We start from the raw sequence: 72,089 nt of genomic DNA, 5'->3' as shown, positions 1-72,089 counted from the left end.
TTTGTCTTCTTTCTTCTCTGCATACATTGGCTTCATTTTCTTTCACTGCAAACTAACTTTTATTCAAATGGCAATAAAAAGCCTACTTGATGTTGGCTCTATAAATTTAAAGTTCTAAAATCTGGGGATAGAATAATTGGTTAAATCTGTGTCTGGTTCCCATCCCTAAATGAATACACTGTGGCCAGAGTGATGGGATCATGTAAGAATTTTCAAGCTCCCGAGTGGTTAGTTGAGAGGAGTTGTTGAGTTGAGAGGACTTATTTAGGGACATATAGTCCTGGGTGGCAGCAACATAGATGTTTGTGATTTCGCATTTCAATTATGAAGAGTTTTCTGATAAGATTTCAAACCTTCTGTGATTATATCTAATGTTTCACTCCAAGTACTAATATAAATGAATAAATAGAATAGTATTTTCTTCCTCAGTATGTAAAATTTATTGTATTTATTCTAAAAGCACGTCTATCTCACCATTCAAACATACACATCTACACAGAAATATATAGTGAAGATATATTTAATAATATGCGGATAAATATATACATATATTAAGGCCTGTTTGTGCAGGGTAGATTTAAAATGTAAGCTAAAAACCATAGCAGGGAGACTTTTTTTCTGTTTATTTTGCTTTTTAAAAAATGTAATGCTCAGCCAGCTGCAGTGGCTCATGCCTGTAATCCCAGCACTTTGGGCAGACCACCTGAGGTCAGGAGTTCAAGACCAGCCTGGGCAACATGGCGAAACCCCGTCTCTACTAAAAGTACAAAAATTAGCCTGGCATGGTGGCGGGCACCTGTAATCCCAGCTACTCAGGAGGCTGAAGTAGGAGAATCGCTTGAACCCATGAGGCAGAGGTTGCAGTGAGCTGAGATCATGCCACTGCACTCCAGCCTGGATGACAAGAGCAAGATTCCATCTCAAAAAAAAAAAAAAAAAAAAGTAATACTCTTTTGCAGGCCACCAGTCAGCAGTAATAAAATTGGCACATATATGTGCACATACACACACACACACACACACATATATAGGTGATGTGTACATATGTTTATATATTTGTATGCATGTGCATATGCCTGTCTTTCATATAATGTATTTATCTTATCTAACTATCAAATTAATTTCTATATAACAAGATAGCTAGGTTGGGGATTTAGTACTGAATTCTGTAGGAAATAGGTCTTCATTATAGGAAGTCAGTATGCCTCAGAGCATACTGCATTGAGTATGTGGTTGAGAGTACTCCTGGCTACCTACACCACTGGCATTTGGCCCTCACTGCCTAGAGATAGCTGGGAAATGAATTTGGATGGGAACCAAATCAGGTAAGGATACTAATGTTTTCCATATCCCTGGTTGGGTACAGTTTAGTAGTCAGTGTCCAAAGTATTCTACTATATTAAAAAGACAGTTATGCATGAAGTTAACATAGAATTCTACTGCATTAAAAATATAGTAATACAGAAAGTTATTGTTAACTTTAAACAGCTTTAGTTCATAACTTCAGAATATTAGAATTCAGGTTCAGTTTCCAGGTTTCCTCTCAGAAGCCTTTACCACATATGTTCTGAGATTTGGGTATGAGGGTAATGAACAAGAGCTATAAATTAAACCAGATGTCCATGTAGCTTCTGTCCTCTTTCAAGTGGCTATTTCCTAGGTTCTTTCATCATGAGACAATAAAATATTCATATTGAACATAGAAGTCAGGACTGTGTTGCTAAATGTAGATTTGAAGTAACAAATTAAAAACATATCACCTCAAACTTTTTGCTTAAATGCTATAAAAGGAAAGGAACTCTGATTTTTTGAACTTCAAATATTGCACTCTTATGTTTTGTTAGTATTATTTTCTCAAGGTCTCAGATGTTTCGAAGAATTTCCTCAATCTGAAAAAAATGTTATATAAGTTAGTAACATTTGTATAGGATTTTATACACATTATTTTATATAAACTCTTGGGTAAGAAAAGAGAGTTTGAATTTAGTATCAAGACTCTTCTTGATTTTGAACCATATAACCTAAAGATATGTAGCTAGAAGTATATATAATGAGTGAGATTATTAAATAAAATTAATCTGAAATTAGACAAGTCATTATTAAATATGGAGAACAAATTTTTGAACGAAAATTTGATGCATTATTCTGCCAAAGTAAGCAAATTTTACAACTTGCAGTTTTATTTATGAAAAAGGCTTTAAAGGAACAAAAGCTATGTTTGTGTTTTGATTTACATAACTGTATTTGTTAAAAAAAAATAGTTTTCTAAAGTGCGCTTCAAGAAATTCTAAGAAGCAGAAACATGAATCCTTTTCTAAATCCAGATAAGCTCCAGATATTCAATTATTTTTAGAACAGGTGTATTGTCTTAGTAACAAAAATGGACCTGACGAAAGGTAGGCATTTATAATATTATGGGGAGTGGGGGATAAGTGGGAAAAGTACTTAAGACAGAAAGGAGAATAATTGCCATATTAGTAGCCAAAGAATAAAAGGCCCTAGCAGGGAAAATAATAATTTTCCCAGAAGGAAAGAACCCTTCTACACTTAATTCTATGATAAACAACATATGCTACTTGGTTTGTGATTATGACTCTCATATGATTGAGAAGGTCATACCTCCTCATGATGTATTTAAACTGATCCTTATCCCTAACTTTAGTCATTACTATGTACTTTAGATAATAAAATAAAGCTATCAAACATTCATATGTACTGGATATTCAGTACTCAGAAATTTTACAGTCTCCTTCTGTTACCCAATCACTCAAATGCACAGTGTTGATTCTGCCAAATTAGAACCATTTCTAGTGAGAGAACTTACAGAATTTAAAGCACCTTTAGATAGAAAGTTATTTCCTATAAAAAGAGAATATAGCTCAATGGGCACAGAAGTAGAATTTAATAAGAATGTAGGCTTATTGTAAGTCACTAGTTTCTCTACTATTCTGTGCTTTCCAATCCCCCAAAAGTTTTGGTGTATAGGTTGGTGGGGACACTGTGGACCTCCAAGCTTCTTTTTAACTAACAATTTTCATTAGAGATTAATGGATTCTTATATTTTTAATAATACTGCCTTGTAGCCTACAGACTCATGAGTGCCCCCGCACAACACCATGAGTCCTACACCCTGATATTCATACCTTTTTGTATTTCTCTCTTTTTGGGTGTGACTTGCTTGTAAATAACTAGTTATGGCAAAATTAGCAGGCTGCATGTGATCACATATATGGGATTACAGGATACATAAGATTCTACCACCTGTCTTGCTGGAGTTACTCACTGCTTAGCTGGCTTTGAAGAAGTAAGAGGCCTTATCAGAGGCTGCCTATGTTGGGCTGCCATATGACAAGGAGCTGAAGACAGCCTCAAGAAAATGAGTATAGCCTCCAGCTGACAGGCAGGAAGAAACTGAAGCCCTCAAGTTATAAATGAGCTGAACTGTGCTAACAAAAACATATTCTTCCCCAGTCAAGCCTCAGATGAGACTGCAGATCCAGGTGACTCCTGATCACAGAAACTGTGAAATAATGAATATGCTTAGTTTTAAGCTCCAGACTTACAGTAATTTGTTACACAGCAATAGATAATACAGGCCTATTATTGAGTATTAGATGAGATAACATAAATTTAGACAGAAACTCTGCCAAATTAGCAGAAATATGGTATAGTCATAGTCCAAATTACTCTTCTACCTACTCTGCATCCTTGCAGCATTGTTCAAATGTCTCCAAACTTCTACAGCAGGCTGACTGGAGCTAGGAGGGTCTTTGGCAACATGACTGTAAAAGTTAGTTTCATAAATATTGACGTGACAATAGAAAGACTGCAAGGTCAGAATCTAAAAGGGATATATTGGTAGTTCAAACTGGCCACACTAAATTTGTTGATACAGTTTTATATTTGTGAGCCTAATGCTGTGGATCCTTCCTAAGATACTTTTAAGGAAGACAGTGAGGGAGATTTGACAGAATATTTAAAGGGGTAAATGGAGAAAATACAACAATGTCATGTTTATGCCCCAACTTTCTAAGATGGTGCAACAAACCAGTTATTCTTGCTATGGTACTAGGCTCATAGATTGTGAGGCAGAGACTGGTGCTCTCACCTCTGCTACATACAATAATCATGAACTTGATGAAGTTATTTAGTCAGATATTGAGTTCTTCCCATATACCAGCCATTAATCTGGATATTTCACACTTACTCTACAGTATGTTTCTCATAAAAATTTCATGCATTATTATTGTTGGCCTCATTTTATGAATAAGGAAAAAATTCAATTAGCTTACCAAGGCCATAGAGGTAGGATTCATGTTCAGATTTATTGGAAGCCAAAATCCTTGTTATTTATATTATCTTACACTATCACTGTAAGTGGCAGTTCTCTATCTTTTTAAATTACAGTAATTATGAGATGGAGAAAATACATGAAAAACTATTTTGCACATAATATGTGCTAAGAAATTGGCAGCTTGTTTATCATTGACCTCCTATTCTCACCCATATCATAATTGTATCCAGTAAAATTAGAGTGCAATGAATATCAAGGGCATTCTTCAAAGTGAAAAGAAATCAGAAAATTACAGCATTCTATCTTATAGAGGCATAATAGTTAAATCTGAGTATCTCTAACTCTTGCCTATTTTTTGAAAAAATGTGTTTTTTAGTACTAATGAACTTAGTTTTTCTCTGACCCTGTTGAATCACAGTTCAACAATAGAGATAAAGTGAGATCCAAAAACAGGAACCGAGGGCAAGTGGTCCAAATCTCCAAACCTTACAGATGGTTCAGGGATTTTCTTTCTTCAGATTTCTGCTTTGTAGCCTCTTTGTGTACCAAGGGGCTCCAGAGGTTTCATCCCTCCTGTATACTTTAAATCAAAAGTGTCCACAGTGTTCAATTTCATGGGCCAGGAAAATTTCAATAATAAGCCTGGAATCTGATATAGGTTTGTCAAGCAAAAAACAACAAAACAACATATGAACATATAAACAACATATACAATTTACCACTTATTATCACTATAATTGCACAAGTGAAAGAACATTTTACTTTTAAAAAGTAGGAAAAATCAGAAAAGAGAAAAGTCTTAACAGCTTTAGTTCATCAATAAATTTAGTTTTATAAAAAGCACATCCTATTTTCTTTCTCTTTTGTACTTTTTTTTCTTGCATTTTACAGCCAACTTCTGAAGACTTTGACATTGATGGATGCAAGTCCTCAGACTGGCTTTTGGGAGCTACAGACCCATAGGACTCCTGAGCCCACCCTGAAGTGGAGAGTGAGGTTAGAGTTTCCAGTGACTGCATTGACTGTGCTGTGCACTGTAAAAGGTTTGGTTACTCAGCTCCTGGCCAACCACACTGCGGTGAAAGGCTTCAAGTGGATACCATGTTGTGGTTTGCTGTTTTACAACCCCTGGAGTCTTGTGTGGTCCAAATTGGCATTCTCCAGTGGCCCCCAAAGGACAGAAAATTGCCCAATTCCAATGTTACATTATTTATTTATGTAGTTATCCTTCCTCTTCTTCGTGAGGCATAGGCCAGAGTGGCCACTGATACTGTTTGTATAACACACTGTCCTCTGGGATCTGAGGGACTGAGTCAAATGAATACCAACTGTGAAGAAAAACTGAAGCCAGGAAGGGATCACATTTATGGTTTTCCACAGTTGTCCCCAACTGTGTTTTCACCTTTCTGTCAGTCCCAGTTTTCCTGATTTCTCACGGTTCTGACACAGAACAACTGTCAGGAACACCAGCATATGAAACATCACAGCCTTTTGAGACCTCCAGGCCAACCCCATCAACAGACACATGAAGAATCTGGGCCTTGAAAGACACATATTTTGCAGAAGTCACACAGCAAGTTAGTGGCAGGGACCACCATAGGACTAGAATACCCACTATCTTTATGGAGAAAGAAAATGCCCTCCTTCATTTAGCTGAAGCAAAGTTAAATTTGTTCAAAAGGAGCTTTGCAAGTAAGAGAGGAGAAAAAAAAAACAATTACTACTCAAATATAGAAATAAATGAGCTTGTAGAAAGCACATATTTCTGAACATTGAAAGGCAGCAGTGCCTGCTTAAAACAATATGGAGTGTGATGTAGGGCTAAATCCCCCCTCTGCCGTTTATAAGTAATGGGATTCAGGGCAAAGCAATAAATTTGTGTCTTCACATAATAAAATATAAAATGAGGATGAGAAAATCAACCTTCTAAGACTGTAGTATTCCTTAAAATGGCTTTCAAGACACCTCCAAAAACTCTATTTTCAGCCTTAGGACACTATCCTTTATCTATTTATTTACCATTTCCCACATAGCCTGTCAGCAGGCTGGCTGGAATTGTATCCTCCCTCATCAGCCAAATACAGAAATTTACTCAATGACGAATGTTTCACTCATAGAGAAACAAACTTCTATATTCTTCCAATACTCATCAAAATACTGTGGGGAAAGTGGTTAAGTTCTTGAAGGTCTCCTTTTTATGGGAAATAAAGAACAATTCTCTACATTCCAAGGATCTTCAATCTTGGGACTTCTTGAGAATCAGCTGTATGAACAAAATACAGGTTTGTAGAAGCTAATTTAAATCACAATGTTCCTGAAGTATAATACTCTATTCATATTCTTGTAAAAGCTAATCATCATAAGAAGGACAAAAAATTAACTTCTAATTTAGTTGTCTAGCAACATAGTTTAGTCTATTGTGTTTAGAAGCCTATTATCCAGGCTTCTAGTATTTTAGGGTTCCAGCTCCAACCTCCCAAGGCAGGTCTCTGGCAGGGCTGAGACTGATCCTGGATGTTAAAACCTGGCATCTGAGGCACTCTAGATTTGAAAATGGGGGAGGGGGGCAGGGGCGGGGGAGAAGAGGTTTGAGGAACAGCACTTTTAAGTGCTTCTAAGCCCAGGATTCCTTCCTAGTGATCCTTGCTCTTCAATTAGACTCAAGGGCTTACTTGTCTGTTTTAATTTCCTGTAGCTTGCGTCAGGACTTTTCCTCTCCCTTACCTATAGTCTGTAAATATAATTAGTTTTTTTGCAATACTTGCTTAATTTTATCTATTTACTTATTTATTTATTTTTTTTAAGAGATAGGGTCTCCCTATGTTGCCTAAGCTGGAGGACAGTGACTATATACAGGTGCAATCCTGCAGCTGATCAGCACTGAAATTTTGACCTGCTTTTTTTCTGACCTTGGCTAGCTCACCACTTCTTAGGCAACCTAGTGGTCTCCTGGCTCCCAGGAGTTCATCAGATTGATTCCAAACTTTGTGCAGATACCCACTTGACATAGCACATTGCAGCCCAGTACACCTAGGCTTAAGCAATCCTCCTGCCTCAGCCTCCTGAGTAGCTGAGACTACAGGAGAGTGCAACCATACCTGGCAACACTTGCTTATTCTTAAAGGTAACATAAAAATACTAGATTTTTAGAAGGTTGGACAATAAGTCATGATGAAAACATAAATCCATTTGTAAAAGTTACTTTTACTGTCAACTGCCTCTGCCTTCCATTCCCACCACTGACGCACTCCCTCTGGGATCTGTTAATTCCCTAGACAAAATTCACATGCATTTCATATTAGAGAGGGGCTGGATACACTATGGGCAGGAATAGATTCATCTGGATTTTTGTAGGGAAATTAGACCAGGCTGTTGTTAAGAGCTGCCTATGGCCTCTCTGGAGTAAAGGCCTGTTTGAAAATGGGGGTGGGATAGGGCCAAGACTTGTGGTAATTTTGGACTGGAGAGATTATGCAGACAGGTCACTGAGAGCTGAGAGAACATCTCTGGATAGGAACAGGCGACAGCACAGGTCTGAGAAAGGGAGGGAAAGTCTAAAAGGTAACTGTGGAGACAAAAGAGTTTCCATATTCACGGGGCCACCCAGCTGTAAATAGCTCTTCCTACGTGGTAAAGGTGTGTTAGCAGATATATTTTCAGTGTATGTGTGCATGTCTGTGTGTGTGCATGTATTTGGTGGTGTGTAGTGTCTTTAGGGAATGAGCGTTAAGAGAAAGATTGTTAGAATATCAAAGACACCCATACTACCAGTTTTTGTCACCTCTGCCATTGAGAGGAATAACTTTTTTTCATATTTGTGGAGTGAAAATATTAGCCAAAGTCTAGATACTGAGGGCTGTCATTGGCTGAAAGAATTTTTATAAGCAAGAAAAAGAATTTTTTCTTTTGGTTGTAAGCCACAATGATTTCATGTGTCTAAATATAAATAAAGATGCTTCTTAAAGTTCATTTTATGACTGAGGAAAACCAAGTCAAAACTTTTGTGTGTAAATCTCCTTAAACATTTATTACCAATTTCTTATTGAACTTAACCATGATTCTCCTCAGAATCTCCTGTGACAAGTCAAATCTTGAATTATGAAATTGATCAGCTAAAATAATTTAAACATCATTGACATCTCAGGTTAGAGCTGATTTTAAAAAGATAGACTAATTACTAGAAATCTAATTACTAGGATAATTAGATTTAAAATACTAGTTACTAGGATTTTCATAAGGAAAAGAAAAAGGAAACAAATTGAGAATGGTTATTGAAACCTCTTTTCTATTGTAGCATTCAGTTCTGGTCTTCACAGTGTGGTTTCGTAGTAATCATATTTCTTTACTGATAATACTGCTTCATAAAATAATGGGTTGTGCAAAGGTAAAACCATATACCATCTTGTGAAAATGGCTGGGGGTGTTATTCACAGGCAGATCACAAAATAAAGAGAGCTAATTCTCTGTCCTTACTGACTCTTAGAACATTTCTCACAGTGTTTGTAAAAATGTGAATTTTGTATTTATGTTACAATGAACTTGCAAACAAAATAAAGGAGAAAAGTCTTATAATAATGTAAGTGTGAATACAGAAATTCTCAGACACACATGAATATTATCTTTGTGGAGTGCTAAGTAAGGGTTTAACCCAAAATTGATGTAGGAGTGGATATATTTATCATTAAATATGAGGAAATGTTTTTCAGTAAGACTATCCTTTTAATCTCATAGGTGATCTGCTTTCATTTTGGGTAAGGGACAATTCACTATTTATGTGCAAGAAAAGTGATGGCCACAGCCTCCATGAGACCCCAAAAGGATGAGTTCTTAGGAGCAAAGGAATTTGGTAATTACATAAGAGAACTTGTACATTTTAATTGAAAAGAGATTTAAACTATGCCTAGTGAATAAGAAAATCTGATAAATCTTAGAGCTAAAGTGTAGACAGGTAACATGAGGAATGTTGTTAGAGATCATTGTTATGGTACTTGTGAACTTGACCCCAGAGCCACAGAACACTGAGCCCAGTAAAAAATATAGGCAAGGAAACCAATGTTATTCACAAAGGAGGCCTTTTTTGAGTGCTTCCATATGCAAAGTGCTTGATGTACATCATCTCCTTAAAGAGAAGAGCACATTTTACACACTACTTTAGAGCTGGGTGACCTTCGTTCAAGAAACAGCTGACATTTAAAACGCATAGTTTGCCTCAGTGCAGAGAATCCCACACCAAAGAAGCCATTTCCTCAATGCCAAGAATCAGTGAATAACCGAGGAATACAGTGATGCACTGATGCACAAGTGGTGGAGCAGTCAATCCACAGCCGATGGAAGGAATAACTGGGAGCATATCAGTGAACAAACTAGCACGAGGCAACGAGCATGGACCCCAGGAGGCAAAGTGGCAATTCTAAGTGAATGGAATACAGACTCATAGTACAGAGGGTGTTGCCCGGGGATGAACAGAGGAATTGCCCTGAGGCTTAAGTAAAAGTTTGCTTTAAATCAGTGGCTCTGAGCCCTGAATGCTCATTAATATCACCTGGGGAGCTTTCACTTCAACAGTACACCCAAGGCCTCACCAGAGACCAATTAAGCCCAAATTTTCTGAGGGCAGGGCCCAAGCAGCAGTCTATTTAAAAACACTCCAGATGATTACAATATGCAAGTAGAGTTGAGACACATTGCCTTAAAGCTGCTGACCCTACAGAAGAGGCCAAGGAGAGAACATTGCTGGAAATGCTGGGAGGAATTCCTGGCCTTTGGGGCCAAAAGATTTTTGCAATCAAATTTTGACTAGAGATATGACTTCATATGCTTAATTGTGTAATGTTATCTCTTGTTTTCCTGATGTTTATTCTGCTTGCTGAATCAGCAAGACATTTTTTGAAATGCTATAGGCTTCTGTTTATATGATCTAGAGAGAAGACTGGTCTAATAGAAATCAAGGACAGAAAATGCTCCAGTTGGAGTGGATTTGTGATGTTGGCCTCTGCCCTGTTGTAAGATTGCCTGAAATGACTGGGACTGGATTTTCTGTCAAAATGAGTTTTATGGAATTGAGATATGATTAGAAGGCTAGAAAATAACATTAGGAACATATTTCTTGTTCTGTTTCCTTCATATTTCTATATTTCTGTAACTTTTCACTACTCCTAAAGAGAGTAGCTGTTGTATACAAAGAAGCTACTATTATTAGATATTACCTAGTTTTACAGACATAATTTATTATATAATAGTCCTGCTAAATAAATACTGCTATCTTTTTTATGGCATCAAAAACAAAGCCTTAGTGAAATTAAGGTAGTATTTTTTTAAATGTCAAACGTGTTTAGAGTGTGACCAAGAAGTAAAACTCAGGTTTGCTTTAATTCAAAGCCAGTTATTTCAGTAAGTTCAAATTCGTGTGAAATAACTTATCTGATGCCTGATAGTTTGCTAAATGTTTATTTGACTTAAGTAAATAATCTCTTGTGTTTTACTTGTTAGGATGAGAATGATGAATTGATACTGTAATAGTAAGAGACTATCTAAAACCAATGGGAAGGACGTTTGGGGACAGTTTAATTATCTTTTTAATGTATTTTTCTTTGTTTTTTTCTGCAGTTTAATTTGACATGCCTAGATGTAGTTTGTTGACATTTCTTCTCCTTGGTGTTCTGTGAACATACTGGATCTGTGATTGTGTGTCTGACATTAATTTAGGGAAAATTCTCAGTCATTATTTATTCAAATATTACTTCTGTTCCTTTCCCTTTCTCGTCTCATGGTATTGTTATTACATGTATGTTACACTCTTTGTAGTTGTCTCAGAGTTCTTGAATATTCTATTCTGGGTTTTGGGGTTTTGTTTCATTCTTTTAGTCTTTTTCTCTTGGATTTTCATTTTTGGAAGTTTTTATTGACATATCCTTAAGCTCAGAGATTATTTCTCAGCTGTGATGAGTCTATTGAAAGCATTCTTTGTTTATGTTACAGCATTGTTGTGCTGGCAGTATTGTTCCTTTTTTTTTTATCTCTAGCATTTCTTTTTAATTCTTTCTTAGACCTTTCACCTCTTTGCTTACATTATCTATTCTGGCCTTTGTCTCATTCCATGAGAGCTCTTAGCATACGAAAGTTGTTTTAAACTCATGTTCTGATAATTCCAATATCCCTGATAGATCTGTGTCTAGCACTTATGCTTGCTATGTCAGTTAAAAAAAATTTTTTTTTTGCCTTTTAGTATTCCTTGCATTTTTTTTCTTTGAAAGGGGACATAATATACTTGGTTGAAGGAACCAAGTAAAAGGAATGTTGTAAAAAGCCTTTAGTATGTACCCTAAAACTTAAAGTATAATAATAATAAAATTTTAAAAAACAGATCAATCATGAAAATAAGTTCACAAAATTAAAAAAAAAAGGCCTTCAGTAATGTAGTGGTAAGGGGTGGAGAGAGGGAAAATGTTCTGTAGTCTTATGATTAGGTGTCAATCTTTTAGTCAGCTTTAGCCCTTGGGCTGTGAACTTCACAAGCAGTTTTCAGTTCTTTCTTTACTTCCCCCCACTCCCGCCCCCCACTCTTAGGTAGTACAGAATAACTAGAGAGGGCTAGTGTTGGATATTTATTTTTCCACAGGCTGATTAGGCTCTGGTAAAATCCCAGTAGTTTAAGCTCTAGTAAGAAACTGTTTCCTGAGGGCAGGCTTTGTTAAGAAAACCAGGATACTCTGGTATATTTCAATGGTTACTTTTTTCCCCTCTTTGTGCTGGAAGTATGAAGGGGATTCGTCTCCAATATTTACTGTGAGAACCTGGTAGAGCTCCCAGAGGGAAAACTCACAGAAGTGTAGGGGACCTCTCATAACTGGTGCCCCTGGAGTTTTTAACTCCTGGATTTGACCACAGTGAGTCTACAATAAATGGTCAATCACTAGTTGAGGTTTTCCTATCCACGCAGCTAGTTGTTCATGCAGGGGTTTCTGCTCGTGTAAGTTATGATTCTCTCCGTCTACCTGTCTCTCCAGCTTTAGGAGCAGTGGTTTGGCCTACAACCTCACTTATCTGAGGAATCTAAGAAGAGGTGTTGATTTTTCCATTTGTTTGGCTTTTTACTTGCTGTTAGTATGGGGTGGTGACTTCGAAGCTCCTTACATGCTGGACCAGAAACTGGAATTCTCTTTAGTATATTGTTGTTCTTCTTTCTTCTTTTCAGCAACAAATGCAAACTAAAGTATAACAGTTTAACTAAAAAAATACAGAAACAAGCTCTTATTTCCTGCTGAGTTTGAGAGAAAGTATTATCAATTTGTGCTACCTGCACTATCCCTCCTCATTCTTGCTTCCTGGCATAATAAGCCTCATAGCCTACAAGTTACAGGTGATCTCAATTTATCTTATTTCAGCTCAACATTCCAGCTTAGCAGCACTTCAGAATAAGTTCTGTGATGGTTAATACTGAGTGTCCACTTGATTGGATTGAAGGATGCAATATTGATCCTGGGTGTGCCTGTGAGGGTGTTGCCAAAGGCGGTTAACATTTTTGAGTCAGTGGGCTGGGGAAGGCAGACCCACCTTTAATTGGACGGACACCATCTAATCAGCCACCAGCCAATTTAAAGCAGGCAGACAAACATGAAGTGACTGTGTCTGGAATTGGTGGGTTCTTGGTCTCACTGACTTCAAGAATGAAGCCGTGGACCCTCGCGGTGAGTGTTACAGCTCTTGAGGTGGCGCGTCTGGAGTTTGTTCCTTCTGATGTTCGGATGTGTTCGGAGTTTCTTCCTTCTGGTGGGTTCGTGGTCTCGCTGGCTCAGGAGTGAAGCTGCAGACCTTCCCCGTGAGTGTTACAGCCCTTAAGGTGGCAAGTCTGGAGTTGCTCTTTCCTCCCGGTGGGCTCGTGGGCTCGCTGGCTTCAGGAGTGAAGCTGCAGACCTTCGCGGTGAGTGTTACAGCTCATAAAAGCAGTGTCGACCCAAAGAGTGAGCAGCAGCAGGAAGATTTATTGCAAAGAGTGAAAGAACAAAGCTTCCACAGTGTGGAAGGGGACCTGAGCAGGTTGCCACTGCTGCCTCGGCAGCCTGCTTTTATTCTCTTATCTGGCCCCACCCACGTCCTGCTGATTGGTAGAGCCGAGTGGTCTGTTTTGACAGGGTGCTGATTGCTGCATTTACAGTCCCTGAGCTAGACACAAAGGTTCTCCACGTCCCCACCAGATTAGCTAGATACAGAGTGTCGACACAGAGGTTCTCCAAGGCCCCACCCGAGTAGCTAGATACAGAGTGTCGACTGGTGCATTCACAAACCCTGAGCTAGACACAGGGTGCTGACTGGTGTGTTTACAAACCTTGAGCTAGATACAGAGTGCCGACTGATGTATTTACAATCCCTGAGCTAGACATAAAGGTTCTCCACATCCCCACCAGACTCAGGAGCCCAGCTGGCTTCACCCAGTGGATCCCGCTCGGGGGCTGCAGGTGGAGCTACCTGCCAGTCCCATGCCGTGCGCCCGCACTCCTCAGCCCTTGGGTGGTCGATGGGACTGGGTGCCATGGAGCAGGGGGCGGCGCTCCTTGGGGAGGCTCAGGCCGCACAGGAACCCTCGGAGGGGGTGGGAGGCTCAGGCATCGTGGGCTGCAGGTCCCGAGCCCTGCCCCACGGGAAGGCAGCTAAGGCACCACGAGAAATCGAGCGCAGCACCCATGGGCCAGCACTGCTGGGGGCCCCAGCACACCCCCTGCAGCCGCTGGCCGGGGTGCTAAGCTCCTCATTGCCCAGGGAGGCAGTGCCAGCAGGCTGCTCCGAGTGCCGGGCCGCCAAGCCCAGGCCCACCCGGAACTCCATCTGGCCCGCAAGCTTGGCGTGCAGCCCCGGTTCCCTCCCACGCTTCTCCCTCCACACCTCCCTGCAAGCTGAGGGAGCCGGCTCCGGCCTCGGCCAGCCCAGGAAGGGGCTCCCACAGTGCAGCGGTGGGCTGAGGGGCTCCTCAAGTGCCACCAAAGTGGGAGCCCAGGCAGAGGAGGCACCGAGAGCGAGCGAGGGCTGTGAGGGCTGCCAGCACACAGTCACCTCTCATGACGAGATGGGCCTAGCCTCCCAGCCTATATCTTTCACCCATGCTGGATGTTTCCCACCCTCGGACATCAAACTCCAAGTTCTTCAGTTTTGGGGCTCAGACTGGCTCTCCTTGCTCCTCAGCTTGCAGACAGCCTATTGTGGGATCTTGAGATCACATAAGTTAATACTTAATAAACCCCCATATATCCTATTAGTTCTATCCCTCTAAGTGAACCCTAACACAAGTTCTTATGTTAAAGTCTATTAATTACATTAGACCTGAGAATATTTATTAAGCAATTTCTGTGTGCCAGGCACTGGACTAAGAAAGAAGATAGTCTCAGTTATAAGGCCTTATTGTTATTAAAGCTTTGCCTCTGGCTATTCAATGCCCTGTCTCTTCTTATTGACTACTGAGTCTATTGAATTAAACTGTTTGTCCTGCCTATTGATACTTACGACTTCTAGTTCTTAAGTATTCTATTAATTACTGATTAATAGTCCCAGTTTGTTTGCACCAAGCTGGGTATTTGTTATGTATGTCTTTAATTTTTAAAACCTGCCTAGGTTCTCACATTACTTTATTGTGACCATTCACTAAGATATATTCTGATCAGTAGTAATCTGGTGTTTGGCCACATCTGACTTACAATCCAAACAACAGACCTCGTATGTTTTTTAGAATTTTAATTCCTTATTTAGCTCCATTAAAGGGTGCCAAGTGCCTTATGTGATGAGGAAAATTGAAATGATTTCCCACTCCACCCTCACTGATACGTCTAAAGAGTCAGACCATTCTTCTTGCCAATGATTAATTCAAAGTGAGCAGGTCTTGGTGATTTGAAACAGTCAACTCAGAAGTGATTTGCTGGAGAATTTGGAAAAACAGTTTCCCATAGTTAAGAGAGTCATTGGGAGCCAGTCTTTGCTCATTTTTTAATTGACAACTAGGAAAGATGTTCTCTGGATTGGTACCAGAAGCCCAGATAACAATGATAAGAAGATAACGATGAAGTGGACAAGAAGTCTGAGAGATGAAAAGAACCTGTGTCTGTGACATTGCTGAACCACTTCATCAACCAAACCAAGACCCCTTGATTGGGATGTATTTTCTTGTACGTGAACTCTTTCTACTTGTATATTGTCTATTTTAAATAGTCTTATGCATCAGAGTGAGATGATATGTTAAGCAGAATAATTGTTCCCCAAAGATGTACATGTGCTAACCCCCAGAACCTGTGGATACATTATCTTACATGACAGTGAAGACCTTGCAGATATATTACATTTAAGAATCTGGGTATGGCAAGATTCGCCTGTATTATCTGGGTTAGCCCATTGTCATCACAAGTGTCCATGAAAGTGGAAGGAGTTAGCAGAGGTCAGAGTGATGGGATGTGAGTAGGACTTGACCTGCTGTTATTGGCTTTAAAGATGGAGGAAAAAAGTAGAATCCAGACATGTAGCTGACCTCTAGAAGCTAGAATATTCAAGGAGACAAATTCTCCCTTAGAGACTACAGATGGGAAAACAGCCCTGCTGACACCTTTATTTTGACTTGGACTCCTGACCTACATAAATGAAAAACAATTTTATATTTTATGCCACTAATTTTGTGATAATTTGCTATGGCAGCACGGGAAACCAATGTCACAGAACAAAAGCCACTACGGATATCAAGGAGCTGACCTGGTGCTCATAGATAGAGCTCAATGTCCTGTTGAACACAATTTCTCAGAACATCAGCATTAGACAAGAACACTCTGTGAGTGTGATAGATTGAAACAAATGAAAAAAGACCACGTTATAATCATGTCTGAACACAGACAAAATTGTGAATCACATACCTATGTCATAAAAACGACTAACCATGCTCCTTATTCTGTTTAATATGTTACAGCTTCTCCTTTTTGAATTATTATGTTAATTTTTCTTAGCCTTTGCTTCTAGATAAGCTCCATTAAAATGTTCAAAAAATTTTACTTCATGACAATATGCTATTCATAGTAAAGTCACATGTCTTTAAACGTTCCCCCAAGTCACCTAAAACAAGCTCAAATCTGTTAATAGTCCCTTCTTACACACTTACTGAAATGTCTGTCAATAGTTGATGAAAGTTGTTTACCTTTCTGGAATAAATTAAAAAAAAATTTGTTCAACTACAGATGTGATCCCGGAGGACTTGGCCGGGAGTATATAGGCTAGAGATACACACACACACACACACACACACACACACACACACACACATGCATTTTTAAAGCAGGTAGGTTTTTTTCAAATTGATTTTTATCCTATAATTAGAGGTCTAAAAAGTAACAAATTCTGTTAACCAAACTCCATAAAGAATAGCAAGGATTTTCTTGTACCTACTTTCTTCCACTCATGCAGATGTTAGTTTTGTATCACCAATGGTGAGTAGGTTTGGAGTACACTAATCTAGTCTATGGATATGTCCTTATCTTGGAAAAAAAAAAAAAAAAACCTAAGAAACTACACCTATGAGAAGCCACAGTTGTAACTCAAAAGTGAAGACATATTTAATCCTAAAGTTGAAGTAAAGGTGCTAAAGGCAGCCAGATATCAAGGCCATTGGGCAAGAGAGTAAAGTGCTGTGGATGAAGTTTGATGTGGGTGTTGCATTTACTTTATTTGTTCAAGCTGAGAGAGAATTTATAAAGAGAGGTTGTATATTTGTGTGCCTGGTGATATGGTGTTCAATAAGTGCTACTGAGATAAGCTCTACTGCTCAGGGATATCAGGATGATTGCCTAAAATCCTACTGTGTAATGTAGGTCTCCATTGTAGAAGTCAGGTATCCCTAAATTTTTATGAAAGTATTCATCAGTCCAGTAGAAAGTATTCTGACTGTGTAATATAAAAAGTAGATAATAGGCTACTAGTGCTGATTAATTGCAGTTCATATCTCATGTTTAAGAATGTGCCCTAAATGTTAACTAATTTGTATGTATCAGTAATGTCAAATGTTAATACAGTATATGCATAGTTTTAAGATAGTATGTATACCTCAAATTCAGCTATTTTAAAGAAAAAGATCAAGAATAAGTAAATTTTGAAAATATACAGTGGCTTGAGCAAGACAGTCATTTATTTCAGTGACATACCAAGGGCGGGGGTATATGAATGGTATGCCCCGGTGGGAAGAAGTAGTTTCTTCCCTGACATTGTTTAGTAATGTAATACACGGTGACTTTTTTTTTTAAAGGCAGATGGGATTTTAGTTGATTTTATTATTTAGACATTCACTACAAAATATGTACCCCATTCGTACCTACACTGAGTAGACTAAACACATTGCTTACCCCCTCAGCATCTCACTGTCCATCTGTTTTATGGAAAAGAGCCAAGGTAAATAGGCCAAGCTGGTGGGAGATTATGGCCCAATTCAGGGACCAAGTTTATTCCCATATAGTTGCTTCTTCATCCCTTAGGGCATTGTCATCATCTGCATGATAAAAGCTTGCTCTTATATATGTTGCAGGTGGGAATCTAAAATGGTACAGCACTTTGGAAATTGTTCTGAGAGTTTTTATAATAGTTAAACATACTCTTCCCATAGCCCAGCAATTCTACATATTTGTTTGGGAAAAGTGGAAACATATGTTTATACAAAAATTTTAACAAGAATATAGTATAGTAGCTCTTCTCATTATAGCCATAAACTAGAAACAACCCAAATTCCCATTAATAGGCGAATAGATGAAAATACACAAAGAAATAAAAAAAGAACCTACTGAAACATGAAACCACACGGATGAAAAAGTGGCATAAGAAAATTTTAGAAGTAATGAAAATGTTCCACATCTCAATTGAGTGATAGTTAGATGGGTGTATATATTTTGTCAGAATGCTCCACTTAAAATTTATACATTTTACATTATGTAAAATATACCTCAAAAGTCAAAGCTAGATCATAGGCACATTACTGTTCTACTTTATGTAAACTAAAAAGAATGCAGGCAAGACCAAGCAATTTAAAACTTTTCATTTATATTTAATTAAATGAAGTCATAAGGCCCTACTTAGCTACAAGGAAGTGTGGGAAGAGTTTTCTCTAGCTGGGGAACATATGTCCAGAGTGAACTTTATGATCTTGGAAAAAATCAATGACAATTTTAGGCAACTACAAAATTTAGTAACTATACATTTATATGTGTGTAGATTTATAAAATCCTCTGTAGACATTTTTTTGTTAAAATAAGGGCAATTTGTTTTAAGAGACCAATAGAGATTCATTTTACCCTAAATAATATTTTGTGTACTAACCACAAAATTTTATATTGATCTATTTAAAACAGACATTTCTAAATGCCTCATAAGTTAAACACTATGCCCTAGAGATCTTGTTAAAATAGCATTTAAGTTTTAGCTTGTTTCAACAACTTTAGCTACTATTGTTTTGATAGATATATCTACCTTCCTTTACTTCATGGTGCCAGAATCCTGATATTTGCTACTTTTCAAAAGATATGAAAATAATATTTATAGTGATTTTAGTTTAACTATGTTCAGATAGGTATCCTAAATAACTTTAAAGTTTTGTCTTCAAAACTGGCAAGCTGAGTTCTACACTTGGATGTAGCTTTTCTTTTGCACAATGGGAATTCTTTTACAAAACTAGCCTCTACTGTTTTTATAATATTTAGAGAAAATATACAGAAAAAAGAGAATCAGTAAGTTTTGATAATTATGACTTTTATTTTTATACTTTAAATGTATATTTCAGATAACCTCATTTTTATTTCGTAATAATGAATGTTCATCCCTTTGTTGCTTTTTGTGTTAGCTTATTGAAAGTTTCCTCTTCTGTGAGCTGTCGTCACTTCTTTTTTTTTTTTTTTTTTTTTTTTTTTGAGATGGAGTCTCGCCCTGTTGCCCAGGCTAGAGTGCAGTGGCACAATCTGGGCTCACTGCAAGCTCCGCCTCCTGGGTTCACGCCATTCTCCTGCCTCAGCCTCCCGAGTAGCTGGGTCTATAGGCGCCCGCCACCACGCCCAGCTAATTTTTGTATTTTTAGTAGAGACCGGGTTTCACCGTGTTAGCCAGGATGGTCTCGATCTCCTGACCTTGTGATCTGCCCATCTCGGCCTCCCAAAGTGCTGGGATTACAGGCGTGAGTCACTGCGCCCGGCCGCTGTCGTCACTTCTTAGTCTTCCTTCCATTCCCCAGTTCCTTGCAATCTGCCTTCTGTTTTGGTCACTCTAAATAAACTACTTTCTGTTAGTTGCCTGGGAAAACCCTTTTAAATCTAAATCATGCTTTTTAGTAATTTTTCTTAATTGCAGTTGGTAGCATTTAACATTTTTAAAAAAATCTCTCTTTAGCTTCTTTTACTAGCACTCTTCCTCTCCTCCTAGCTATCAGAATCTTTCTGCAGATTCTTTCTTTGGCTCTCCCTTCAGTCTTTAAGTGTTGTAATTCTTTAGGATTTTATTTTTGGCCCTTAGCCTTCTCTTATCCTCCACATGCCCCTGACTTTCTTTCTGGTATAAACGTGGTTGACCCCACATCATCACCCTTGACCAGTTCTTGACCACTATCATCCAATACAGATGTTTCAAAGTATCCCAAGGTAATCTTGGATCTAAACTAGTTTTCTTCATGTATTTGTTGTCCATGCTAATTACATAATTTTCTCTTAAGTGTATCAACTAAAAGTCTTGAAATATCAACCCTTATTTAACCCCTAATCAAGATCTACCTGGAAAACTACCATTTTTGTTTTTTAGCTGCTCAGTGTTCTCATTGCTTCTGTGCTATTTGAGGCCCTATTATTTTGTTTAGATTATTGCAACAACATCCTGTTTCTATATTCCCCAATTCATTCCTCAAACTATTAGAGCTATCTTTCTAAGATATGAGTATAATCTATCACAATCCTTAAAGATATTACTCAGAGATTATACATTTTAGGAAAATATACACATGTAGTCATATGTATTTGATTAAGATTATTAAGAGAAACAGGTCAAAAATATGACTCTTGTGGCATTAAAGTCCTGTATTTATTTTCCTGGCAACACTTGAACATATTTCTTTTTGGTTTGAAGACTGTATCATCAACCATGAAGACATTGACAGGCAATGTGCCTCTTGACCCCCATGCAAGAGTGCTTCTGATCTCTGCAGCCTGACAGATAAGAGAGAAAAAAAGATCAACATCAAAACTTCTGAATTGTATTTATCGGATTTATAAAACATTCAGCATCAGTAAACCTGAGCTTCAGCAATGGGTAAGCAAGTTTCTCTTTTTGAAGAAGACAGCAAAACTCAGAGACGAGGTCAGAAGGGGGTTTGAGGCCAGCCAGAGGTTATATGTTAAGTATCTCACATGTTGTGTGTGTGTGTGTGTGTGTGTGTGTGTGTGTGTGTGTGTGTGTGTTACAGGTTATATATTATCAAGGAATCATATCTAAGAACACATAAACTGGCATCTGGCCCGTAGTAGGATCTCAGGGAGTACTTACAGATCAGAATCTGAACAGGAAAATGAAAAATGGTCATCTTCTGTTTTCATTTCATTTCATGCAGCCATGCATAAAAGGGATCTGGTTAACTCATTTTGGAAAAGAATTCCAGCTCTGGGAAACTCTTGAGTCATTAGGCTATAATTGTCTTCAGAAGCCTGTGAAAATAAGCCAGAAACCACTGTATGCTGGCAAGTAGCGTCTCCCGTACAGGGCACTGAAGATGATGTGCATAAAAGCATGAACTAATGTGTAGGGTCAGTTAAATGCCATGAATTTTACATCAGCTAAACATGAAGTACTGAGCAGCTCAGATAGACAGATTTACATGCTGAAAAAAAGCATTTTATCAGGATAGAGAACTGTGCTGTACTTGTGCTAACACTTCCTAGATTGTAGCAATAGGCAAGTCTTGTCACTTTTCACACATGAAGTGGGGATAGAAATAGAGTTCTTTTGAAGATCAAATGAGATAGGAATATTAAAACATGCTTTGTAAAACTTTGGAAAAAGGAATTACTGTGAACTGGTCCCATGTATAACAGTAAAGCTTGCAGGTCTTCAAGGTGATTAGTAATGCAGAGATGAAAGTTGCTATGGAATTCTGTGCTTTAAACAAAAGATACTCTGTGATTTGATGAGCAACAAAGAAAGTACAAAATGTTAGCACATTCACCTCTAGGCAGGGAGATAAAGTGTAGAGTCTTCACTGCACTAACAATAAGCTTAAAATAATCGCCTAACAGCAATGCCTGTATTTTGAACCTATCATAGTAGCTGTTTGCAGTTTCATAAGTAGATGACCATTATTTCCTTCAAATGTTACATTACCGCCTACAGTTACAATGAACTGAAATCTTAAAACACAGCCAGATCATGGTGAGCAAAGAAGGGAAGACTGAAGTTCTTTTGGGTAAGCTCTACTGTGTATGTTCAGAGTCTTGACAGTGAGCCAAATAATGAAAGGCATGCTGATGTCCAGGAGAAAAGTCACAGCATTGATGGGAGCCATGGCAGTGTGCAAATGAGTGTCATGGGAAGCAAATGGCAATACACCTTTTCTTCAACAAGAAAGACAATGATGGGCCAGGCGCAGTGGCTCATGCCTGTAATCCCAGCACTTTGGGAGGCCTAGATGGGCAGAACACTTGAGGCCAGGAGTTCGAGACCAGCCTGACCAACGTGGCAAAACCCTGTCTCTACTAAAAATACAAATGTTAGCCAGGTGTGGTGGTGCATGCCTGTAATCCCAGCTACTCGGAGGCTGAGGCAGGAGAATCACTTGAACCTGGGAGGTGAAGGTTGCAGTGAGCTGAGATCGTGCCACTGCACTCCAGCCTGGATGACAGAGTGAGACTCTGTCTCAAAAACAAAACAAAACAAAAATAAAAGTGGCATCTGCAGGCATTTCCAAAGCAGCCAATGAAATTATTGGAAATTTGGCATATATCCATTGCGTTCTGTTGAGTACATTTAGGAGAAGAACCTCTCCATTTTTACACATATTTAGTTATCTACATGGTTGTAACATTAGGAAGGCAGCCTGTCACAAAGAAAGCAATAGGCCCAAATAAAAAAAATCACTTTTATATAAAAATAGAATAGTCTTACTTTGTGTTTTATTTTTCCATTTATACCCCCAGGGTGGGTATCAAGTATCTATCATCTAACATATGTATCTTCTAATGTTATATGTTGAAATGGGTAGATAATCTCAAATTTTGATTAATAGAAAATTGGATAAAGATCTTGACTGTAACGGGAATTGGATTGAGATTTTGGCTGTTAATATTTTCTTCATGCAAATGATATCTTAGAAAAAACACTCAAAAACTTAGCATTCAAATATATTGCATAAAATATGCCATAGGATATGTTTAAAGGGTGTTTGAAGAACTTAGAATGTATACCAGAAATGTATGCAAAGTCAAGGATCAATTGTTTTATTTTAGGTAAGAACTAATGTGGTTCTAACCTTTTGAACCATTCTGTAAAAATGTATCAACTCAATACTAAGATTCTGCCATACATGAGTTTCAGATTAAATTTAAATTCTATATACCTCTAAACTCCCTATTATGATGTAAATTATGTTTTAAAACTTTTATCCCAGCTATTTAGTAGTGAGAATGCTGCAGGAGAAATGATATATTGTAAAAACACTGAAATTCCCTGTTATCTGTACTTCTTGACTGATCTCAATTATTTTCAAATTCTCCCAAATGCAAATTATTTCTTGCTTTCTAGATAGTCTAACACCTCACTCTCGAACTCCAGCATCACCCCAAATTGTATCATACCACTCTAAAATAAACTTTCCTTGTCACAAGCCTTTTTATTAATAGCACTTCACTTAAAATTGCAGTTAAAGTGCTATAGCAATTATCTGAGCGATAACTTGAATTTACTGCAGCTTTTCTTCATTTGGTAACCTTTCAGCACACGCAATAGACGGATGGCAAATCTGGCCAATTAAAATTGAGACAATTTTTTTTTTTTTTGCCTTTTCATAACTGAAATAGACTTTGCTTGAAAGAGGAATGCTAGCCTTAGTTCCTGTCATTGCTTACTTAGGACATAGTAGCAAGTCAAATTTCAAAGAAAAAGCATAGGTTATAGTGAAAGTTTCCAGTTTTCAATGTGGACCTGTGCCTTCTACAAGCAGGTGGGGCTACATGTGTGGCTTCTTCCAGCCGAATGTGTGTTTCTACAGCTGCTAGTCTTTCACACCCGTCAAATGGTTCTGACATTGCTAAAGTTTGTTCTAAAAGAATAAATGAACACAATGATCAAATATCGTCCACCACATAAATCTTTCTTTATTCATTCTCTATGTGGTAATATCTCAAAAACTCTCTTGGAGAGGCAATTCCCAAGCAGAAAAACTTGGCTGTGAGAATTTTCTTTATTGGTAAAAACATATTTATTTAAAAATGTTTAGTTTTATCATCTTTTGATTGAAGTTAAGAAAATTTGTAGAACCCATTTGCCAGATTATTCCTACGTGTTCTAGACAAGACATAATAAAGAGGTCCCCTGATTCAAAATTATTCTCCTCCTTATGCAAAGAATCATAGTATGTTGAAATTTTTCAGAAGCACTAACACTTTTCTAATTCAAACTGGTGTTTTCAAAGATGACAGAAGTGAGTCATGGTTAGAATGAGTGACATGGCGGTCAGTTTCATACAGACAGCTTAGACTGAAACTTTGTCCTATATGCCAGCTGCTTCTCTAATGAGTGTAATTTAGGTTAATAATCTCCTTGTTTTAAAATAAAAATAATTATAGGGGTAGTTGAGCCTATCAGCCAGTCATTCTCTAATATGAATGAATTTAAATTATTTTCTTCTCAAATGATATCAGTTGCAGAAATGAGAAGACTAGCAAGCACTTTTCATGTGAGGAGAGGGTTGTTGGATCTTCAACAGAGAAAACAGTGTCGAAAGTCAGAGGAAGGGAAAAAGGTTGGAGTTTAAAATCTATCATCTATCAGTCTATATAGAGATCTATATTTGAATCTATCTATCCATCTAAATCTATATAGATAAAACATTTTGCAAAATTGCAGAATAGATCTATATCTATCTATCTAGATAGATAGATCTAAAAAGGAAGGGGCCAGCCAAGGGCACCCAACACAAACTTAATCTATTTTGCAATTTCGCCAAAGGCTCTGATGGAAAACATATTTTCTGTTGAAACTTATTTATCAAATTGCTTTAACCACATGCTTGTCTTATAATGATACTATACAATACCAACAAACACATTGTCCTTCTTAGAAAAGGATTTGGGGAGGCAGGCGCGGTCGCTCACACCTGTAATCCCAGCACTTTGGGAAGCTGAAGTGGGTGGTTCACTTGAGATCAGGAGTTCAAGACCACCCTTGCCAACACAGCAAAACCCTAGCTGGCTGTGGTGGTACATGCCTGTAATCCTAGCAACTCGGGAGGCTGAGGCCGGAGAATAGCTGAGCCTGGGAGGGAGAGGCTGCAGCGAGCCGAGATCGCACAACTGCCCTCTATCCTGGGTGACACAGCAAGACTCCATCTCAGGAAAAAAAAAAAAAGGATTTGGAGGAGAGGGGTGTAGACAGAATTAGGAAAAAATGAGAGTTCATGACACATGGACACAGGGAGGTGAACAACACACACTGAGGCCTGTTGGGGGGTAGGGGGCAAGGGGAGGGAGAGCATTAGGACCAATACCTAATGCATGGGGGGCTTAAAACCTAGATAATAGGTTGATAGATGCAGCAAACTACCACGGCACATGTATACCTATGTAACAAACCTGCACGTTCTGCACATGTATCCTGAAACTTAAAACAAAATGAGAGTTGATGGTGGCTACGGTTGAGTAGGTAGGGAGGATTGGGGATGACAGTGTAGAAGTACTGTCGTGGTGGGGCTCAGAACACAATACCCCTGATGTGGTGCTTTGGCATGCTGAGTACTTTGAATTGAAGATTGAAAGGACCTCAGAAGCAAGAATTTCTCTTTCACCTTCTCCCAACCCTCCTTTTGTCTTTTTCCTTTTTCCCATTAAGTAGGTTATAGAAACTAGAATTCCCCTTTCTCATGGTGAGTCAACTAGAACTCTTCTCTCCCAAAGCAAACCATAAAACCAAGAGAGGTCACTCTCTGCCCTACCTCCCTTGAATACTTTCATTATTATAAGGCCACATGACCCTCAATACAGCAGAGTCCTGTCCCATACTTGGGGAAGGAATGTTACACAGGCCAAGAAGAATCTGAACAAATAGGCCTTGCTGAACTTCCCTGAGTTTGTCATCATTAGAGCATATACTTTTTGTCCAACCACATATCTACATAGCTGTCCATCCTTCATAAAACCTAAGCATAAAAATAGTTTTCCCTGGGTCTTTGGGTCTTCATTTCTAAAGGCTTGGTGTCATACAAAACTTTATTCAGTAAATTTGTTTTGCTTTCTTCTGGATAACCTGGATAACCTGCCTTTTGTTATCTGAGTGTCCACCATGACTTTTGTAATGGGAGCAAAATAAATAAATAAATAAATAAATAAATAAATAAATAAATAAATAAAATAAACCCTTTATTATATACATACATGTAACAGCAGACCCTGAATTTTGGCATGTCTACATCTCATAACAATCTTAACTAAACAGAGCAGTTTAGAACAGTATATTTCTTTGTGTGCTGTATTGAACAATTAGTATTAATCACTAGCCAATTAATAAGTAACACTGAATCTGCTACAAAACTTAAAGAAAATTCATAAATTGAGTTTGGCTCAAATATTCCTGTAGTAGAAAAAAATGTTTTTTGAGAACTCCAAATATTTACCAAAGCCCTGATTTGTTTTCTTGTCTGTTTTAATTTTTATAACCTATTTAGTCTCCAATGTAGATACAACCACAGATAAGATCTTTTTTTAACTTAAAGGTTTGTTTGTGACTACTCGTGTTTATATTAGTGTCTAAAGAAATAACTTCCTACCTATGTCAGTTAACATGTGTTTGGCTGTAAGTAGCAGAAAGCCAGATGAATAGTAACTTATGTTAAAAGTTTTAACTTATTGAAAGCAGTCATTTAATTACTTAATAAATAAGACCATGGTTGGCAGTCCAAAGCAGGTCTCTCTATCCTTCTACTCCTCTATGCTGGCCATGTAGGCCTTTTGGGTTTGTGCTCATCTCTCCTTATAAAAAAAAGATAGTGACTATGGCTCATGACATCAGCATTTCATCCATAGGTGACAAGTAGGCTGCAAAACTTTTCTGGAAATGAAAAGTCTCCTAAATGATTTCCTCTTGAATATTGTTTGCCACAACTAGGTATATATCTGACTCTAGACCCATCACAGGCAAGCAGCATAGGGCCATAGTACTGATGGTTTTAATCTAATCGTAAACCATTCTCTGAAACTGGTCAAAGTTAGGTTCTACCTGCTTCAAAATTAGGATGTTAGTAGAGAAGAAGACAGAGGTAGATATAACCCTTTATTAAGCCATGACAGTATTTACCATATTATTACTGAAAGGAAAAAAAGTAGTAGTAAAGGTAGGAAGTTTACTGTGCTTTGAAACAAATACAATTAAAATAAATGCATTAAGAGTTGAAGTTTGAATTCACTTAAGCAATTTTGATTTATCAATAGATTGGTTTCAACATAGATAAATTATTAGAATATATAAAATGTAAAAACAATCTGAAGGTTGGCACTGCCTAAATATTTTATGTATCTTCAGGGATAGTTGATTATAGCCTTGTGTATAAATAATTTAAATAATTGTTCACAAAAACAGCCTAGAATTAAACTGTGCAAGAATTACAAAGAAAGGAAAGAGCCATGTGTTGTAACTATTGTAACAAATCATACCTCAAAGCTGTGGGCCTGGTGGGGGTGGGGAGAGGTGCAGGAAAGAAACAAATTACCAGAAACTTGGTGATTTAAAACAATATGTTTATTTTCTTCCAGTTTTATAGAACAGAAATCTCATGTAGCTCTCACTGAGAGAAAATTAACATAATATCAGGACTTTGTTCCATTCTGGGTGCTCTAGGGTTGATATGGTTTGGCTCTGTGTCCCCACCCAAATCTCATCTCGAATTATAATTCTCACATTCCAGGGGAGGGGCCTAGTGGGAGGTGATTGAATCATGGGGGTGGACTTCCTTTTAGCTATTCTCATGATAGTGAGTGAATTCTCACGAGATCTGGTTGTTTGAAAGTGTGTGGCACTTCCCCCTTTGTTCTCTCTCTCTCCCCTGCTCCACACGGTAAAATGTGCTTCTGCCATTATTGTAAGTTTCCTGAGGCCTTGCAGTTACACTTCCTGTTAAATCTGTAGAACTGTGAGTCATTTAAACCTCTTTTCTTCATAAATTACCCAGTCTTAGGTAGTTCTTTATAGCAGTGTGAGATTAGACTAATTTATGGGGAAAGTCTGTTTTCTCGCCTCTTTCATGTTTTAGGGGTTGCATTCCTTGGTTGGTATCCTTCCTCCTCTGTCTTCAAAGCAAGCAATGGCAGGTTGAGTAATTTTCATATCACATTACTCTGCCATTTCTTCCATAATCATATTTCCCTCCCTGGCCACAAGTGAGAATGGTTCTTCAATTCTTCAATCAGACCCATCTGATTAGATAGGGCCCGCTCATATAATCCAGGATGATCTTCCCTATCTCATGATCCTTAATTTTTGGTACAAAGTCTCCATTCCTGTGTAAGGTAACATGTCCACACAGGTCCAGGGATTCAGGCACCGATATATTGGGTGAATAGGGGAGTGGGGGTGGGCAACATTCTACCTAGCACAATTGACTTTTTTTTTTCTAATCTCAATAAAAAAAATTTACCATTATTAGTCCATTTTCACGCTGCTGGTAAAGACATACCTGAGACTGGGCAGTTTACAAAAGGAAGAAGTTTATTGGCTTCACAGTTCCACATGGCTGGGGAGGCCTCACAACCATGGTAGAAGGTGAAAGGCACATCTCACATGGCAGCAGACAAGAGAAGAGAATGAGGAAGAAGCAAAAGTGGAAACCCCTTAAAAAACCATCAGATCCCATGAGACTTATTTATTACCATAAGAACAATATGGGGGAAACTGCCCCCATAATTCAATTACCTCCCACCAGGTCTCTCTCTCACAACACGTGGGAATTATGAGAGTACAATTCAAGATGAAAGTTGGGAGGGGACACAGAGCCCAACCATATCATTCTGCCCCAGCCCCTCCTAAATTTCATGTCTTCATATTTCAAAACCAATCATGCCTTCCAAACAGTCTCCCAGAGTCTTAACTCATTTCAGCATTAACTCACAGTCCAAAGTCTCATCTGAGACAAGGCAAGTCCCTTCTGCCCATTAGCCTGTAAAATCAAAAGCAAGTTAGTTACTTCTTAGGTACAATGGGGGTACAGGCATTGGGTAATTACAACCATTCCAAATGGGAGAAATTGGCCAAAACAAATGGGCTTCAGGCACCATTCAACTCTGAAATCCAGCAGGGCAGTCAAATATTAAAGCTCCCAAATGATCTCCTTTGACTCCATGTCTCCTATCCAGATCATGCTGATGCAGGAGGTGGGTTCCCATGTTCTTGGGCAGCTCCACCCTTGTGGCTTTGCAGGATACAGTTTCCCTCCTGGCTGCTTTCATGGGCTGACATTGAGTGTGTGCAGCTTTTCCAGGCGCAAGGTGCAAAATGTTGGTGGGTCTACCATTCTGCATTCTGGAGGTCGGTGGCCCTCTTCTCACAGCTCCACTAGGCATTGCCCCAACAGGGACTCTGTGTTGGGGCTCTGACCCCACATTTCCCTTTCACACTGCCCTAGGAGAGGTTCTCCATGAGGGCCCTGCCCTTGCAGCAAACTTCTGCCTAGGCATTCAGGTATTTCCATACATCCTCTGAAATCTAGGCAGAGGTTCCCAAACCTCAATTCTTGACTTCTGTGTACTTATAGGCTCAACACCATTTGGAAGCTGCCAAGAGTTAGGGCTTCCACCCTCTGAAGAAACAGCCCAAGCTGTACCTTGACCCCTTTCAGTCACAGCTGTGGAGGCTGGAATGCAGGGCACCAAGTCCCTAGACTGCACACAGCAGAGGGACCCTGGGCCCTACCCACAAAACCATTTTTCCCTCATGGGCCTCCAGACCTGTGATGGGAGGGGCTTCCATGAAGATCTCTGACATGCCCTGGAGACATTTTCCTCATGGTCTTGGAGATTAACATTCGGCTCCTCATTACTTACACAAATTTCCACAGCCAGCTGGAATTTTTCCTCAGAAAATGGGCTCTTCTTTTCCATCGCATTGTCAGGCTACAAATTTTCTGAACTTTTATGCTCTGCTTTCCTTACAAAACTGAATGGCTTTAACAGTATCCAAGTCACTTCTTGAATGCTTTGCTGCTTAGAAATTTCTTCTGTCAGATACCCTAAATCATCTCCCTCAAGTTCAAATTTCCACACATCTCTAGGACAGGGGCAGAATGCCACCAGTCTCTTTGCTAAAACATAATGAGTCATCTTTGGTCCAGTTCCCAACAAGTTCCTCATTTCCATCTGAGAACACCTCAGCCTGGACAGCATTTTGGGCAAAGCTATTCAACAAGTCTCTAGGAAGTTTCAAAATTTCCCACATTTTCCTGTCTTCTTCTGAGCCCTCCAAACTGTTCCAAATTCTGCCTGTTACCCAGTTCCAAAGTTGCTTCCACATTTCAGGTGTCTTTTCATCAACACCCCACTTTACTGTTACCAATTTTCTGTATTAGTCCATTTTCACACTGCTGATAAAGTCATACCCAAGACTGGGCAATTTACAAAAGAAAGAGGTTTGATGGACTTACGGTTTCACATGGCTGGGGAGGCCTCACAGTCACGGCACATGAAAGGCACATCTCATGTCGAGGCAGGCAAGAGAAGAGAACTAGTGCAGGGAAACTCTCCTTTTTCAAACCATCAGATCTCGTGAGACTTATTCACTGTTATGAGAACAGCAGGGGCAAGACCTGCCCTCATGATTCAATTACCTCCCTTTGGGTTCCTCTCGCAACACATGGGAATTCAAGATGAGATTTGGGTGGGGACAGAGCCAAACAATATCACTGTTCCATTCTGAAATGATAATTTTAAAAGTGTGCTTTATTGTTTTGTCTTTAGAATCTGAAAAATATTTCATAATTTAAAAATAAATCTTATTAGATGCACATAACTTTTGAAATAAAAAAAGGTTTTTTCCCCCTGCTGTGAATTATACTGGTATTTTATACACACATACACATACACAAACCACACAAGCATATACCACACACACATACACACTTCCTACCTTCACCTCCCACTCACACCCCTCACCACATATAAAATGTAAGGGCATAGATGAGGTTGAGCTTTATTTCTACATGTTTAATATGTTTTATGTCTTCTAGGCATTTATTCTGCATAGTAAGTCAGATTTCTGCTGTTGCCCAAATAAACAGAAGTGACTGTTCTATTGTTAGACATTGGAATCAAATAAAACATTAACCGTAAATCACCTCTGCCTTGTCAAATCAGGCCACTTGAAACATTCCAGCAGGTGATAACAAGTCATGCCCCATTGTGAGTTTAGTCTGCCATTTGGAGACACAGGAATTTCCTCATGTCTCTTTTCAGATAGTGTATCTTCAGAATGTGTCGCTCTGAATGCTTCTAGCCTTATTATACTTCTTGGGAAAAAAAGAAAAACAATTTTCAAATAATACAACATCAGAGAATAAGAAACATCATCATGAGTTTTGTTTTAGATGAAGTTTTACTTTTATTTTTTATTTATTTTTAATTTTTTAAAAATGTGGCCAGAAGGGATAGAGTTTTATTTTTAAAAGTAGAATATTCTTGAGACAATAAATGTTTTTATTAAGAACATTTCAGAACTAAGATTTGTTTGATCAGATTTTCATATAAGACATAAGTGGTATTAATTTATCATGCCTTATAGTTAATGATTATTTGCTATATTTAATTGTGGGTTAGAGATGAATCCATATAGATTAAATTTAGTATTTTAACTAATAAGTTTGGATAAACATTCTTTATGCTTTTTTTTACTATATTTAGTAGAGATTATTTAATCTCTACTAAATATAGTAAGGTGAAATGGTTTCTTGCTTTTACATCTTGGTCAAAAACCACCTTTTCCCTAGAACATACACTTTTCAATAAATGGGAAACTGGGAAAATGACTAAAGTGCCAAACTAAACTGGAGAAATTAGCTTCTAGGTCATAGAGCGGCTCAGAGGGTAAGATTTATTTCAAGCATGGGAGAAGATAATTTGGAGTAACTTTCACTAAACAATTTGTATCAGAATTACTAGGAGGGAAAGTTTGTTAAGCATCCAGTATGTTTTATGCCTGGTTTCACTATACATAGTTTTAATAGCATTTGTCCCTCTAGTGACAAGTTCGTGACAGAAGAAATACCACATGAGTGGTAAATTGTCTCAAATGAAGGATGTCAAAATTACATTCATCCTGACCTGTGTATGCCTCTCTTTTCATTAAATGATGAACACTCTTTCCACTCAGCTGGAATCTGGGTTAGCCCTGTGACTTGCTTTGACCAGTAGGACATGGTGAAAGCGATTCTGTGCCAGTTCTGAATCTGGGCTGTCAGAAGACTGTTAGCTTCTGCTTTCATGCTGTTGGAATCCAGCTGCCATGCTGTGAGGAAGCAAGTCTAAGCTAGTGGCAAGAGACAGGCCATGCGGAAGACAACCTGATGCCTAGCTGAAAGCCAGCACCAGCTCTGAGACATAGGAACCAGGGCTTCCTGACATCCAGACTTCCGGCTACACCATGCCTAGCTAAAGGCAGCTGCATGATTAACTCCAGCCAATACCACATGGAAAGAAGAACCTGCCACTGGACCCAACAATCCATGAAGAAAAGCAAAACAAAAAAAAACATTGTTTTAGGTAACTGTTTTGGGAGTGCTTAGTTACAAAGTAATATATAATTAATGTAACTAACCTGTGTAGTGGCAGTGATTTTCATTCTTATAACAAAGCCCCCTACCAAAAAATAGACAAAAATATTTTAAGAAAGCAAAACCTTAAAAATTCTTAGGCTGTTTCACCAAAATGTCTGTTATTATGCCATTCTCTTTGTCTCTTTTTATTCATATCAAACCCAATTCTCTCTTTTTGTGATTATTAACAATTTATATTATGGCTTATAGATTAGAAATTTGATTTTTTTTTCTGGTAACATGCTTAAATCATTAAAAGACTGAATAGATTTAAATACTGAAGTAAATTTTCCCTAAAACTGCATTTGAAACATAGTGACTATATAAGAAGGCCTAAGAATTTGCAAATACAATCTCACTCTGAGACTAAAACAGAAAACAAGCAACTTACAGTTTTAAAAAGGCGGGCAGGGGAGGCTTAAGTTAGCAGCGCATACCCTAAGAGATGTTTTACAAGTGGGTTCATCATAGGGACCTGGAATATGCCTTTGCCTGATCAAGGTGATCAGGGTTGTAGCCTCAAGTAGTCATGTCTGGAATGTGATTGATGTAAAAGAAAATTGCAAGCTATTCAATCGTGTCGAACCTTGCTTGACTTGACATAATGGTGCTTGTGGGCACTCGAAAAGAAATAGAACACTGCAGAGCATGAATTCTCATTGTTTTTCCAACACTGTGCAGGAAAAGTAGTGCTCTAATTCAAGGGGCCAAAGTTCTTTATATAGAAAAATTCCTAGAGTGGAGGGCAATCCATCAATTCACAAAGCTTCATGCTTACACCCTGTGAGATCATCCAACTTTGCCTGTTCAAATTTTAGTTTCTCCAGTCTTAATGACTTATACTATCAAATCTGAATGGACTGGTCCACTAACAGGGAGCTGTTTGTATACACAATTGGCCCTGCTTTTGGGAAAGGGAAATATTTTTATTATAAAGAACTCTAAGCCATTGAATTTACTGGGTACGATTCACCCATAAAATGCCTCATGATGAGGGAAGAATAGTAGAGCCAATATTGAGGCATAGATGTGGTAAGCATAGTCAACTAGGATCACTGGCTAAAATAAATGGTTTACTCCCATATCCAGATTATAAATAAAATCTGTGGCTCAGCAAAATCATAATTTGATATATTTCATAGAGTGCTGGGGTCTCATATAAGTAGTCAATAACATAAATGTTAAATCTATAATTACCAGAATTCTAGAGTATACACTGACATCTGATTGATACAAAGGCATGATTTTAAAATTGATTCGTGTTTCTTAATTTTGAACATCATCAAATGTATGCTTATAAAATCAAATTATACTGAATTGAATATTAATAGGACTTAATACTACCATTTGCCATCATCCTTATCTGACCAAACATGCAGTTGACATCTCTGTCTGCCTCTGTCCCTCTTCCCCACATATCTTTCAACATTGGTATGAGCACGATAAAATAAAAGTTTGACTTTTCTGAACTTCTATGCCCTACTTACCTATGTCTGAGAAGTGACAGTGGGTGAGCTGAAAACCTTTTGTTTGAGTCACATGAAATAAATTAAAATGCACTGGGCTACACTTTGGTCAATTAGATAATGGCATCAGCTTTAAGTGAGAGGGGATTTAATGAGATTTCACAATTTTTTGGTGGCCAGGTATGAGCAATTAAATACTATGGTTATGCTAAAAATTGGTAGATTTGATTGCTTACGTATTGAGTGATTGTATACCCTAATTTGCCTGGGACAGTTCTGGTTTACACCTGCTATTCCAGCATAATCTTTAGTAATGCTCTTTTTTGCTTTTGAAAATGTCTTATATTTGAGTAGACAAATTTGATGATCACTCTTGTTTTAGAAAAGTTGGAAAGTAGGTAAAGAGTGAATTAAAGTAGGTGGTAGCAGTAAGCTATTGGTTTATCTTTCATCTATGTTAGAAAGTCATGCATGTGTTATGTTGAGTTAAATATCTTAAACAACTTAAGTCAGACTGTATTCTAGGAACCCAACTACTCAACAGCTCATATTTCCTCCCAGTCAGTGTTTGCCCCATCAACACCTTCCCTTAGGCACTTCCAAGTTCTTGAAAACGCAAGCTGTTCCGACTTCTGATTTAAAGGTAGTATAGTCTAATACTGAATACTGAATAATAAAATAAAGGTTTCTTAAGTTCTCACTGTATTAGACATAGGGCAGGGAGATGGAAAGAAACCAAGTAATAAGTTAAAAAATTCCAAAGAACCTTCTCTCCTCCCCTAAAACATGTAAAATCAGAGTTTATACATTAGATGACAGCATACTAATTTAAATTTCAAATTGTGGATAGTTGCAGGAATTCAAATTAAAGGCAGTACATATTTGTAATACTAACTTACCCTACATAATCATTTTTCATTGCATTTTCAAAATAATTATATTAACATTTCATTCTGCCCCAGCTTCAGTTTGTAGGTGGTAGCATGTTGAAGGAATGGTGAAGCATTTTATGTAAGAACATGAATTCTGGAACCACAAGGCTTTGGTTAAGTTTCAGCTCTGCTACTTCTTCATGTATATTCTTGGACAAGTCGTTAACCTCTGTATGCCTTGATTTCCTTACCTGTAAAATGGAAATAATAGAACTGCTGCACAGATTTGTTATAAACAATCAGTTAATATTTGTAAGAGGTTTAGAAGATTGCTTAGCATATAACATATATGACGGTCACTCTTTATCCATGGGGGAATATGTTCCAAGACACACAGTAGATGCTTGAAACTGCAAATAGTAGTGAACTCTACGTAAACAGTCATGTGCCACAATGTCTTGGTCAATGATGAACTACATGTACAACAGCAGTCCCATAAGATTATAATGAAACTGAAAAATTCCTATTACCTACTGGTGCTGTAGCCATTGTGATGTCATAGGGTGATGCATTACTCACTTGTTTGTGGGTAATAAATCACATCACACTATGCATCTACTATACATGCAGTGCATATATACAGTAGATAATATATGATAAACAATTATGTTACTGGTTTATGTATTTACTGTACTTTTTATTGTTACTTTAGAGTGTACTCTTTCTACATATTTTTTTAAAAGTTAACTATAAAACAGCCGCAGGCAGGTTCTTCAAGAAGTGTTTTAGAAGAGGCATTGTTGTTGTAGGAGATGACAGATCCATGTGTGTTATTGCCCCTGAATACCTTCCAGTGGGACAAGACGTAGAGGTGGAAGACAGTGATACTGATGATCCTGACCCTATGCAGGCCAAGACTAATGTGTGTGTTTGTGTTTTAGTTTTTAACAACAACAACAACAACAAAGTTTAAAAAGTAAAATAAACAAAATAGCAAAAACCTTATAGAATAAAGATATAAAAGAAAATATTTTTGTATAGCTGTACAATGTGTTTTAAGCTAAGTGTTATTACGAAAGAGTAGAAAAGTTAAAAAAGAGACTAAAATGTTTATAAAGCAAAAACTCATAGTAAGCTAAGGTTACTTTATTATTAAAGAATTTTGTATTAATTTAGTGTAGCCTAAGTATTTATAAAGTCTGTAATAGTGCAAAGTCCTAGGCCTTCACATTCACTTACCATTTACTCACTGACTCACCCAGAGCAACTTCCAGCCCTGCAAGCTCCATTCCTGGTAAGTGCCATATACAGGTGTACCACTTTTTATCTTTTATATTGTATTATTACTGTATCTTTAAAGTTATTTAAATATGTGTAGATACACAAATACTTAAGTACACTCTATGATGTTCAAACAGTGATGCATTTCTCAGGACTTACCTGAATCGTTAAGGGATGCCATGAATGTACTTTTTTTTTTTTTTCATTTAATGACAAAGATGGCTACTAAGTGACTAAGGGGAATAAGTAGTGTGGACAGTGTGAATGTTCATGACAAAGGGATGATTCATGTCCCAGGCAGGAAGGAGCAGGATGGCATGAGATTTCATCATGCTACTCAGAATGATGTATAATTTAAAATTTATAAATTATTTTTGAAACTTCATATTTAATTTTTTGAGCCATGGTTGACCATGGTAACTGAAAGCCAAACCAAGAAAAAAGAGGGATGACTGTACTAGAGACTGTTTGTTAAACAATAAAATAGCAGGCATTTCCCTTTAGTCGAGCAGTGTGACTGACTGGAATTGGTTTTCGAGTGACACACATGTTATGGCTAATTTTGTGTCAACCTAACTGGGTTAAGGAATACCCAGACCGCTGGTAAAACACTATATCTGGATGTGTTTGTGAGGGTGTTTCTGCACAAAATTAGCATTTAAACCAGTAGACTGAGTGATGTGATTAGACCTTGTGTCCCCACCCAAATCTCATCTTCACTTGTAATCCCCATAATCCCCACGTGTTGAGGGAGAGACCTGGTGGGAGGTGTCTGGATCATGGGGGTGGTTTCCCCCATGCTATTCTCATGATAATGAGTGAGTTCTCATGAGATCTGATGGTTTTATAAGTGTCTGACAATTTCTCCTTCACACACTTGCTCTCTCTCTTGCCTGCTGCCATGTAAGACTTGCCTCTTCCCCTTCTGCCATGATTGTAAGTTTCCTGAGGCCTTCCCAGTTTAATTAACTGTGAGCCAATTAAACCTCTTTCCTTTATAAATTACCCAGTCTCAGGAATTTCTTTATAGCAGTGTGAAAATGGACTAATACACTGAGTAAAGAAAATCCGCCTTGCCCACTGATGTGAGCAGGCATTTTGAATTCATTGAGGGCTTGACTAGAACAAAGTCAGGGGAAGGGTGAATTCATTCTCTCTTCTGGAGCGAGGAGATTCATTTTCCCCTGCCCCCAGACATCAAAGCTCCAAGTTCTTGGCAGTTCAGACTCCAGGGCTTAAACCAGCAGCCCCCCTTTGATTCTCAGGCTTTTGTCCTCAGAGTGAGAGTTACACTGTTCAATCCCCTGGTTCTCAGGCTTTCAACTCAAGCTGAATTATACCATTAATTTTCCTTGTTCTAGGGCTTGACGATGGAACCTCATATCTAGATATAATACTCATTTTATTTTTCTGAAGAGCCATAATATACATGTTTCTTCTTTTATCTCATTTTGATAAGTTATTAGTCTTAGTATCACTTACCTAATAAAGTAGCAAGAAGAAATCTACTAACAGTGAGAATTGTTTTCTCCCTAATCACTATCTCACTATCTTTGTTTACAAATAGTAGATGTGTCAGAAGTTCTATCAAAGATGCATTAGAACTAACTCTGATTCTATCAAGCACATATAAATTGAGTACAGATGTTTATGCCCCATCAGAATTATAAGTGTGTTTCAAAAGAACATAGAAAAACACTTGAAATCTCATCTTTCGGTCATCACGAAAGTAAGGAGGTAAAACCCTTTATCCTTGCACAGTACTGGCTATGCAGTTACACAGGGACCAGTGTTTAGAAGGACCCTGGGTTTGTTTTAAAGTTCTGATGTTGCTGTCTTAAAATTGCTAATGATATTTGAACCACAAAACTCTCATTTTTATTTTGCACTGGACCTTGTCAATTATGTAGTGAGTCCTGTCTTACACTTCACCAACTAGGATTTGAATAACATTCTTTTACAAAATTATAAATATCCAGATTACACTAAAAAATTCTTTCTAGCAACAAGAAATACATGGTTCAAAAAAATCAAGTGCAAATCTGTGACTTAACATACAAAAGTGTGAGTCTCAAATGTTTAGTTTCTTATTATGAACAGTTCCTGAATAGCATATCTCAATATTCTCCAAAATGAATATGCCTGAAGCTGGACATACTATGATCCTTCTTCAGCATGTTTTAGGTGTCAATGGTACCATCTTCCTCCTATTCATGATGGTCAAATCCTCAGTCATCTTTAACTCTTTCCTCTTTCTTGTCTTCACCAGCCAATCACTTGCCAAGAACTATTGATTTTACTCATAATAACTCTCACTTTGGTCCCTTCCTCCCATATTCTTTAGAGTGTCGTTTGTCTCTCTGTGAATTAGTCTCAATCTGCTGGTCCAATTTTATCTGTGTCTACTCTTCCTCATGTAAGATATACTAAAATCACAGTCCTCACAGGCTACCAGATTTGCTGTGTACATCTATAATTTTGTTAATTGTATTTAATTACTAAATAGTTTTGGAAATAATTGGGAGGAAAACAGAGCTGAAAGAAGGGACTGAAGATACAAACAGGGTTTAGATCTCCTTAGGCCTTCTAAGCAACATAGAAGGATGTGGCTTTTATTCTGAGCAACTGAAGAGTTTAAAAAGAGCGGGATGATTAGATTTTATTTAACCAAATCAGCATTGTTACCTGATCATGAATAAATTAAGGGAAACTTGTGCAGGGGAGGAAACTTTTTTTCTCTACCTATCCTATGTTCATAGCTAAGGCACCTATAACAAAACACAGACTAACAAGATAAAAGCAAATACATTTATTGAATATAAGTTTTATGTAACACAGGAGCTTCCTTAAGGAAATGAAGACCCAAAGAAACAGTTAAACCTGTGTATTTTTATGTGAGGATTGATGAAGAGAGGCTAGTCACGGAGGAATATGATAAGACAAAAAGGGTGTGATCAAGCGCAATAAATTGTTGACAATTTAGCAAAGACTGTTTAAATTTTTCTCTGTGACCCTTTGTCATAAGAAAGAGATAAGGATGTTCCTTTCTTTCCTCTGAGGTAGAGAAAGCACTTCTCACATGAAGGACTTATGAAAATTCTTCATAGGTTTTATGACCTCACATGAGGGTCTGAAAGTCCTCCTTATATTTTATAAACCACTCTAGGGAAGAACTTGAGAGTGACTTCCCTGCTTCTGTGGTTTCCTCAAATTCCTTCAGTTAAAAATATTCCATGTGCTAAGTGGCCATATTTTGGAGTAGTCTGTTCTGGGCCTTATCATATGAGAGGTAGAAACCTTACTTAGGAAAGAATATATGTAAATAGAGGAAAGTGGATAAATGGGAAGAAATAACTAGAAGTGTAATCAATAAGACATAAACATTGATAGGATGTAGAAGTAAGGAAGCCTCCATGTTTGTTGCTTTAATAACTCAGTGACTGATGAATCCAATTATTAACATAGAGAACACAAAAAGAATAGCAGGTGATGGTGGGGTGAGAAGTGGGGCTTGGGTGGAAGAAACAGATAGACACTGATGTGAGTGTTGGAGACGACAAGTTATTTAAAGAATATGTCCTGCAGTCAGTGGGAGGAAGCCCTAAAAGAGAGCCCAAAGACAAATGTTATTCATCAACTCTGCACGGAGCCAATTTTGATTAGTTGGGTTTTAGCAAATTTCGGTCATGTGTAAGATTTCAAAAGTAAAGAAGAAACACTATTTCGTAGGCAAATCAAGAATATAGATGTCAGAAATGAAACTGATAAAAGAGTATTTAATATTAAAATGACAGATTTCTTCACTGCGGGTAGTTGCGTTTTTTATTTTCTGATTTCTCCTTATCTTTGAAATTAATTCTTATCTCTTTAAGGGGATTAAAAAAATATCTACTGATCAAGGTGTTTTATTGTTTTTGTTTTTGTTTGAGAAGAAGCTTGTATTAACTAAGTATTCAAATCTAACAAACTTTATAATTTAGAGAAATAATGACAAAGAGGGAAAGTGAAAAGTCTTGGCATTTTAACAGAAAGATATCAAAATCTTCTGAGGGCAATTTTCAAATTGAAGTGATTGCCACATTTTTGTTGATCAAAGATAATTCTGCCTTCATGTTTCTGCATGGTACTTAGCTCTCGGATAATGGTAAAAGGTATTACACACCCTCCCACCTGGTATTACAGCATGCATAGCAGTAATGAAGACGGATTAGTGCTATTTACCTACTGACACTGACAAGAGTAGCTCGTCTTTGTTCCTTTATTTTATCATGAAAGTCTTGTTTTTCAGCATTACATTGCCTGAAGACTGCATGCTGCCATCTTGAATACCAAAGGAAAAGGGTTTAACTAGCACTAATGGCCTGGATCACCCCCATTTGAAACCAAGAAAACTCAATGCTTTCCTCTGTCCATAACTTACATTTTTATAAAAATAAAATGGGCTTAAAAATCATTTTTATGATAAGGAGAGGTATACTCTTCTATATTATTATATTATTTTAAAAAATATTTTGGTGTATTTCATAGATCTCAACATTTCAATGATTATCTACATTCTTATGTTCACCTGCACATTACTTTCTCACAGATGCCAGATAGGAAGGAGAGAAAGGTGATAGAAAACTGAAAATTTTGGACTCTGTTAAGAGCAATATTGGGAAAAAAATCCATTTTAATATTACTTAAAATTTCTTTTGGAGACTGCCAAATTTTACTGATTCATCTCTGATTACTCTGGGTGATCCAAAAATTAATACCTTTCTTTTTGTTGTTGTTTCCTCCCAGGAGAGTACCCAACTTACCTCAAACCCGTCTTTGATACAGAATATGAGAATCTTTGATAAAGCCCAAGTGTATTCTATCATCCTGCCTCATTCCTGTCAGCTGTCACTGTTATTTCCTTAAAGCAGTTAATCGGATATGTTCAGCTTCACCTCCACTTCTTTTTTTTTTTTTTTTTTTTTTGAAACGGAGTTTCGCTCTGTCAACCCAGGCTGGAGTGCAGTGGCATGATTTCAGCTCATGCAACCTCCGCCTCCCTGGGTTCAGCGATTCTCCTGCCTCAGCCTCCCAAGTGGCTGGGATTACAGACACACGTCACCATGCCCAGCTAATTTTTGTATTTTTAGTAGAAACGGGGTTTCACCATATTGGCCAGGCTGGTCTCAAACTCCTGACCTTGTGATCCGCCAGCTTCACCTCCACTTCTATAACCCAGCTCTACCTGCAGAATTTTATACCAGTTCAAAAATTGTTTTGGCAAAGACAAAGTAGGCATTTGCCTGTGGGGTCAGGTTTATAGTAACAATAATTTCAAGACTTTAACTATAATTTGGCTACAATTTAGTTGGAACTATTGTCAAAGATCATAGCTTGAGGTGGGAAATTGCACTGACATTGTTAAAGTTCAGACTGACAATCAAGTGTTACACTTTGTCACAATTGCCCAATCCCTTTCTCTCTTCATTAATGATCATTGAACCATCATTTCCCCCTTTATTATATCGGTTTAAAGTTACATAGTTTGGTTGCCTATCTTGAGCTTTGTTTCAATATCTTCTTGATCACTTTGTGGTAGAGACTGTATTTGTTCCTAACATAAATCTTAGCATTCTAGAATTAGAAAGAACTTTATTTTTTCAATGGCTTTTGAATAAGAGTCTACATCATACCACAAGGGTGAGCATACTCTATCCACACAAATTAAGGGTGGAATGGGAGGAGCAGATGGTCTTGTTAGCAGTGAAAGCTGGCTGAGTCACATGGCACCAAAATACGTTAGAGGAGGTGAATCCATATGGGTCTGCAGCAACTTCAATTCTTGCCTCCTCAGAAGAAAGAATTTGATTGAGGGACATAAGGCAGAAAAAGAGACCAAGGCAAGTTTCAGAGCAGGAGTTGAAGTTTATTAAAAAGCTTTAGAGCAGGAATGAAAAGAAATTCAAGTGTACTTAGAAGAGGACAAAGTGGACATCTTGGAGGTCAAGTGCCCCATCTGACTTTGAACCTGGGATTTTATATGCTGACCCACTTCCAGCATTTTGCACCCCTTTTCCCTTGATTCCTCCCTTGGGATGAGTTGTACACATGCACGGTGGCCTACTAGTGCTTGGAAGGTGAGTGTGCGCAGTGTGTTTACTGGAGTTGTACGCACGCTCACCTAAGGCTTTCTCCATTTTCAGGTGGAATGCCCCCCGAAGGTTGTAGTCCACCGCTCTGCCTCTTACTACTCATGCTTAAGCCCACTTGCCCAATTTCTGAAAGCTGCTGATTCCCAATTCCAGGTATTTTTATGTATTGGGAAACTGCCTCTCCCTGGTGCTGGCTGCAACCAATTATTATTTTAGAGAGGCGGTGTGACAACTGCCTGACCATCACCTGATGGTTGCCTAATATCCTTGGTGTATAAGGGGAGCCCTCTCCTGTCCCTGCTCATGCCTGACTAGCTACCTACTGTAACAGTTTCATGGCGACTTCCTAATTGGAGCTAATGCTGGAAGTATTATTAGTTTATCCACAAATCATGTCATCCCATTTCAGGAGTTAGTACGGGTTCCTTCCTCTATAGTGGCCATGGAGGATAACACAGTCTTTAAAATTTCAGGCTTTAGACAAAAAAATCTTGTTTTAAATCCAGTATTTTATATCTTACCTAGTTATGAGCAAGTTATTAACTAATCTAAGCTCCAATTTCATGATCTATAAAATTTGAGATAAAATATTACTCACTTGACAAGATTGCAATGTGAATAAAAAGAGCTTTACCTGGTAAAGCATTTGGCACATTGCATAACACATACTAATTGTTTACATTTTAGTAATTGTTATTTGTTCAGCAATCATTTTACTCTTACTAACATTTTTTCTTGTAAACATAAAACTCTGTATTGTAGAGATAATATAATCAAACACATAAAAGGCCAGTTTACTCACCAAGCTATAGGCCATCTAGTCATTTTTTTTAGACTTGCTGTTAGACAGTAAAATGTTTCTTTTAACCTGAGTTTCAGTTGCATGTACAAGACATAAAATGTCTTGAGTGAGCTATTCCCCTGCCTTCAGCATAACCCTAACCCATCACCTAACACTGCACACAAACTTGTCCTCCAACCCACATTCTCACCTTCTGAAAACAGACAAGAAAAATCCACTTATTGTGATGTTTTGTTTTGTTTTGTTTTTTACTCTTTCTTTCTTAGAAAAGGATGGCAGCAGATGAACTGCATTTCTTAAAAGGGCACAGAAGTGAGTTATATGATTTGTCAGATTCTCAGTATTTGGAAGGTCACATAATAGAGAACAAAACGTGACTTATGCTACAAATCATAGGCATGAGATGAGTTGATGTTGAAAAATTGTTTTTATAAGGTAGACAATGAGAAACTTCTGGAGCTTAGTGGTTCTAGAAGAAGAAAAGAAATTTTTACTGAGTGGCCATCTACCATGTGCTTAAAGCTACTTAGTTTCAAAGAGATGCCTGTAAAAATTTTCTTCTGATCTAAGTCATTTAAATGGGATATTTTTTGATATTAGAACATGTGGGGGACATAGTTTTACAAGCATTACACTGTCTGTAACTGAATATTTGAAAGAAACATCTCTCACACTGCAGAAATATGGAATAAAATATAGTGTCTGCAGATCTTCCCAGAAAGTCATGCCAGTAGTAAGAAAAGTAATAACATATCTATAAAGAGGGGTCAGGAAATAATTTACAAAGTGTGAGAAAAGATTTTTACACATGCGAAAAGAATTTTACAATTTAGCATGATGATGATAAAAGTGTATTTATGAAATCTCTTTCTCAAAGGTGTTTAGCTATTCACTTGCTTTGAAAGTTATATCTGATTAATCACTGCTCCAGGGTAATGTACAGTCCCTTTCCAAGTTATGAGAATCTGCTGTGGAGGAGGCACAGACTGCGTGGGCAAATGCTATAATGTATTTTTCATCTATCCACTCACACCCTTTGTTTCTGATCTTTTTTTGTGAGATATATAATTTTTAGATTGTCAATGTAATAAGATTTGTGCAATATTGTTCTTTTTTTCCAACTGGTTTCTATTTACAAAACTTGAAAGAGATATGGTAGTCTTTAAATGAATTATAAATAAGACTGACTACTATAAGTGTATATTTTTATAAATTGTTCCCTTCCATCAATCTTTAGGAAAATTTAAATAATAAAGAAATACTGATTATGTTTCACAGCAGGATTGGTTGATTCGATCCCCTAATCCCTACCTTCTTTTAGAATTCTGAATATTAATCATGGGAGTAAATCACTGAAACAAATTAGTGAGACAGGCGTATTTTGAAACTGTATATTAAGGAAGTCCTTTGAAGACACTGAAGCAATATATTTTCCATTCCTAAATAGTTTCTTTAGCAAGACTATTTGAAATGGAACAATCTTAACCACAAGCAATGAGAAGCCGGATATAGGATCTTGCACCTCCAGGTCAGCAGTTCAAATCTGGCCTAGATCAATGAAAATTGAAAATCATTACCAGTGAATGGTCTCATAATGTTCTCAACAAATGAGTCAGTGGACTTGGTTGCACTCTCTTTGCTAGTTGACAAGTGCCCAGGTGACAAATCATGTTACACCATTCGTGACACACCCTTGATCATATTGGCACCAAATGATACCTTTGTTGGTTATTTTATTAAACTGGTTCAGTATTTACTGAAGTGAAACCATATAGTCATGATCCCTTCACAAATCATATCCATCAATGTATAATCTGATTTTGTTGAACTAATAATGTAAATATTTCATACTTTGGTGAGTATCCTTATAACCATGATACTAATCAGCCTAAATTAAATTTTCTGTTTCACTTGGCATACTCAAGAAAGACCTTGGCAAATTTCAGGCTTGGTTTGGATAACTGAAGTATTTATTTTAATTTATAGATTTATTTCAATGCATGGCATGATCTTATCATGGGAAAACTGCTTTTTCTGCTCATTTTCCAAGCTACAACAGGAAAGGAAATAAAAATTTTCCAAAATCTTTCCCTTGTTCTTTCAATAATATTTCAAAGAAAATGTTAATACCATTGAGGACTATTTTGTGGTTTTATGTGTGTAAAATGAGTTTCAGTGGAAAATCAAGGTAAGAGTTGTTTTTGGAAGACATCAAAATGGCACATCATTAAACTTCTGTGACGTTATGGGAAGGAAGGGTTGTGATAAGTTGAGGGCGCTACCCCATTTTGCTTCCCCTGTCCCAAATGAAACAAGAGTTCAAGCCAGGAAGAAGGAATCCAGAAAGCACACTGTGCCATCCATCACGTACCTCCAAAACCGTGTTTCTCCAAAGAAACTGCCAGAGATTTTTAGCTTTCTTGATCACATCACATGGATTTCTCATCTAGAAATGAGAAATCATTTCTAGATTTCTCTTATTCATTTTTTTCTCTTATACTTTGCCTTTATAACCAATTTGACATAGCAGACTTTTATGTATATTTTCTTATTTAATTTTAAGCCTCACGAAACTAAAGGATCTAAGAGGTTAAGTAATTTGCTTCAAGTTATACAACCGAAGGGGAGCATATAATTCAGTACTCTTTTCTCTCCTGCTGTTTCCAAGTTGTGGCCTTCAAATATGAGGGTGTGGGTAAGGAAAAGAACTAAATAGCTATTTCAGGGAATGTTAGACTCTAGACAGATAGAAAGTATAGCCTGTTGGGTGACTACACAATATATCCTTATCTGTACAAATTGTCAAAAGTGGATAGATCCTATTGTCTGATGAAATACTATTATACTTCAAAATTCTGGTGTGTAAAAATTTTGTAGTCATGTATTTTCTTATAAACACATCCTAAAACTACAGAAATTATGTGGGAGCTCATTTTTTTTCTTTCATGTTGTAAGAGTGTCATTGTATATTAAATGGTTGGGAACTCTGGCACTCACTATACCTTGGTGTCTCCCAGCTGTATCCATGTGTTGCCTAACATCTGCAGTGTCACAAAGAAATTCCAAACTGGGAGCTTATCTTGGGAAACTGTTGCTTTTGGATCTCCCTCCTAATTCCCCTCCCAACCTCTGCAAACCAGGTCATAGGAAGCAATCAGCAAAGGAGCAGAATAGCCTGTCCAGGAAAAATGTTCTGTGGAAGCAGTGGCAGAGACAAGGAATGAAAAACATTCTAGTTTTTGAAAGCAGTAGGTTGATAGCACTTAAGGAACAGAAACAAGCAGTGAGGGCAATCTTACTGGCTTCTGCACAGACATTTGGGGTCTTATATCCAGCGGAATGAATTAATAGACCTTCTTCTACAACAGCAAAGATAAAAAATGACATTTTAAGGGATGTGGGGTTAGAGATACATGATTGTCAAATGAGGATGGTAAAGTAATCATTCCCAAGTTAGGGGGATCCATCTTTGCTCAAAGGTATAAATGTGGTGGTGTTACACAGGCTAAAACATAAAACATATGTTCATAACTACTTAACAACCATGTGGAAATAGAATCCGAACTAGGGTTGTATGTGGAAGGTGGATTTGCAAAATAAGAAGCTTGGTTGGAAAGAGGAAGAAAAAGATAAAATTATTTATTTGCTTGTGTTACAAAATGAGCAATTTGTATTCAGAGCACATAACTGAAATGAACACGATTAAGGTTAAGATGTCTAGGAGCAAGGATTAGAAATTCAACTGGGAAAACATTAGGGGAATATAAAATACGGGTATGGAGATAGAAATCTGTTATTCTAAACAGTAATATTCCATTAAGTAAATAAATAATCATTAAATTTTGATGTGATGTATAGACTAGTTATTAGGAGACTAGAAAGTGGTGGTTAATAAAGAAATATGTTTAATTTAAAAATATAATATTACTGAAAATTTTACATAAATATATGCTTTTAATTTTAATGAGAAATGTTGGCTTTTTATAGGAGATGAATGACAAACACAATGTTAAACTTAACTCCAACATTTGTTATTTTGTCAGCTTTCAGACAAGATACCCAAGAGAATGGCAGAGCTCCAAGGGTCAAAAGAGGGTGACAGTAGGGGGAAAAAATGACACACACACAGTTTGTGCAGCCCGAGGGGTTAGTCTGCACACAGTAACAGTAATAATTATTTACAACACTGATCTGCTGGGTTTCTTAAAAAATGAACTTGTGAGAGCAAAATGTCAGGTATAATAATAATAATGAGGGAAGTTTGTCACTATCATTGCACAACCACAAAAAATGAATTCTTCTGGGCCTTATGAACACTGCAGGAATAAATAGCATATACTCATTGTAACCAATCACACTGTTTTGCTATTCTGGTGGATTTTTTTTTTTAAATCGTGGTAACATTTTTATGAGATAAGGGAGGAATCTGAATTTCTGTTAATACACTGAATTGTGTCCTCCTAAAATGTATACATTGAAGCCCTAGCCCCCGAAGTGACTCTGGAGATGGTACCTTTAAAGAGGTAGTTAAGGTTAAATGAGTTAATAAGGGTGGATCCCTAATCCAATATTACTGATGTCACTTTAAAAGGAGGAGGAGACACTAGGGATGTGCCACCACAGAGAAAAGACCACAGAAAGATGAAGCAAGAAGGTGGAAATCTGCAAGCCATGGAGAGAGAACTCAAGAGAAACCAAGCTGCTGACACCTTGGTCTTAGCCTTCCAATTTCTAGAACTGAGAGAAAATAAATTTATATTATTTAAGCCACCCCATCTGTGGTATTACTTTACTGAAGCCCTAGCAAAAAAAAAAAAAAAATACAACTGCAAATACACACACACACACACACACACACACACACACACATTCATACATACATGTATATGATATAAATTGCCTTTCTCTTCAAATAGATAAATTATCTTGCTGTGTGTTATAAAAATAAACTTGGATTAAAGTATCACATTATACTTATGTTGAAATTATTTATATCATTTGGGAATAAAAAACGATGTCCAGTTTTAAAATTCTTCCTTCTACCTCATAATATGTTAATAGTGATGTGTATTTATGTAATTGGGGTTTGGTATTATGTTGATCCAGCTTTTGTAAATAAGTAAATATTTTCATCACAGAGCATTCTGAAGCCATTGATGTAGTACAATATATAGATAATAAATAAATATTTGACTTCTAAATATCTAATTGTTAAACTTTCTTTCATTTGCCAGATAGTTTTGTGTATTTACCATTTGGCCTGAATTGTATTAGGTGACAAGACAAGGGGGCATGATATGGTTTCGCCATGCCCCCACCCAAATCTCAACTTGAATTGTATCTCCCAGAATTCCCATGTGTTGTGGGAGGGACCAAGTGGGAGGTAATTTAATCATGGGGACCAGTCTTTCCCATGCTAGTCTTGTGATAGTGAATAAGTCTCTCAAGATCTGATGGGTTTATCAGGAGTTTCTGCTTTTGCTTCTTCCTCATTTTCTCTTGCCGCCACCATGTAAGAAGTGCCTTTCACCTCCCACCATGATTCTGAGGCCTCCCCAGCCATGTGTAACTGTAAGTCCAATTAAACCTATTTTTCTTCCCAGTCTTGGGTATGTCTTTATCAGCGGCATAAAAACAGACTAATACAGGGCACTTGGGTGTGAAATTGATGGAACTCAGAGACTAGCACAGAAGATTGGTATAAGACAAAGTGAATGCATAATTAATAAACTGGTGGTATAGAGGAGGAAAAGTATCTTTCTTTCTATCCTTCTATGCTCTCAGTCAGGGCCACTGTAACAAAAGACATATTAACAATAGAAAAGCATACAAATGCATATAACATCATTTAATATCAGTTTTACATGACCCAGGAGACTTCATAAGAAACAGAGACCCAAAGAAACAGTTGAGCTGGAATGTTGTTATGCTAGGTTTGGTAGAACCTAGTATAAAAAAAGAAGAGTGGAGAGTCAAGGCAAAATGTGATAAGACCAGGAGCATGAGCTGAAGGTAATAAACAGGAAAACTTAGCAAGGGCTGTCTGCTAAGACTCCTGTCATCCTGTTGGAGTCCCTGTGTCTTTGGAGATAAGAATGCTCCTTTTCTCTGGGAATAAGGAAGGCATCTTTCACATAAGAATCTTATAATCTGTTTCAGGGAAGAAGGGAAAGGAAGGGCAGAGTCTTCCTGCTACTTCTCAAATTCCTTCAGTTTAAAATATTCAATATATCAAGGTGTGTACATTTTGGGGTAGCATGTCCTAAAGCCCATCAATGGCAATTGTGAAGAGTGCATTAGGATTATAAATAGGGAATCCTGGTGTAACTTGAGGGTTAAGTGGAGAGGAAACCGAAGGAAACCACTTATGCTTAAATATGAAGCATAAAAACATTATAAAGACAGGGTTTGAAAATGGAGCTTCCAGAAGGAAGTAACAGAATCCTCTAGGCTGTCGAGTGGAAGTTCCTGGTGTTTTGGAAGACATAGTAGAAAAGTCACTGTGGCTAGAGTAGAAATAATCATAGGAGAAAGGCCATGGTAGAGAGTTGGACATCCTCCTATAGCAAAGGGAAATCACTGATCACTTATAAATAAGGAAAACCGATGAATAGATTTGTATTTGAAAACATCATTTTGGCCTCTTGTAGTGAAAAATGAGGAGGAAGTTTGAGTGGATGAAAGGATACTAGTTAGGAATTTATGTGATTAATTTATGTAGATGAATCAGAATGATGGGATGAATTTAGTATAAAGTGAATGAATTCACAATTTTTTTCGGCAGCAGAGCCAATAGGACTTTATGAGAACACACACACACACACACACACACACACACACACACACACACACACACACAGCCTTAAGGGAATTTTTGAGAACACAGGTTTCAATTAAAGGAAGTTGATAAAGGCAATGTATGGAGCAGAAATGAGAAAATGTAAAAACTAATAGCTAACATTTATTTACTTCTTAGTAACATGGAGCTTAGAATTTTATAATGCCATCTAATCATCACAGCAGCCTACACAGTGAGTGTTTTGGTAGGGATTCTAGGAAAATATCCTTTCTGAGGTCCTGAGATCCCTTTCATCAACAGTTTTGTGAGACTTTCTCCCTTTATGACTGGACTGTTCCATAAATTAGTTGAATTCTCTATTCTTACACTAACAAGCACCAGATTCAATTTGACTACAAATAGCAGTTGACTTTAGACCAAAGGCTATATTTGGACTGTGAAAGTGTGATTTGCTTTTTTGAATTTATAATATAAAAGGATCGTCCATGGGTACCCTGAAAAAGAGCTATGGCTTTCTCTCAGAAACGACCCCAGGTAGTAGGAGATAAACCCAAGCCAACCTATATGGTTATATTTGCTGAGACCTGCCTATGGAATTCCTGTCCAGAGGATTCGCGGCGAGTTCTGCAGGGACGCACAAGCTGCCAGAACAATGCCCACTAGGAGATCTACAGCTAGCAGGAGTGAGAAGTTGTAACAATGATTTCATTGGAGCTACAGATCCTGCTGTTTTCTATACACTGTCAAAGCATAACACAATGTGGCACCAAAGAGATGATTGCATACAAACTTACAGAGATATTTACATTGATATTTACATAAGATATATATGTCTCCAGGTTAATACTTGCTTGTATTAAGAAATTAGACTATAATGAATACTGTTTATATTGAGCTTATTTGTTCAATCTTAGGTTCAGACTTAGTATTAGGTATCCAAAATAAAATTTGCCATTAGAACTTGAGTTTCATGAAGACATGAGATATGTTTAGTGATTAAGTACATAGTCTTTATGAGGCAAATACGTGTTTAAATACTAGGTCAATCTCTTTACTTTTGTAAACTTTATTATTGTAATCTAATAAGTAAAAAGTTGTAATAGATTATCACAAAGGATTTATGAGATTTAAATATGAAAAAATATATAAAGTATTTAGCACAGTGTCTTTTACCTGCTATGCTGGAATAAATTATTGTTATTGATGTTCAGTTATCTGAGATACATTAATAAGCTCCTAACTGTGATAAGACCAGGAGCATGAGCTGAAGGTAATAAACAGGAAAACTTAGCAAGGGCTGTCTGCTAAGATTCCTGTCATCCTGTCAGAGTCCCTGTGTCCAAGGAAGACTTGCAATCATTCTAACTTTAGCGTTTGTTCCTTTAGTATGTGATTAGCTTTATTACTATGAAAGTACCTGTAGTTATCGAGTCCAGGAAATAGTATTCAAGTCGTTTAGCAACATGTATCTAAAATATAGAAACATTTTTAAGCATTGTTTATCATATCCTTTTAGTACTATCTCTTATAATCAAGTACTTGTGATGTTGTTTCTCTGGAATTATTACTAGAAAGTCTGTGCTTACAGGCATGAGAAATGAATCTTTAACACACAAACCGAAATTCATCCTCATATATTAAAGACCTGAAAAACAGCTGGTCTGAAAAACATCTGATTTTAGAGTCTATGGACTTTTCAAAGACTGTTCTAAACAGGTAAATGGTGCGGCTGTGGGAGAATAAGTTAGGGAGTGAGAGATATGGCAGAAAGTAAAATAAAAATATATCTATTTTCATTATTATCATTATTGTAGATGTATTCATATAATATAGTTCTCTTCACATATAGGTTCTTATTGCATATATGTAAATCGTATTGTGAGACAGGAATATCACTCAAGCCAGGTGTCTTGACAACCGTATTTTTTTAATAAAAAATCATAGACATAGAGAAATTAAAGTATGTACATCATATGTATAAAGCTCTGTGAATTTTCACACGTTGAATATGTTTTGTAACCTGCTCCCTGAAGCTGCCCGTCATCCTTCTTCCTACTACTCTGACTTCTAATGGTATAGATTATTTTCACTGTTTCCTTTTATACATGGAATCATATACTACATAATCTTGTGTGTCTATTGTTCAATATATTTGTGAGATTCATGTATATTTTGTATACTGTAATGTAAAATACATGTATTTTGTATAGAGCAATTATCATTGCTGCACAGTATCCCATTGTGTGAATATACAATAATTTATTCTTCTTTTGGATTATTATGAAAATACCTGTAGTTATTGAATCCAGGAAACAGTATTTCAGTTGGTTATTATGAATATTGATGTGATTTACTATTCATCATGAATAGTTGCTTCATATGAATAATGATTCATAGTTTGTTATGAATAACCAATAGCTTTGGTTATTATGAATAGTGATATGAACATTTTAGAACACGTCTTTTAGTGAACACATTTGTGTGTTACCGATGAGTATACACCTAGGTGTGAAATTATTCAGTTATAAGGTATGCATAGCTTCACCTTTAGTAAATACTAAATATAGTTGTACCAGTTTACTCTTCCCACTAGCAATGTAGGAGAGTTTCAGTTGCTCCATGTCCTCACCAAGAGTTGGTTTTATATTGCTTTTTTTCATTTTTGCCATTCTACATCACATTTTATTAGTTTTGTTAGCAGTTTCATGATGTCTAATAGAATTTAATAATTGTTAAGTTATTTGCTATTTTGACCACCATATAGTAAACACAAATTATAGTACCTTATGAATATAGAATCACAAACAGCAGCAAGCCTGTGTCAGATGGACATTTTGTCTTTTCCGTGTTTTATTTTTCATCCCTTTAAGCATTCTTTCATTCAATATACCTATTTTCAGAAGCTGTTATTTTTATCTATACTTGTTCTAATCTCAAATCTTTGATCCTTCTATTTATCTAACTAGATTTATATGTATTATGTTTCTGTAACTCAGCATATGTTGCAGTAAACTGTAAACTACATGAAGAGAAGATAATGCAAAGAAGAGTAATGGAAAATGACAGTTCTATTTAAAATAGAATTTGAGGTTTTCATGAAGTATTTATTTAAACAGCTACTTAAGGATTGACAGTGAGCTTTCTTTTTCTGAATTCTATAACTGATGAGAGAATTCTGTTGTCTAAAGTGTATACTTTGTTCATATTTCCTTAGATTTTACCTGATTTTTTTTTCCTGTTCCAGAATCCCATCCAGAATATCACGTTACACTTAGTCATCACATCTTCTTAGGATCCTGGCTGTGAGAGTTTCTTTGATTTTCTTTTCTTTTCTTTTTTTTTTTTTTTTTTTTTTATTTTTGAGATGCAGTTTCACTCTTGTGCAATGGCACAATTTCGGCTCACTGCAAACTCCGCCTCCCCGGTTCAGTCGATTCTCCCGCGCCAGCCTCCCAAGTAGCTGGGATTACAGGAGCCCGTCACCACGCCTGGCTAATTTTTTTGTATTTTTAGTAGAGATGGGGTTTCACCGTGTTAGCCAGGATGGTCTCAAACTCCTGACCTCATATGATCCACCTGTTTAGGCCTCCTGAAGTTCTGGGATTACAGGCATGAGCCACCACGCCTGTCCTAATTTTATTTTTTTTTAAATAATTTTGACAATTTTTAGGAATATCACTCAGTTATTTTGTGAAATGCTACTCAATTTGGATTTGACTAATGTTTTTAATGAGTCATGATTTGACTAGAATTATAGGTTTAGGGGAGGAAGGAGATAGACAACAAAGATAAAGTGTCATTCTCATCACATCATATCAAATATACATATTATCAACATTACTTACTACTGTTGATGTTCACTTTGATCACTGGGCTGAAGTATTATTTATCAGAGTTCTCCACTGCAAAGCTACTTTTCTTTCCCTCCTTTTTTCTGTTTCGCTGTCTAGAAGGAACTCACTATGTGTAGCCCATACTTAAAGAGAAGGGAGTCCTGTTCTGCCTCTTACAGGGGAGATTTGTGTATTCTTCCCCATTTACTTATGTATTCATTCAATCATATACTTGTATTCAGTATGGATGCATGAATATTTATAATTTGGTTTTTAATAGAATATTTCTCTATATATGTATTATTTTAGCCTTGTATCTTGGGAGGTCTTTTCACTGGCTTCCCTTTCTCTTTGACATAGTGTGGTAGGAGTTATTAAGAAATTATTTTAGGCGGATAGAGAGGAAAAGTTTTTGTTTCTTTTAAAGCTGTTCCAGAAACGTTTCTTATCTAGAAGGAAAGCCCCGGCTCTTAGAGCAAGGCAGTCAACCTCTGATATGCAAATGCAGGCCTTTAAAAACTGGGTCCACCCCACATGGCGATTACCATCCTTGTGTTCTTGCCCTTGTCCCACATGTGCCTGGCAACATGGCTGCCCCCACGTATCCCCACGTGTGTAGAACAACATGGCACCCTACATTGGCATATTAAAATGCTAGGGTGGGAGGGCCAGTTTTTTCGAGGGCTACATGAATGTCATGCCTGGTCAAACCAATCCCCTGAGACCTATGCAAATCAGACACCTCCTCCTGCAGCCTCTATATATACCTGGCTGGTTTACCCCCAACTTGTGGGTCTCCTCTCTCTGCTTTGGAGCCCTCCTCTCTCTGTCTCTGTATGGGGGAGCCTCTTCCTTCTGCCTTCTGCCTTCTCTTTTCTTTCTTGCCTATTAAACTCTCCGCTCCTTAAAACCACTCCATGAGTGGTTTTATCTATTCCGACTGGAGACGAAGAATCTGGCATTCCTCCAATCACCGGAGCCGTATCAATACTATTAGTGTGTGTGTGTGTGTGTGTGTGTGTGTGTGTGTGTGTGTGTGTGTGCTTGTGTGTGTGTGTTGAGCACTTGCTTACTTTCTGATACTACAAAATGCTCCAGGCCCATCCTGTATATTTCCTGCCTCAGTCCTAAAATCAACCACTTCTTTTCATATTGGAGGATGATATTAGAAAGATTGGGTGTTGATCTACTTTATAGGCAAAAATGTTACTTATACTTTAAGAGACTACATATAAACCTGAGAAATAAATTTGGAAAATTTAGTATAAGTTAAAGAAAAAATTTAACTGTGTTTTTCTCCTGGAATAGCAAATATTTTAGAATTTTTAAAAATAAAATGGACTAAATGAATACGCATAACTATGTTTCTAAAGTTACTTTTTACATCTAATAGAATTAATGGTAAGTATTTAACTTCAGCTAGACGTTAGTCCATTGATATGGCTTACTGATGGACTTTTTAATTAAAAATAGGTTAGGCTGAAAATATCACATGCTGTGAAGGGCATGTATATTCTGTTTGCTGAGATTTTCTTTTTTTCATCTTAATGGAACTGAAGAAAGGAAATGATTATGACTGTTGCCTTGAATGATAAACTTTCATCTTTTAAATTCAAAACTCAGTGGCTTGAGAGACAACTTTGGATGTACACCACCAAAGGAATGTATGAAGAGAAATTAGGGAAATTATCTTACTGAATAGATGCAGACGTAGAGCTTTAGCTTCAGAGAAGATGGCTGTAAGTTATAAATGTATTTTTCTGTTAATTATGAAAAGGCCCATCCATGTTTATGTATAGTCTCTCAGATATGCACATAAAGGTCCACTTAATGTTAAAAAGTATTAAGTAAGTGTTAATAACAAACGTTTTTAGATTGTGGGAGGCTTAGATATCAACTGAAGGTGACTCTGAGTAGGACAGTAGATTTTACAAGAGAAAAATAAAGATAGAATTTACCTATGTGAAATAAGACATGTTATATCCTTTCCATTAAAACAATTATTACATTTGAAATATTTTTTAGAAACATCTTCTTTCTCTATTTACTTACATTTTTCTGACTATCCTTTAATAATTTTCACATTCTAACTAAATAGCATTACTAGAGTTCATAGTCCTACTCTTTATAGGACTTCTTCCATGAACAGAAGTCACACCTGATGCCTTTTCTAGCACTCATGCACCCCACCCTCATTTTAAATGATAGCTGCATACACTGTGGCAAGGGTTGGTGGATCCAGTTCTTGGAGTCTGAGGTTTTCATAATTTGTACAGCCCTCTCAAAGAAAAAGAATAAAAGATTATTCATACATAATTAATGACAGGGCCTTGGAAGAGGTATATAACTCAGAAGTTTAAGCTTCATCAGGTTCATAGTAAATCTGCCTCTCTGGGATTGCTCTGTTATCTACCCCTACCTGTTCAACCATATATGGGCTGCCCTTAAAAATGGAAATAAAAACTGTTTAATGTACCGCACATGGGTTTCTGACATAGAACCAGAAAGGGCAAGTTAGGAGACAGTTCTACGTGGGTTTCTCATGCTTCTGCAAGTCTTGCCAGCAGAGGCGCTAACTGCCTTTGCCCAATTATCTTTTTAAGGGTATCTGGACAGTGAACAACTTTGGAAGACAGAGGTAGTGTTTCTTCTGGAGCAAAGGGCAGGTTTTCTTTTTTCTTTTTTTTTTTTTTTTTTTTTTGAGATGGAGACTCGCTCTGTTGCCTAGGCTTGAGTGCAGTGGCACGATCTTGGCTCACAAAGGCAGATTTTCTTAGAGTATTGAAAGACAAAGTTTCTTCTCCCAGAGCAAAAGGGAAGGTGTGCTCCCTACTTATCTTAATATTATTGTTCTTGAAGCCCAGAGTTTCTCTTTTCTAACACAGCTCCCACTGCAATGTGCAGGTATAGCCTGGCCTTCTTGTGGGAAATTTGGCTCAGGAACTTACAAAAGTGCTGACACTCTCACTACTGCTTTTGCTGTGAGTAAAAAATTGACCTTTATCTTTGACGCTGGAGGCTTTTGTCTCTTGATAGTATCCAGGAAATCGCTCAGACTAACTCATCACTTTCTAAATAGGGTAAAATCTTAAGTCCTTAGCAGTTCTTGATGAAACACTCCTGATTCCCTATTCTCCATTAAGTTTATACCCAGCAAGTGATCAAAACTGTTGTAATGTTTGATTCATGTACAGTTGATCAGTTATTTCTCATCTGTATTCTTATAGTACATTATACTTACTTGAATTTTGTAGCTTATATTGTAACAGAATTTGAGTTTTTGTTTTTCTTTTTTCCTGCCCTCCATTTATTTTGCAAATAGTTATGATTCAAGCACAGTGATCAGTGCTGAGAGTCAATGGGATTCAAAAACACCCAACCCCTAAGGTTACAGAGCTTACAATCGGCTCTATGAGCATGTCTCCTTCACGAGACATTGACGTTTGAGAAAAGCTGAGTGTACTAGGCTGTTCTTGAATTGTTATAAAGAATTACCTGAGACCAAGTAATTTATTAAGAAAAGAAGTTTAATTGGGTTATGGTTCTGCAGGAGGTACTGGAAGCATAACACTGGCATTTGCCTCTGGGGAGGCCTCTGGAGGCTTACATTTGTGGTGGAAGGCACAGGAGCAGGCATCTCACATGTTGAGAGCAGCAGCAAGGAAGAGAGAGAGAGGTGCCACACACTTTTAAACAATCAGATCTAGCAAGAACTCAGTATTATGAGAACAACACCAAGAGGATGGTGCAAAACCATTCATGAGAAACCCACTCCGATGATCCAATTACCTCCCACCAGGTCCCACCTCCAACACTGGGGAATTTTTTTTTTTTTTTCATTAGAAAGCTATTGAAGAAAAAATGAGGAAGTAAAAGATATTATCTGACCTGTGTTTTAGGAGAAGTTACCCAGGAATCAATGTGAAGGGCAGATTAGAAGAGATCCGGTTTGGAGGCAAGGAGACCCTAGGGAGGAGTCTTCTAAAGTGGGTTGGTCAGTTACTGTGGAGGCAGAACAGAAAGAAAACAGACACATTTCCAAATGAAAATCAATATTATTTGATGCTTGGGAACCAATACAGACAAAAAAGTAACAATAATAAGAAAATGTCAAAATGTATTTCCTTAAATCACAGTGCTACTGTATATGCCCTACCCACAGGAGATATCTGTGGAGTTAGAGACCTAGATGGCATCTAGAGATAGTGAAATATTTCAGAATATTCACACTCAGTATAAAATATAAAGCAAACTTGGAGGGGAAACAGGATCCCTGAATGGCCCTGAGTGTACTACTGAGGTTGCAGTGTTCCTATATAATGGGAACAACTTGTGTGGGTATATGCTATTTATGAGCATCATTAACTAGTGAATTAAGAGAGACACAGTAATGTTTGGGAAAGAGTATGGACTTTAACTTTTGGCTTCAACTTTCACTAGTTGTGACTGTTAAGTACATCTCTTAATTTAAAGCCTAGATTTGTTTAAAATTAATGTGAAAAGTGAAAAATGCAATCTACCTAATACGTTGTTTTGGGTTTTTTTTTTTGTCTGTTTGTTTTGTTTGTATTTAAATAAGAAACTACAAAACACCAGTCATAGAGATACTATACCTACTTAACCCCCTTGAAATATCTGTTTTATTCCTGAATGAAAAATGGATCTGAAACAATATGGCAAACCTTTCTAGTTCTGTGAATGGAGGAAACATTCTCTGAGAGGCCAATCCAAAATCGGACTTGCCTTGTATAAATGACAAGTTTGAGGCGGGGTTGGGAAAGAAGCAAGACCGTGTTCACCTCAACGTTTTTATGTGTTTAGGTCTGCTGGTATTATTTTGTCACTACCATGTGGCAGGAAGCTAGCGGTATTTCTTCAGAACAAAATTAGCCAAGAAACATCAGCCTTTCCATACAAATCAAGATTCTTCGGATATAAAGTACAAGATCTACTTCAAGCCCTCAGATTTTTTCCACTCTGTAATTTTCCGAAAGAATAACTGGTGGTCCAACTAGGGAGGTATAAGACTTTTTTTCCCCCTCCACTGATCAGCACGCCATGTGAGCTTTAAATATCCACAACCTTCCTAGGACATAAATATCAAAACAATGTGAGGGCCATTGGGTCCCTGAAAATAGAGGCAGGAAGGTACTCTGGATGCATTTCCAGGAATGTTTCTGTATTTACTAAACCTGAGTATTTGCCTTTGAGATAAGCTCAGTTTTATGGCTGCAGGCGAGATACCGACTGGGCCATCATGAGGAGAAAGCCTTCCTGAAGGGCAGGTAGGAGGTGAATTTAGCACAGCAAGGACGAGAAAGTGGCAACTAAATGTGCAGTATTGCTCTTCCTGACCCACAGCCAATGTGCTCAGGACTCTTGGGGAACAATTATAATCAATGAGCTTAATTGCTCTTACACATTTCTTTATAGTTTAGGAAGTATGGTCACATTAATTATCTCTTTATCTTTAGTATTTAATAGATCTCCATGTTTTTCTTGGATGTTCTCACTTGATCTTTACATCACTCCATAAGATAGGAGGCCAGAGTTTGTTATCTTCATTTGAAGGAAACTGAGGCTCAGATATCAGTAACTTACTTAAGGTCGCTGTGAATTTGCAATGAAGGCAGAATAAGAACAGATTTCCAGATTTCTGGGCTTGTCATTATTTTTACAGAAAGCATTGTTTTGAAGAAGCAGAAATGCGGTGCCTGACCTAAATCTATGACCACATAAAAACGACTCTGGAAAAGCATTTCCTTCTGGCCGCCAAGCATGAGCTGAGCTCCAGGAGGAAATGGAGGAGAGGAACAAATTGGTGCTTCTCGTTCCTTCGGTGAATACAATTTATGTGTTCCCAATTGCCACCTGGGAAGATTTTTGTTCATGAGAAAAATTCTGAAAGAAATCTTAAATATAAATTTTATTAAAAACCTAAAGCAAAAAGATTGATAAATTGTTCTGACAGCTCAGATAAAATAAATACATCTATTAACTTTCTGGGGAGAAAGAAATATCCACTTGGAAAAACTGAGGCTGCTTGAAAAAGTACAGGAGGGAAAAGCCAAAAAAGAAATGAACAATGACTATTATTGAATCCTGAAGAAATTATAACTCAGGGTGGCAGGGGGCAGGGAACATAATTGGAGGGACTGGAACATGACTGGAAGTTCCCACAGGAAATCAAATCCCTGTTCTCTCAGCTGGCATTGGATTTTTGCCCTTGCTATATTTTGTGTCTCTTGAGGGCTCCAGTGACCTAATGCCCCATGGCCTTCTAGCCAAAAACAGTAGTGCCACAATTTCCACTTCAGTTGAGGAGGAAGCAAGAATAGCTAGGCTGTGGGGCTGAGGATGCCCACCCCAAGAAAGACGTTCCACTCCATTTCCGTACACATGAAAGAGGGTGAGGGAATGGGCCACAGTGGCGTGACTGTCCTGCCCTCCTGAAAACATTCAGCCTCAGCGCAGTCTCCCCTGCTGTGAAAATGAGGTCAACCATCCCAGTGAGAAGTGGGGCTGTAAAAACCCAAATTCCAACTTTTTCTTGCCCAAAGTTAAATAAGTTGTTTCTTATTTCTCAATGAGAAAAAGTCTAACTCTTTGGAAGCAATGGTGCATGTAGCATTTCATCCAACAACCAGAAAGGACAGTAAGTCTTAGAAACAAACGGCTACTACAAGGACCTTGATGTTCCCTCTGTAGGAGAGGGACAGTAACACCTTCAGGCCTACCCCCAGGCGATTGATTAAAATAAAGCTGCTGGCGTAAGGAGTCCCCAGGATATAAAACTCCCCAAATCAAATCTCTACAGTCAGTAGCTATTTACTCTAGGGGCAAAGAATTTGACATGCCTTAGTGGCTCTTGAGGGCATTATAACCTAGTACAATAAATGCTAATAAATGTTGTCCTGAGTTAGCAAGAAAAACACATTATATGGTATAGCATATTAAGAGGATAAGAAAACACGTAATGTATTTTAAAACCACCCAAATTTTCAATCAAATCAATTCAATCAACATAAATTTGTTGTTGAATACTCTGTGGATTAACAAAAACAAAATGGAAATTTTCTCTTGCCTCCATATGCTTGCTGTTATTTTAGGGACAAAGACAGCTATACATGAATACACTTAGTAGAAGACTGTCATAGGTGCTATGATTAACATTTAAACAATCTTATGACAGTATAGGTGAGGGGATGAATTTTGAATAGTGACGTTTGTGACTGCCTTGCAAGGAGGTGAGATTTTGTCTAAGTCATAAATAAATCTACTGCATAATTTCAGATGAATGAGAAAACTTGAGTTAAGATCAATTAGGAAAAACATATTGGACAAACAGAAGGAATGGCAAATAGATAACAGCCACATGTGATTTGGGAGTTAGGGCACGCGAGAGTAGAGGTAGAGGGAGAAGGTTGAAATATAGGTTGGGGTCATATAATGGAGATTTTTAAATGTTAGGCTAAGTAATTGGCATTTATTCTAAGCAATAGGAAGTGAATGTTTTACAACAGGGTAAGGGCAATAACTCTAGCAGTAGTGTGTAGTATTGATTGGGGACGGAGACCAGTAAGGTGATCATTGCAGCATATAGAAGAGAAATTAAGAAGGTCAGGACTAAGTTAGCAGTGGTAATAGAAAGATCTACACAAGAGATAGTTTGGAAATGATTCAAATTTTATAAATACCTAAAATCCCTCATAGGCCAAACCCATACAGGTGTGTTCAGTAGAATATTTTGATGGTGGTTTGAATGTACAGAATAAATTGTATTAGGAATGAAGCTTCATCCAAAGGAAGAGAAATAGGATAATAACTCACCATTAAATAAGTCATTTTAAAAACTGCATTAGACTGTGTGTGTGTGTACAGATAACAGGGTGTGTGTAAAGTGGGAACAATTAAATTGCTTAATTACACATGATGATGCTTTGGACAAGTTCATTGATCTCTCTGAGTCTCAGCATCCACAAATTTGAATTAAGAGTATTGGGTCCAGGCATGGTGACTCACACCTGTAAAACCAGCACTTTGGGAGGCAGAGGCGGGAGAACTGCTTGAAGCCAGGAATTTGAGACCAGCCTGGGAGACAATGCAAGACCCTGTCTCTACAAAAATTAAAATAATTAGCTGGACATAGTGGTGCGTGCCTGTTGTCCCAGCTACTCAGGAAGATCACTTGATCCCAGGAATTCAAGGCTGCAGTGAGCTATGATCATACCACTGTACTCAGCATGGGTGACAGAGCGAAGTCCTGTCTCTTTAAAAAAAAAGCATTGGACAAAATAATTTCAAAAATTATATTCTAATATGCATATTCTTTGCATATAAGAAATAACTTTTTATTGAACAGGAAGAGAGAAAATCCTAAATTAGAATATCTTCCTAAAAGCAGAATTAAAAATGTTCAATAGAATAATTACCCCTAATTGGTCTCACATATTGGAGAATATGTGCATCTGGTATTTTAATTCTCCCCTGTGTCTATAACCCCAAAGCACAAGGTTTACATACATTTCTAAAGGGATGATGAAACCAATCTAGGAGTTTTTATATTTTAACTTTTACTGCTCAATTTTATGGTCAGATATATTTTATGAAAAGCATTACTCTTGGAATCAATACTGTGTTTACAACATTAATCGAATAAATAATGAAAAGACCCATTAAATAAGGCAAGCAGATTAAGCAACTTATAAATAACCATTTTAAAGCTGTAGCTGAGTGATTGATTATGGCATAAACTTATTTTTGCCTTTAAAAAATGTTCTATGTCCCCTAAAAAAGATTGCAGTTTTCATAAAAGAAAAATTATGTGTGTTTGTCAAAATATTACTCAAAAATTTCTGCAAAAATTTTAGGATGCAAATGATTAAATCATCCAAGCATTATTGACTTTTTCTGATATGTGACCTGTTTGAGGCTAGTGTAGTATCAGGCCTTTTAGGAGAACTCAATTTCATAAAAATGAAACAAGCAGGTAGAAAATATGTGTATTTTTGGAAATTGTTTTCCTGACTTTTGTGTCTAAAATAATCCCAGGAACTTAGGCATGTAGAAATAGTTTTGATTTACAGGAAAAGTACCAGCATCGTATTTTTGTCTTTATAAAATGACTTCATTAAATGAATATCACAGGCAATTGAAAAAATATAGCTAGCCATTGGGTAGAATGAACAGTAGAAGATAAAGATAAGTCAATATTGTTTGTTTTGTTTATAATTTTTCACAAATTACATCATTTCCTCCTACCCTCTGGTTTCTTCAAGGATGCTGCTTATATCTCCAATGGTTTCAAAATTTAAAATAATGTGTTCCATGTCGTTAGTATACACAGTCCCCGAACAGTCCCCGGAATGAAAAGAGATTCAGCCATTTTTATTGTATATACAATACTAAATAAATATCTAGAAACATCTGCATGACTAATCAAATATTTCTCTTTCCATCCAGGTGTCTGGAATATAATGATCTGAGTTTAAAATGGAATATTTTAAAAATTCATTAATATCTGCATTACTGATTGAGTATATGCATTAAGTTGCAAAAGACAAATGGTGGTAGAAATATAATTTGATTCCAAGTACTCATTGCTGACCATACACTTCCTTTTAGTTGTGACTGTCCCCTGTATGGTTCTTAGAGCCACTGTTGCCCTGAGGCTTGTGAGTAGAGTTGTCAAAACAGACGAGACAACAAAAGTGGCAAATTTCTACCCTTTAAGCTCAAATGACCTGAGTCAGCAACGTCCCACACCCTTCCCATAGGATATAAAATACCTTCTGTTTGGGGCAGATGAAAAGAAGAAGGTGGAATATTCCACAGGTTAGAGGCAGACATCCTACCTCCTCTCCACAACAACTACCTTCACTCATAGATAAGTCTGAAAGACAGAATAAAATTACATAGTATCCTTTTTAAGTTTGGGCATCACAAAGCTAAGATAATATGTGCCCACTTTCTAGATGAAAACTAAGGAGATGACAAGCTTCATAGGAAACTTTCATGTGTTGTCGTGGTGTGTGTTAGTCACAGAATAGAAAGGGTGTCACAAAATATTTAGGCACAAGAGGGTCAAAGGCAATCCCCCGTGTCTCCCATGAGGCATAAGTGGCAAGGGAACCGCACTCCACTGTTTCTAGGTGCAGCAGTCCCACAGGGGATTAGATGAGGACATGGCTCACTCTCAGCCAACAGAAACTGGGACAAGTTACATCCAGAGCAATGGCCAACATTACTCTGGCCAACATTTAATGGTGTAAACCCATTAAACCAATTAAACACCTATTTCAGGATTTAGAGGTAGAGATTCCTTCCGTATCTGTGACTCAGTACTATTTTCATAAACCTCTTAAACCCCTTACTCAAAGGCTAACAGTTTAACATCAACCCAGGGACAATTTTTGAGAAAAATTAAGTTTTACAGCCAAGATAATTTTAATATCTGTCAAATTTTCTGAATTTTTCCAGTTGTAGCTAAATTATCAGTCAGACTGAGGGCTAAAGTTAGATATTAAATCTTTTATAGAATAAATGAAAACATTTATAAAGTTGTACATCTCTTATTCTTACCATGTACTTCATATCTTTCATAAAAGAAATAGAGATATTGATCAGGGTATATATATATATTTATTACATAAAACTTTTATCTCTGCATAATTAGATGCTCAAATTTGTCTGTGTCTGAAAAACTATCTAGGTACCATTAAATAATTTGGGGTACAAAGTTTGCTATTTTCCACAATATTTGTAAATTTTCCTCATTCTCATTGACAAAGCTGTATGGATCTTTGGATAAGAACTTGTCTAAATCACAGGTACAAGTTATATTGCTTTATGTAGGGAACGAACTGAGAGTAGGTTGCCTGATTTCACCGAACCTATGGAAAATAAGAATATCAATATTTATCTTATAATAGCTTATGATTACTGTGAAATTAAATAATATTATGTAAAGACAGGTGTTTAATAGCTGCTCTTTTTTCTGTCCTTCCTTATAACCCGAACTTTAAGGCATACGGCATCTGGAATGGTGCTTTACAAATGGTTGGATCGTGACAAATACTGTTGAGTAATTAGACCAGTGCAGCTCTCCCTAGCATAGTGTAGCTAGTGCTACTTTTTCCACCTTCACCTCTTTCAATAGCCTCCTACTGTTAGCCTTTTGCTTAGCTGGTCAATCCATGATAGCCTTTTTACTTCGTGGCTTTGTTAAATATGCTGATGAACTCCTGCCTCACCTAAAATTTCCTGAAACAAAATTAAAATATTAAAGTGAGATATCAATTCACCCAACCCATTTTATTCTAATCTATTTGATAACTGCTTTCTCTACCCCCCTTTTCTTCTCTCTTTTTCTTTTTTGAGACAAAGTCTCACTTTATCACCTAGGCTGGAGTGCAGTGGTGCGATCTTGGCTCACTGCAACCTCCGCCTCCCTGGTTCAAGAGATTCTCCTGCCTTAGCCTCCCAAATAGCTGGTATTACAGGTGCCTGCCATCACGCCCAGCTAATTGTTTTGTATTTTTGGTAGAGACGGGTTCACCATGTTGGCCAGGCTGCTTTCAAACTCCTGGCCTCAAGTGATCTGCCTGCCTCGGTCTCCCAAAGTGCTAGGATTAGAGGCGTGAGCCACCGCACCTGGCCTCTACTTCCATACACTCTCAGAAGAGTCTATTTATTGTGCATGTAGGAATATTAGACTGTTATTTAAAGAAAAATAAAATATCTTCTGTCATGTAAAACATTTCAGCTCTATGCCAAGGTTTTACATCCCTTCTAAAATTGACAAAAAGCCAACAGTACATCATGTTTAACTTTGGATAACAAATATGATTACTTCATTGCTAACAAGACTAATAAGTAAAATCTACTTATGTAAATAATGTGCCAGAGATCAAGTTAGAAAGCAATTATGACCTAATGAGGGTGTGGTTTTGTTTTCTGTCCCAAAATCATTCCAAATTTAAAGTCCCGTGTGAGACCAAAAGCAAGACTCAACAAATAATTAATAAAAGCATTATTCATTGATTTATGACAACAAATATAATTTGCTCATGCAATTCTACTATAGCCTTAAGTCTAACAGCATAATGCAATGATACCTACTTGAGTTATAATGTAAGTCCTTACAAGTTTCCATCAGCTCTTTGCCCCTGTCAGAAGTTTCAACACATAATACCTAACAACTCATTTAAGGACAGAGAGCAAACACTTTTTATATGCTCAGGTCTTTTTCACATAGATTGAGAACAAGTCATAGCACTTTTTCAGAACATAAAGTACTTTTAAAAATAGCTGGCTGTACAAGTATAGCTTCGGTTTTCTGACAAATATATGTATTAGTTCATTTTCACGTTGCTGATAAAGACATGCCTGAGACTGGGAGGAAAAAGAGTTTTAATTGGACTCACAGTTCCACATGGCTGAGGAGGCCTCAGAATCATGGCAGGTGGTAAAAGGCACTTCTTACATGGTGGCAGCAAGAGAAAATGAGGAGGAAGCAAAAGCGGAAACCCCTGATAAACCCATCAGATCTCAAGAGACTTATTCACTATCACAAAAATAGAGAAGGAAAGACCTGCCCCCATAATTCTATTGCCTCCCCTTGGGCTCCTCCCATAACACATGGGAATTCTGGGAGATAAAGTTCAAGTTGAGATTTGGGTGGGGACACAGCCAAACCATATCAATATATTTGTAAGGTGCATATTTATAATGCAGATATGAAAAGCAAAGACAAAATATGAATTACAATAAACATCATTATTTTTAATGCCCAAGAAAATGTTGGTTGGGTTACTTTAATATTTTCTTTTCCCTGGAATAAAACAAATTTTAAAATCTTTGCACAATATTTGTTATTATCCTTCAACCTAAAATCCCTCTTTTGGCTTTGAGATCCTTTAAATAATAGGAGTTGTTTTTCCCCCTCTAATAAACCACAAGAACCTTTTGTTCATTTTCTTCTAGTCTTCAAAAAGTGCCTCAGGAGACTCTTAAAGGAAATTGGGTAGATAATTACAAAAACAATTCTACTGGAATACAAATGCTCAAAAATCATTCTCCTGTACGTCTTCTGAAAGAACTTTTCATTCGGCATGTTTGAGGGCTCTTGGGAATCACTGCCTTTGCTTGCAATTTGGATTTGGATTTGGACTTTAAACCATGTTGCAATGTGTGGAAGGAAAATCTTGGGGCCCCAAAACTACTAAGCTAAAGAGAAAAGTCAAGCTGGGAACTACTCAGTGCAAACCTTCCTCCCATTCTATTCAAAGCCATCCCTCTGTTCACTGAGTTAGATGCCTATCTGATTGCCTCCTTTGGAAAGGCTTATCAGAAACTCAGAAGAATGCAACCATTTGTCCCTCACCTACCTGTGGCCTAGAAAGCCCCTCCCTGCTTCTAGTTTTCCCCGCCTTTCTGGACCGAACCAATGTACTTCTTACATATATTGATTGATATCTCACGTCTCCCTAAAATTCATAGAACCAAGCTGTGCCCTGGCCTCCTTGGGCACATGTTCGCAGAACTTCCTGAGACTGTATCACTGGTGCACATCCTCAACCTTGGCAACATAAACTAACATAAACTTTCTAAACTAACTGAGAGCTATCTCAGAGTTTCAGTGTTCACAAATGCAACCAAAATTCTATGTAGTGCTAATTTGTGCATTTTTGGTATTGGAGGAGGAGAGGGTGGGCTGTAAGGAAGACATCTCCAAGTGAATGTGTGGTGTGGGTGCTGTGTCATTTTTATGATTTTCACAGGAATTCCATCTGAGCAGATTGGCGAGCTGTTAATTTCACCCCCCTCAGACAATCCCGCAGGCAGCTACCCCCTCTCTCCCACCACTTAGCTACTTGGGGTACAGTATTTCAAAACTTCACAAGGACCTCAGGAACATTTTGGTGTTGTTTTCATTAGAAAATTAAACTCAGATGGGATGACCCTGTTCTAATACAATGGCAGTTCTTGGGATAAACTAGCAGGCTCCATCTATTAGCATCATCTAGTTTTGGATAATAAAATCTCTATGTTCTTTTTTGACCACAGCAAATGGAAGTCAGTCTAGCTTTCCCCTTGCTGACCACATCTATCTCCCATGGTGGTGAAAAATTAATTTCTATTCTATTCAGTATTAAAAAGTTACTCTAACTTCTGGATCTACTAAGTAAGTAAAATCCTGCTCCTCACACAGACCCCAACAAGCCACAGAATAGGCTTCACCTTTAATCCAGGATAAAAAGGTCTTTCAGTAGTTCATTGAGGATTTTCTTGGATTTTAGGAGAGGACACAAGACGGAAGATAAAGAGAAACATGGAGGGAGAGAATGGCAAGTAAAAGTTTGAAGAAATGTGAAGCTGCATATGGTTACAGTTGTAAATTGGCACAACAGTTTGTGGGTGTTAAGGGGATCAACAGAACTCTTTGTGTCTAACACAGGCAGGAGTGATTCAGTAAGGTTTGTTGTTAATTGTGTGTGAGTGTGTGTGTATCTGATTGTGTGAACATGAAAAATACAATGCCCTTAATAACGCCAAAAGGTGACCAATCTTCTGAGACCATAAGCTACTCAAAGGAAGTACCTTGGGCTATCAACCCATGTTCAAAGTGCCTAGTATGCCTGATGAATAAGGGTCACTTATTAAATGTTTGTCAAACATTTAAACAACAGCTCAGAAGAGCTTCCAGACTTTCAGTCCCCAAGTGCTTGTACCCCTACCAATTCAAAGAAAAGAAATTTAACAAATTCCCCTTTGCCCTGAGACAACTTATTGCATTTTCCTTGTAGAGGAGGAGAACAAAATCCAAGGTGTGTAACGTGCCTGGGTTCCTCTTCACAAACTGACACCCCAGAGAGCCAAAAACTTGGGTCGCCTGAGGATCATTCACTGAGGGGGCAACATCTGAGTGGCTGCCCCCATGCAGCCTAATTTTTAAATATCTAATTTTTAAAGATTTAAATTGGTAACTCCTAATTTTTGAAATTGTATTGACGTTTATATTTTCTTAAATCTGTAATGGTTTTTGAGATATATAATTTTCTTGCTTATGATGTCCACATTCAATCTTCTATGAACTAGAGTGAGCATATTTTCTGTAGATGTTCCTTGTTGATATATAAATATTAAACTATATAATTTTTATGCCAGTGCACTCAACCGTGGCAGAGAGCAATTTTGCTGACATTCAGACTATGGTGTTAGGGATATATTTATGCTGGAAGCTAGAAGTTGAACCTAGTATTATAACAGTGTAGAGTCATTTTCTATCTTCGGTATGCTTATATCTGGACACTTCCCCAACCTCACAGACCTTATCTAGTGCACATATCCATGAAAAATCTAGCTGGAGAATATTGCATTTGAATATGTTTAGAGTATCTGAGGAAAATACTATCAAACCCTGGTGTCGGAATTTCTCCAACTCACTGAGAGCATCTGCAGTTTAGCTTTCAGTGGAAACCTTTTCTAGTTTTCAGGTACATTGGTTGTTAGTTGAGAGCTTGTTTCTTTAACAGAGTGTTTAAATATAAGTTAAAAGACTAAAAGTTTTATCTTTGCCAGTTTTCTTATTTTAGAAATGTTTCCTTTCTACAACAGTTATGTGCTGACCCAAAAGATGTTACACACCAATGGACAAAGAAGCAAAGAGAAGAACAAACACCTTGCCGTAAAGGGAAATATCGTCACTAAAATAAAAATGCACTGAAGAGAGTTTCAAGATTGTACATTACAGGTACCTTAAGGAATACTAGTTTAATCCTTGGCCTCTCCCTGACTGTCAGACTAGAGAAGAATATCAAAGTTTCTCTTGACATGTTTATTATGCTCTCCTACATGACCTTCAAATCATCAGGGCCATAGCATTTCCGCCCACCACCCCATTTTTTTCCTCCTCCTGCATTACCCATTTCAGTAAATCGTGACATATTAATTATATGTTGCCCCATAACAAATTATCCCCATAATCAATGACTGAAAACGACAAATATTTATTTCCTTCACCGTTTCTTTGAGTCAGGAATTTGGAAGCAGCTCGTTGGAGCGATTCTGGCTCAGGGTCTCTCACGAGGTTACAGTCAGGATGCTGTCCAGGCCTCGAGGCAGCCAAAGACTTAGAGATGCTATCGGATCCCATTCCAATGTGGTTCACTGATGTTGCTGGCAAATTTGGGAAAAGCCTCAGGTTCTCTTTACATGGAACTGTCCTAGGCCTGCTTTATTATTCTTAAAACAGGTTGTTTGGCTTTTTCTTTAGAGCAGAGCATCAGAGAGAGAGATCCAAAAGAGAGAGAATCCAGTAGAAGCTATGCTCTTTGTGACCTAGCCTTGGAAGCCACACAGCATCACTCCTGTCACATTCTTTTCATTGGAGAGGAGTCCCTAGGTTGGGCCTACAACTAAGGCAAGAGTAATTAGGCTTCACCTTTTGAAGGGAGGAGTGTCAATAATTCGCATACATGTTTTAAAATGAGGACAGATGAGATTCAATAAGTCATGCTGATTTTACCTACTAAAGGATTGCTATAGATCCTTTTCTGTTCATCTGTTTTCTCTCTCTCCTACTTTAAGTCCTTAAGATACCTTACTTTTTAACAGGCTCCTTATATCCTATCTTGGGTTTAATATCTCCACAACGCACCAGGGAAATCTTGCTAAATCTGATCATGTCCCTCTGCTCCTTAAAACTCTTAATCTGGTCTCTGTGACACAAAAACAAACCACAAGCACCTTACCCTAACAGCCCTTCATGTCTCCAACCTATGACTATATACTCAAAAACTCTTCCCTTTTCTCCTTTAAATTTTATATTTTTTATATTTAACATTTGTAATTTATTGAATATATGATAATATGTAAGATACTGTTCTCTGTAAACCAGAGGTCAGAAAACTTTTTCTGTGAAGGCACAGCTAGTACATATCTTCACCTTTGTGGGCCATTCTGTCTCTGTTATGACAACTAAACTCTGTTGTAACAATGGGGCATGACTCTGTTCAAATAAAACTTTATTTGTAATATAGGTAGTGGCTAGATTTGGCCCATAGGCTGAATGAAGTTTGCTGACCCCTGCTGTAATACTAGCCTTTTCTTGAATTACATGCCCTAAAATAACATGTTATTTTGTCTAGATAACATTTATGATTGACCTTCAAGAGTCACCTCAGGTGTTGTCTCCTATATGATTTTTTTCAAGTGCCTTTATGTTGGAATAATGGCCTTTGTTCTGTGGTCCCATAGCAGCCTGTGTGTACTATTATGGCATTATCACACAAAAATGAATGTCAGCTTTCTGAAAATCTTCCTAATTATGCTGGCAGATCGTTTTCATTTTTGAATTCCCATTGCCAAGCATAGTTCCTGGCTAATGTGTTGAACTGAATTGAGTCAGAGAAGGACTAATGCACAGAAGATTCTTAGCAAAATATAATTTAGAAAGGGATTATATCATATAACAAGTATCTTTTCATTTTCTGCCAAACACAGTTTGTTAATATTCCATTTTGTTTTATGCAAATAAAAGCAATAGGGTCTAAGGACTTTGGAGTGACAGATCCAGAGTTGAATATATGAAAATTTTCTACCTGTTGATTCTCTGTTACAAAGAAACATTCTGTGGTGGCTCATAGCTGTAATCCCAGCCTGTAATCCCAACATGTGGGGAGGCAGAGGCAGGAGGGTGGTTTGGACCTAGGAGTTTAAGGCCTCCCTGGGCAATACAGTGAGGCCCTGATCGCTACAAAAAGAAAAAGAATTGGCAAAAAAGCAAAAAACAAAGAAACATTCGGCCAAGGAATATGATCTATACCAAGAAGTCTCAACAGTGTCTGCTCCTTAGAATTAGGTGTAGAATTGGTGTGTGGGTCTGCATGCGTGCACCCCCCGCCCCCCCGCACACACACCCACGCCCAGAGATTTCCATTCAATAGGCCTGTAATGGGGCAGAGAATTCTGATTCCAGAGGACCAGTAAGTAATTCAAACATACACTCGGGGTTGAGAATTACTGAGTTATAGTTCACATCTAAAAGTATAAATCTTGATATAGAAAAATTGCAAATAATATTTCAGATATGATATCATAGAGGAAAAAAAGCAAACTGCATAGGAAGAATTAGAATGCCTGAGAGTGACTCGTGGATATATTATGCTGCATAATTGTATGGCTGTAAGTAACTTACTTGCTGTGAATTCTCCCAGGGTTTTCTCACCATTAAAATGAGATGATTGGATGATACTTCTATTCTATTAGTTTCTCCCCACATATTTCTATTCTACTAGTCCTTAATTGGTTACCAAGTATCATATAACTAACCACTCCAAAACTTAATGGCTTAAAACAATGACACATATACTTTGCTTACTCATACGTACTTTGGGCAGAGCTCAGTGGGGACAACTTTGCTCCACTCCAGTGTGTATCAGCTGTGATAGCTCAAAAACTGGAGTTTATAATCATCAGAAGTCTCACTCATTTACTAATCTGATGATTGATACAGTTAATTGGGACATTTCAAGCAGCTAAGGCTGTGGTCAAAAGACTTATTCATGGTTTTTCCA

The 72,089-nt window shown here is 37.4% G+C and overlaps 1 long non-coding RNA gene and 1 pseudogene across 2 annotated transcripts, besides 1 other annotated feature; both read right to left on the bottom strand.

Moving 5' to 3' along the window:
- Positions 7,098 to 7,397, bottom strand: RN7SL647P (RNA, 7SL, cytoplasmic 647, pseudogene; annotated as a pseudogene).
- Positions 9,534 to 10,035: an enhancer, noted in NCBI's record as "NANOG hESC enhancer chr3:78161671-78162172 (GRCh37/hg19 assembly coordinates)". NCBI's record gives its function as "activates a minimal SCP1, AML or CMV promoter by ChIP-STARR-seq in primed H9 embryonic stem cells {active_cell/tissue: H9 hESC(primed)}" and the evidence as "EXISTENCE:reporter gene assay evidence [ECO:0000049][PMID:30033119]".
- On the bottom strand, positions 57,058 to 69,809 carry LOC105377173 (uncharacterized). Of its 2 annotated transcripts, none has more exons than XR_940982.2 (4): positions 69,535 to 69,809; positions 63,300 to 63,403; positions 57,400 to 57,513; positions 57,058 to 57,113 (listed from the first exon to the last, which is right to left on the bottom strand). It is a non-coding gene; the product is annotated as an uncharacterized LOC105377173 (long non-coding RNA). The 2 variants fall into 2 exon arrangements; XR_940981.2 differs by having other exon boundaries at positions 57,069 to 57,148.
- Between the last annotated feature and the right edge of the window lie 2,280 nt (positions 69,810 to 72,089).

The sequence above is a fragment of the Homo sapiens genome, chromosome 3 (genome assembly GCF_000001405.40).
Source record: "Homo sapiens chromosome 3, GRCh38.p14 Primary Assembly".
NCBI lineage: Eukaryota > Metazoa > Chordata > Mammalia > Primates > Hominidae > Homo > Homo sapiens.
Note: the sequence above shows the minus strand (reverse complement) of the source record. Positions and strands in the feature narration are given on the sequence as shown.